We start from the raw sequence: 72,089 nt of genomic DNA, 5'->3' as shown, positions 1-72,089 counted from the left end.
ATTCTATGGTACATTACAAGCTGACCCGCAATTCTCGTGGATGCTACTCAATTATTACATCACCCTGGCCTAGAGTTTTGGCAGGTGTTCCATATTAAGCCACCCTAATTAATGGCACTCTCATACGAGGAGCATGGATGAGGGAAAGCATGGTTAGAGCTGCTTGATTTGTAGAATCCTAACTTCCTAATCTCCCCCCTTACAACCCTAGGGCATCTTAGGGAAGGTTGCGTGATCATAATCTCACAAATTGCAACATTATTTGTCGACCAAGTGCAAAGTCTATGTGGGGACTTGAACTCGGTTTCTCCCAACCACAGCGTAGTGCGCTAACCACTACACTATGGGACACCCTTCGCCATGGAATCGCCATCCAGCTCGTGCAATATATGTACCAAGTCTCATGCTACTTCCAATGCCCTTCGCCATGAATTACCACCTAATTTTTTGGCGATAAATGTTGGAAAATTGTCCTTTCAAGCAATAGGTATCATGCGAGTTTGCCATCGATATCGTAGCAGAGTATGGGGTTAAGTTGCACAATAGTAGCATAAGTTAAAAGAGAGTGAGAGAGAGAGGAGAGAGAGAGGAGAGAGAGAGGAGAGAGAGAGGATAAAAATAGAAGAAGTGAGAAAAAAATCTGAGAGTCTTTTATACTTTATAAAGAACCGAATAGAGAGCAGCATTACTTTATGCTACTCTGCTACAATATCGATGGCGAACCCGCATGCTACCTTTTCTTGAAAGGCTGATTTTCCAACGTTTATCCCCAACAATATCGAACAACGTAGCATGCTACCTTTTTTTTAAAGAGTTTCGCTGGGTAATGCATGATTAAAAATCATGAGGTAATGATAATAAATACATTTTTGATGATTCTGTTTATACTAAACCATGATCCATCTCTGTTGTTCTAAAATTGTCTCATTTGTATAATTTAATCTCTCTCTTATTTAAAGCAAAGCTTTTCTATAATTAGGGTCGGTCCGTCCATACGTCCATCCGTAGCTGATAGCTTTTTCCATTAATTTAGGCATGTCAGAAACTTTCAAACTTTGCATGGTGATTCCTTTAGTAGTTAGGTACGATTTAGAAAGCAACTCTATAATCATTATCAGAATGTCCGTACGTCCATTTTAAACATGTTGATTTTTTAACTTTTTTAACAACAAATTTTTATGTGATTTAATTATCCGATTGATCTGATTTTTGGTATATTGATTCCTGGGACAACAAAGTATAATTTTATAAACAAAGCAACTCTATAATCATTACCAGAATGTCCATACGTCAATTTTAAACAAGTTGATTTTTATACTTTTTTGACAACAAATTTTTATGTGATCTAATAATCCGATTGATCTGATTTTTGGTATACTAATTCCTGGGACAACAAAGTACAATATTATAAGCGAAGCAACTCTATAATCAAGTCCCAAAAATGTAAGTATGTCCATAAACATTATCCTGTATCAAGAATTTTTTCAAAAAATTACTTACAGTTTTGCTTATATTCTGATTATTCTGTTCTGACACTATACAAGTGTTAACGTCCGTTTGTCCTACCATTTCAGTGCTTCCCTTTTATGGATGTTGTCATCCTTGTTTTTTATCTTAGTTTATAAGAATTCCAAACCTGTTTTGAAGAAAAAGCTACAATCTAAGAAATACAATTCAAATGATAAGTGTGAGAATACTTGTGATGGTAATGAAAAGTGCCTCATCTGGGAATACAACAGAAAGTCTAAAAAATGCTTTAACACTGTTTTTGATGGTAATTTTAGTAATAAATTAATCCTTATACTAAAGTAACAGGATGTTTGTCTGTCTGTCTGTGTGTCTGTACCGAAGGATCTCGCTAACTGCTGAACCGATCGGGTTCTCCTTAACAGGGTTGATTCTCATATGTCCTGGGAAGATTTTTAACTATTTTGGGGGAGGGTACTACCACCCTCCCAAAAGAAATGACAAAAAAATTGAAAATTTTCTTAAAATCTGGGAGACTTCAACGTAACATTAAGAGGTATCCGTAACATAAAGAATTATTGTAGACTTTAACAAACAAAAACATTTAAAGTGCCACTAGAGGCCTCTAGGGGCGTAGCCGCTAGTAAAAGATAAATAGCAATTTACTACATTTACTATATGCCCATTTCACAAAAAAATTTTAAGGGTTGACCGATTTTTTCTGTATGTCAACCTAAACAAGTACAACCCACAAATACCTTTATAAAATCGGTCAACCTAAAGCTTCCATAGGTCAACCTAAAATTTTTAGAGGTTGACCTTTGTCTTTTGTGAACTGGGCCTTATTTAAAATACACAGAGGTATGATTTTAGTAAGAAAGAAGAGGAGAACATCTTTTGGAACAAACTATTGCACAGAGGGTAATGTTTTTCATAAATTCGTAATAAATTTTCATAAAATATGACATTTGAATTGATGATTTAATGAAACAATTAATTGCAGAGGTGATTACAACTACCAGCACCAATGCTCCAGCAAATTGTCCAACATTTCCTTATGGTAATCATATCGTATTCATAATATGTTTTACCATCAGTTATATCTTATCAAAATGATAAAAGTAGTTTTTAAACTAGACTTTCTGATGTAGTAGTAGCCTATTTTTGTAATATTTCAGTAAACTTTTAACACAGACTTTGGTTTAAACCAATCTTTAGGAAACAAAAAAAAATATATATAACAGCGTTACAGTTATATGCTTGTTCATTTGAAGATATAACAACCATTTTAACCTTCTATGTAACAATTCAATATTTGCACCAATTGTGGATTTTCTGTAGAAACCTATATTGCTTTTGTCAATTTACTTGTACACGACCAATGAATTAAAATGAATATAATCGAAGGGGAAGAAAGTCCTTCAATGACGTCATAAAAAAACGAGGAGAGGAGGAGTGAAAAAGAAGACCCCTAAAAATGACGTAACATGCTCATTTTTTGAGAGACTTTCTTCGTCTTCAATCTGGTTGGCATTTTTGTTGATAGTTAATGAATTGAATTTTGCACAAGCAAATTATCTCGTTCTCATAATGCCACACTGAAAATTAAATTCTGTGATGCCATAAAATTTCTTCCTAAAAAATTTTAAGGATTTATTAAGGCAAATACTGGTGAATGTCTTTATTTTAATTATTTTAAATCTAGGAAGAAATGAGTGTATGGAATACCAAATATTGGATAAAGAAGTCAGAGGCAGTGATGGACAGGGTATTACACCAACTTGTGATTCCTTGGTTTATACTGGGTAAGCTTGTTTTAAATACCATACTTGATTTTCTCTTTGTAATTCAAAAATTTATTATTAAACAAGAATGACATCAAAAATGCCTTATATTGATGGCAAAATTAATTGTCATGTTAAAATCCACAAACATATTGAAAATCTTACTAAAAACACCAAAGATATGTTTGAAAATAAAAGATAAATCTACTTTACCTTTGTCTAAACACAAAATCGCAAAGAAAAACAGAAATCTTGCAATGTTTTTTCCACAGAAAATTGACCAAAAATACCAACGATATGTTGATTCAGTTGTAATATATATATGTAAAGCCACTAAAAATTATAATGGTGTATAATGTATTTATAATGATGGGAATGTTGAAAGAAGTCTCAGTCGTCTTTCTTGAATTGGAACAAGAAATTCACATGTTCTCCTACTGTTTCTTACAGACAGACTAAAATGGGCATACAGACTGAAAGACCAGCAGTCTGATAGACAGAGGGACATTCTAAATTATAGAGTAGCTGTGCTACCAATAAAGCTTTCATTTGACAACAGGCTTTCTGAAATACTAAGGAAATTTATAGCTATAGGTTTCATTTTCATTTTTTTGCAGTAGAATTGCACGCAGACGAATTTTTGACTATTTGTTCATTATTAACATATCCAACTCCCCCCCCCCCCCCTTGACTAGGGTATACACCTCACTAAAAATTTTCAACATATTTTTAAATTTGATTTTGCAGATTTACTTTATGTATTTACTAGCGGCTTCGCCCCTAGCCTCTAGGGGCTTTGTTTCTGGAGGTTCAAGAGAGAATTTTAAAAATGTTGTTTACATTTTTTTAGATATTTTCTGTATTTTAAAACATTTTATAACCCTTTATAACATTTTATAACAATTTATAACATTTTATAACTCTTTATAACTTTTTGTAGTACCAGTTATGTAAAGAAAACAATTTTGTGTGAAACTTTTTTTTGTTGGAAAAACTTAGTTTTACATGTAATAGAGAAAACTGTTCTGAGTGCACAAACAGAGCTTAAAAATTGATTTCATAAAAAATCTATAGAGATTTTTTTAAGGGGGGGAGGGGGTGCAGGGTTGAATATAGGACAAAGATCAAAGTAGCATTCTATTAAAAGATATTATTTTAAATTGAGAAATTTCTGTTTTTGAAAAATAACATAATGACAAAGGCTACAAGTATTGCTTTTTTTCCTTTTTATGCTTTTTTCTTTTTAAACAAAAACATTACTTATTAATCTTCAATGATATTTTAAAATTTAAAATATGGTATGGTAATAAAATTATATGCAACAATGCTCTTTCTTTTTAGCTTTTTTTATTCTCTTTGCTTTCATATTTGATTTGATTAATTTTTACCATTAAGACTGCATCTAAATACACCTTTAGAGCTTGGAGAGATGATCAGTGGAAGGGCACAGGATGGTACAGGTTTCTACCTCCTGCAGGGACCATGTTGGCAATGACAATTCCCTCTCGGTATCATGTGTGTGGAGCTCATTATGGAGTATGGACCAATTCAACCATGCCAACTTCTCCTGGAGAAACAGCTGAAATATTCCTTTGTACTAGGAAAGCTTGGAAGTGTAATCTTATTTTTCCCTCCAAGGGAAATGTAACACACTGCGGCGAGTTTTTTGTGTACTATCTTCCAGATATGACATATACTGTTCATTGCCCAAGAAAATACTGTGCTGCAGATCACTATCTCAACTAGACAATGTTTTAATTCTTGCTATCAATGAATTATTAACAATAATAATAATTGTAATTCATATTTTCTATATACTTAGGAAATAAATATTATTATTCTATAATAATTTTTAGAATCTATTCATTGTATATACCAGGGATAAGGGATGGGAAACGTAGGAAAATATTATTTCAGGCCTATTTCAAGCCTAGGCCTAAAAGAACCAGTTATGGAATGACGCATTAGTTCATTATCAACGCTGAAATAGCTGTGTGTGTGTAGATAAAGTATAAAATAAAATCCAGGTAGCTAGTCTAAAGTAAAAATATATATATTTTTATATATGAACCAATATATTAATGGCTTTTGTTAAAATCACGTTATGATGTTTTTTTGTCTCCCAAATTTTTTTTTATCTTTTACTTTTGTAATTTGAATTTTCAGAAAGCTATCATTGGGTTTCCCTCAGACAGATTTTAGGATGTATTATTTGAATTTTAATAATGAGTAAAAATTTTATTTGAAAATATCATTGCTGATTAAAATTCAAAATAAATAAATTAATATGCACTTGGGTAATATTCTATCAAGTTCTTTGGATACTATTGTGTAATAATAGATTTGTACTGTATATTAGTTAAGTACAAATATTAAAGTTAAGGTGTTGTATCATATTGGTTGATACAAAACAAGCTGATTCTTATTGGTTTAAAGCGATAGCTAATTTGGAGCTGCCTCCAGTAACGTTATTTACTTAGGAAATGGTAAAATTGTAAAATATCCCATTCAATATTGGGACCTAATTTGTGGCCAGGTTTCCTATCCCTTGTCCCTGTTATATACATGTTGTACAAGTGGAATCAATAGACGGCCAATTCAATAACTATTTACAGTTAGGGAGTTGAATCCATTTTTATAGAAGCAGAAGTATAATCTATGATTATGGTTTGGACCCTCTAAAACTGTAATCTACCCTTCCACTTTCCCCTCTCTTGGTGAAGATATCTTCAACGCCGATACGATTTTGAAATATAAGATTCCACTTTTGTCTCTCTTGTTAAAGATATCTTCACCAAGAGAGGCAAAAGTGGAATCTTAAATTTCAAAAATCGTATCGGCGTTGAAGATATCTTCACCAAGAGAGGGGAAAGTGGAATCTTACATTTCAAAAATCGTATCGGCGTTGAAGATATCTTCACCAAAAGAGGGGAAAGTAGAATCTTACATTTCAAAAATCGTATCGGCGTTGAAGATATCTTCACCAAGAGAGAGGAAAGTGGAAAGGTAGATTACAGTTTTAGAGGGTCCAAACCATAATCATAGATTATATTTCTGCTTCTATAAAAATGGATTCAACTCCCTAACTGATTTAGTTAAAACCAAAAAAAACAAATATATAGAAGTTGTACGGATTTATAGAAATTAAGAAATAAGATAGATACTTACCTAAGCTAGATGCGAAGCTTCTCTACAGGTGTCATGTCAGGATGACCCAATCTAACCACTGTATCTTAGTAAAAATTCATAACAGAAACAGGGGCTGCTATTCAGCCAATTAATTTCATTTGTAATTACCAAAAATCAAATATCTTGTTAGAGTAAAGTTAGAGTAAAACTTGTTTTTTTGGTGAAACTGAAAAGGAAGTGGGTAAGAAGGCAGAGAAAAAAAAGGAAAGGGGTTGAGGGGTAATTTTAGGGAGTAAGGGAGGGGACAATAGATCGTATATTCAATTTTTGGGAGTCTCAGACTTTGGGTACTGGTTTAAAGGGAATGTGCAAGAATTTAGCAGGTTCTGACTGACTTTGAGTACTAGCGCATCAAATGCCACTAACTCGCAACATTAGTTTTGAATATAGCAGACGAGTATCAATAAACTTAATTTGTCATGAGATGGCTGGTTTTAAAAATTTTTTCTCCTCCATAAAATATCATTTCATAGATAAAAACTTTATTGTGATATTTGTGTAATAAACAATCTAAGGACCCTTACAATTTAGGGTTGTGGGGCTATGGGTTGAATCAGTTCCAAGGACGATTTTTCTAGTAATTAGTTACAGTTACGTCAGTCTTATGTGCTGGTAATCTTATTTTCAAATGAATGCCTTTTTTTCTTGGAACTTTTTTCTTATTCTATAGTTTTCTAAATTTTATTAACACACCCTTTAAACTTTCCTCAAAATTTTCTGGATAAATCTGGATTTTATGGTCTTTCAGCAAAAACTCGTAAATTGAATTAATTGCCCATTGTCCCCTCCCTTACTCCCTGGGTAATTTTCACTTGGAATTGTTTTTCAGAAGCACATTCTCTTTTCCTTGGTTTAGAAAGGAAAGGTAGATTAGGGTATCTTAATAGAGTTAAACCACAATAAATTGCAAAATCTATTGCATAATAATAGTTATAATTAAACTGTTTTCCAACTTAGGATATGTCAGTGGATATTCAACCAAACCTGTGAAAATTCAACAGAACTAGGAATATCTCTGTGGATATTCAGCTAAACCATTGATATTTCCGTAGATATTCAACCAAACTAGGAATATGTCCATGGATATTTAACTAACCTAGAAAAATGTCCATTGATATTAAATAAACCCGTGGATATTTAACAAAACTAGAAATAAGTCCATGGATATTCAACTAAACCTGTGGATATTTAACAAAACTAGAAAAATGTCCATGGATATTCAACTAAACCTGTGGATATTTAACAAAACTAGAAATAAGTCCATGGATATTCAACTAAACCTGTGGATATTTAACAAAACTAGAAATAAGTCCATGGATATTCAACTAAACCTGTGGATATTTAACAAAACTAGAAAAATGTCCATGGATATTCAACTAAACCTGTGGATATTTAACAAAACTAGAAAAATGTCCATGGATATTCAACTAAACCTGTGGATATTTAACAAAACTAGAAATAAGTCCATGGATATTCAACTAAACCTGTGGATATTTAACAAAACTAGAAAAATGTCCATGGATATTCAACTAAACCTATGGATATTTAACAAAACTAGAAATAAGTCCATGGATATTCAATTAAACTACTGGTATGTCCGTCCGTGGATATTCAACTACACTAGGGATATGTGGATTGGATATTCAATACTATACTAAACATGCGATACTTAACTAAACTAGTGATATGTCCGTAGATATTGTACTTGCGGATTCGCCCCTAGCCTCTAGGGGCTGTGCCCCAAGAGGCAATTTAAAAAATTAGGTACATCTTGTGCTGACACCATCAAATTCAATATTAACTACCTAAAAAAATTTTGGGGGGATTTTTATTTTTTGGGGGGTTGGAAGTGCCCCACGCTCCAAGAAAATAGCCTAAAACCACCACAGAACCAGTAGGTATATTCCCTGAAGAGTAGAATCCGATCGGTTCAGTGGTTACCGAGACCTTAAGGGACAGTCAGACAGACAGGCGGACGGACAGACATTATTCAACTTTGTATTATTATATTATAGATATGAAATAAAAATAATTATCCTAAAATGTTTAGCTAATCTTTTCTTAATCAACCGGCGTAACCTTTATTTTTTTTAAATCTCGTTATGCTACTTATCAACATTATGGTCCTTGTTGTATGATTACAAAGGCTGGATGAATAACCATATCCTAATTTGAATTTGTGTAGTCAGCAAAGTTTTGAAACCTGATAAATGTTTTGAAGCCATACAAAAGCAAAATTATTTAACATATATAACATTAACCAACCCAACCCCTCTCCCCTCCCTTCCCTCCTATCCCTCAAACCGCACTTTAGATTCAGAGCTTGGCAGCCGCTGATTTTAAGACAGCTTGCCAACCGTTGCTGGTTGCGGTATAATTTAATGTGATACTGGTTTTATTATTGCTGCAACAGCATATGATTGTCTTATACATAGTGACAAATGCAGCCGGCTGTCAATGTAAATGGTTTAGGTGGCTGAGTGGCTGTGAGATTATATACATTTATTTATATGTATTTATTTTAATACAACACAGCAAATTTATTAAGAAACATTAATAGACGGCTGGCGAGCCGTATTGATTACATAACACATATATTAAAATCTTTTAGCTTCGCTTTCATGGACAATCTCATGTGTTTAACTTTTCACACTTCCCCAGATTAATAAAACTAATATGTCCTGCCCCCCCCCCTCCTCCTCCCCTATTCCTCAGGAAGATTTTTGCATGGTATAAGCTTTTAATCCCTATCACTTGCTTGCTTACCACCTGCCCCCTCCTCCACATCTTTTTAAAAGCAAATCTTTCCTATGATTACGGTCAGTCAGTCCGTCCGTACGTTCGTAACGGTTAGCTCTTCTTATTAATTTAGACATGTTAGAATTGTACTATTGATTTCAAAATTTGCATGATGATTCCAATTTGGGTATAATTCACTTACAAAAAGTCAATACGTCCAATCTAAACACAAATATCTTTTTCTCGTATTCATTCGAATCCGATGGATAGGAACCGGTTCTCATCCATACGAAAAAACTATGTCTAGCATCGAATTATATCCAGCTTTCTAAAATTGTACAATTGTACATTCTATATCCGCGGAAAGCTGTTTATAATACGATGCGAAAAATAACTATTATTACATTTTATTTTATGATATAGTTGTACTGTTCATTGATTTCTAGAATATTAATTCTGAGTACGATTAGGCATAAATCGTTATTGGTGAAGCATCTCTTTGATAAGGCATTTATATAATGTACTAGCGGCTTCGCCCCTAGCCTCTAGGGGCTTTGCCCCAAGAGATGATAAAAAAAGTTAAGGTGAAATTCGTGAAAAAAAAAACAAAAAAAAAATAAGAAGGACCAAGAAAATCTCCTGCCAAAAAAAGGACCAAAAATATCTCCTACAAAAAAAATTAGGGGGGGGATTTTTTTGTTTTTTTGGGGGGTTGGGGATGTCCCATTCACCAAGAAAATAGCCTAAAACCACCACTGGACCAGTAGGTATATTCCCTGAAGAGTAGAGCCTATTCGGTTCAGCGGTTACCGAGATCTTAAGCTTCAGACGAACAGACAGACGGACAGACAGACATCGTTCTACTTTGTATTATAGATTAAAAGTATTGCTGGCGAAATACTCTATCATAGTTTTGTAGAAATTGACAAATTGAAATATATTGTTTAAGATATAATAAGAAAATTACTGTGATACTTTTCTCGTGTTTCTTTACAGTTTTCAAATTCTAATGTCCGCCAATTTAAAATGAGTCCTACCTTTGGGTCATCTCAGAAAACGCCCATCTCAGAAAACGCCTATCTCAAAAACGCCTTTTTCATAAAATGCCTACTACATTCTTCTCGTGTTTATAAAATTCTAAAATAATTTGTCATATTTGTAACGAAAATTCTCCAACCCCTTCTATAGTCTTTGATCATAGATAAAAATACATCTTTCAGTTAGCAACAATTTAATTTTAGACGTACTTCTGATTTTAGGTGGTTTATTTCATCCAGGGATCTTAATGGATAAGACAATGGACAATTAATTAAATTAAAAACTTCCGTGGATAAAAATTATTAGTTGAAAAGATTAGACACTACTAAATTAGAACCAACCAATCAAATTCAAAGTTTTTAAGCAAACAAATTTGATAAAGTGGGTATAAAACTATGGGTACTGATGTAATTTACGGTCCTATGACCCCTTCCTCCGTGATTTTATTTTAGCATTACCTCTCTGAGTAATGCATTTATGACTAATATTTAACTTTTAGTTGCAAAGCTATAATTTTAGAATAGTTTTATCCGTCTGCCTACAAAAACTATTAAGGTCTAAAACATGTCAAAAACGTTCTATATATTTGGCACTATGCATGAGAAATGGCAATTCTATAATAATTATTACAATGCTTAATAATTTAGATTTTAAGCATTATTTAGCTGTTTATTTATTTTTTTGCATCAATAATAGAGTAGCTACTCTTTTATATACCTAGACTTTCTAAATTTATACTTTCCTTTGAGTCAAAATTAAATAAAAAGTTTCGACTAAGTTTAACGTTTTGACTTATTTGACATTTACTGAAATTAACCAAAAAAATTTACTAAATTCATAAAAATGCAGCACATGTCCTTCTCATGCTGACGTCATGACGTAAACTCTTTGATTATATTACAGCTTCGCTCCCAAAAAGAAGTATGTCAAACAGTTGGAAAATGCGACACAATTCTGATAACTTTAACCAGTCAAAATGCATTTTAACAATGACTCAAATGCACAAGAAATTATACACAGGTAGAAAAAAGAATTTTTTTTGCTATTTTAAAACTCAAATTTAAAATGGGATGAGGTCGACTTCCCCCCCCCCCCCCCTCCTACCATAAGTGCACCTAGAGGCTTCTAGGGGGCATAGCCGCTAGTATATTAAAAAAACAGTATGTATGAATGATGTATGTCCACTAAGACATCCAAAACGGCTGGGCTATTTGTTTTGGGGAAGTTTTCCATTATAGTCCCGGCCAGGTTTTAATATTTTAAAGGTGCGACGCCCATATAAATTTGTATTATTTATATACATAACATAACATTTGTTCAACTTTAGCATGGTTAAATACATATAACAATAACATAATTCTAATAAAAACATAGTTATACACCCGAATATAAGGCCAACATAACCAGGATAATGAATAAAACTTTAAAATGAAATAATTATAAATATTTTAGGTTAACTCATCGAGAAATAAAAAAAAACGTATTTGTGTACTTTCAAGTAGTGCAATGTCCGTATTAATATTTGTTAAACAGTTGAAAGGAATAAACTAGACTTTTTTTAGGAGTAAAGAGGAAGAAAGGGTTAAATAACTGCATCTCAATCTCCCCATCTCAACCGTCTTGTGCAACCATCCTATTGGGTCATTGAAAATCAACCAATAGTGTCGCTTGAATTAACACAGCCAAGTAGAAGAAAATAATTTAGAAGCAGACGAAAGAGGTCTTTGAAAAATGGAGGGAAGTAGTTGTCTGTATATACATCTATACTATCTGTTGAGTGAAGAATTAGGAAGCCCATCAAATTTTGTGTGGTTATCCTATCAACATAAGACTCTTTCAAAATTTTATTAATGACGTTATGTCTATTTAAATTCAGCCATATATAATATTATCAGAATAGCGGCATGTTGATAATATGTCAGCTTTTTATGGTTAAGTACCTGGAAGTTATTAAAACTGCTAAACAAATTATTCCAATAAAAGCAAATCATAAATGCATATTTACAAACCCTCTATAATATAGAATAGTAAGGTTTTCAACGCAAAAGTTCACTGAAATTTCCAAACAGATTTTTTTTGCTTTTTAAAATTATACAAAATTTTCTTTCTTTCCAAATAAAAAAAAACATATTAATGAAGCAAAGTATCTCAAAACTACTTTTCAAATTTTGATAATTATAAGACTTATTGTTTTATTAAATACTAGCGGCTACACCCCTAGAGGCCTCTAGTGGCACTTTGAATGTTTTTTTTTCTTTAAAATATCTGATTACAGAAATAATTGGTTTATGTTTCGTTCAAGTCTCTTTTTCGGGAGGGGTAATTTTTTTCTAGGGGCGATTTCTCCTGAGAGGGTGGTGGTACCCTTCCCTAAAATAGTTATAAACCTTCCCGGGACTTATGAGAAGCTACCCTGTTAAGGAGAACCCGATCGGTTCAGCGGTAAGCGAGATCCTTCGGTACAAACACACAGACAAACACACAGACAAACATCCTGTTACTTTAGTATAAGCATTGTAACACCCCTTCTCCAAACCCTAAAAAAGGATTTTTTTTGAACCCAGTTTTACTAAATCTATGACATCACACTCATCACCAATAAAAATACTGACAAACTTATAGAGTAGCTTCTCTGTTAGTTTTTAAGTGTTTTCAATTAAAATGTTATCTTAGTTAAATGATATTTAGCATCATCAGAAACAAAAGCTTTAAAGATTAAACAAATTTTTGCGCACTCCTTTACCCCTCATTTACTCCAAATAAGTTTCCGCCTACCCCTCCTCCCAACATTCCCATCGGATCCTGTATAAATTTTACTATCTCACTTAGCCCCCCCTCCCCTCCTTCCCTAACCCATTCTTCTCTTATTTTATTTGTGAAACGTCATCATTGGTGTAAAAAGAAGGGTTTTATGATTAAAATATCCTAATCATAATATAAAAGATGTAAAATGACTGAACTTTTATTTGATTTAGAGGTTGCATGATGTTAGGTCGAACCCCCTGGTTTAATCTCTTTTAAGAATTTCTCTTCTTTATTAACCTAGAAAGGATACTAGGAAGGCAATTGTATCAGGGAGTAAGGGAGGGGACAATTGGCAATTAATTCAATTTAAGAGTTTTTGAAGAAAGGCAATGAAAACCAGAATAATCCCGAAAATATGGTGGAAATTGTAAAGTGATTGTTGATTAAATCTAGAAAACCATAAACTAAGAAAAAAGTTTAAGAAAAAAAGCAATCATTTGAAAATAAAATTACCAGTATTACAGACTGACATAACCATTCTGTAATTAATTACTAGAAATATCTCCCTGGATCTGTTCAGATGACAGGGAAAGAGAAAAGAGATTTGGGGGCAAGTGATGTGAACACGGAAAAAAGGGGCAGGCAGGCGTGTAGCTGGATGGGCAAGTATATGACCCGCACGCCTTCCTGCCCCTTTTTATCCTGTTTATTTTCCCCACCTCCCTTCTCCATTTCCCTTTCTCGTCTACTTTTAAAAAGGAGGTAGGGATGAAGGGAGTGAAATATAGTATGGGAGGGGGGCCGTGTATTTATATTTGAACTACTCTCTGTCTGCAAAACTATATATATTCAAAACTAACATAGCGAGTAACGGCATTTCTTGCGCAAGTCCCCAAACTCAGTCAGAAACTGCTAAATTCTTGCACATTCCCTTTAAGCCAGTCCCCAAAGTCTGAGACTCCTAAAGATTGAATATTCGATCCATTGTCCCCTCCCTTACTCCCTGCAATTGTATAGTTTTTTAAAAGGAAACAGCAGCTACTCGCTTACGTTCACAGAATCAATCAACGACGTCCTATAGGGGGGCATTGGTTCACTAGATTTTTGGTATTACCATCAGTTTTACCATTATTCTGCTTATTAAGTATTAATGTTTGTTTGTTCTGCCGTTTGATTTCAGAGCTTTGCTTTTATTGATGTTGTCATTCTTTTTTATTCCTACCTAAGTGGTTGTCTTTTTATGAACTAATCTTTAAAGAGCCGGTCAATCAAAACAATTTTTATTTATTCCAGGTATGTCCTGAAATAATGTAAATTCGCATACAGCCACCGCTGTGCCAAGCTTCTCTTTCTTTCTTTCTGTTTCTCTTTTTTCTCTCTCTTTCTCTTTCTTTCTCTCTTTCTCTCTCTCTCTCTCTCTCTCTCTCTCTCTCTCTCTCTCTCTCTCTCTCTCTCTCTCTCTCTCTCTTATTGCATGGTCTGCCGTTTTCTTGGGCCAATGACCCTCCTCCCTTTTCCTTATCCCAAAACACACACAATATTTTAGGGTTGTTCTTACCCTGAACTTGACTGTGTCAGTGTATAAGGACACACAGCACACTAGTATGTGTGTGTGTGTGTGGGATGGTTGGCCTTGGGTGACGTCACTCTGACGTCACCACGCTCTTCCCAGAGACTTCCCGGAGATTTTCTCTTCACAAGAAAGAGAGATGGTGAGGGGAGAGAAAGAGACATAAAATGAGAAAGATGACAAGAATGTCAACATTCAACATTGAAGCAAAAAGCTCAACAAATCAAACGAATCAAAAAAGGTTGATTAATAAAAAAGAGTAGTAGCTTATATTACCTGCTGGATCTTTAAATCATTTTAGTGGTGAGCCAGTTACATTCAAACATAAAACGCAAAAGAACTTTTAAAATGTTCTTTTTGATATGATAACAACATGACTAATTTTAGATCAGTACTATCCGTCTCGGACGTACCGACATTCAAGCTTTAATGATAGAGTAGTTTTGATAACAAAAGAGTGTGTGTGTGTGTGTGTGTGTGTGTGTGAGAGAGAGAGAGAAAATATGTATAAAGTTGATGATTATGTAAAAAAAGAAGTAAAATAAATTATGCACATCTTAAGGAAAATGCCTTCTTAAAAAATTTATATCATCATCATCTTTTATATTTGTATGTCATTTCAAAAGCAAATTAATATAAATTATTGATCATTATAAAACTTTGATAATGGCAAAAATAATGAGAAAAAAGATAATTATTTAAAAGGTATTAAAAACATCTTATATCGGTATTAAAACAGTGAAGCTTCTTATTGGTCTCGTAAATGTTTTTTTTACTATTTTAGCGGAGGTTAAATACTTTTTTCAAAGAAACATTTGACTCGAAAAAAATTATTCCACCCAAAACAAGATTTTTTTAGATTTTTTATTTCAGATGATGGGTTGAACTCTTCCTTGCTTTAAGGTGTCTTTAGGAGCCTCTAGGGGCGTAGCCGCAAATATAATATGAAGAAATAATCTATAAGATACCCCTATATATAGATTATTAACAAAAAAAATTAAATTTACATATAAAAGTTTAATCAAACAGACAGGCAATAAATAAAAAAAATTTAAATGGATGCCAAATTTAGAATAGTTATTTCTTTCATCGTATTATTAACGGCTTTCCGCGGATATTCGTAGAAAACTGGATATAATACGATGCTAGACATAGTTTTTTCGTATTGATGAAAACCGGTTCCTATCCACCGGATTCGAATGAATACGAGAAAAAAATTCTTTGTTAACTTTCTTCTTTAAGAAGTTTCTAAAACGCAGAGAAAATATTTATGCAATGTTTTTACATATTTAATGAACTCAAGTTTAAAAATAAACAATATTATATATATATGAAACTCGAAAATAGATGAGAGAGGCAAAGAGAAAAGTTATTTTTAGAGCTTGATTCTCTCTCTCTCTCTCTCTCTCTCTCTCTCTCTCTCTCTCTCTCTCTTTGCGTATTTGCCTCTTGTTCTTTTCTCGTATTTCTATTTAAAATATTTGATCTAAAAATAGTAAAATAAATATATTTAGCCTCCCACAATAATTCATAATTCAAAGAAAAAGTTGTATAGTCGCGACTCATAACACTAACACACACACACAAACACACACACACACACAAACACACTAACACACACACACACACACACACACACAAACAAGGATGTAAGCACTCATAAGCAGTGTATATTATAGGGTTGGCAATCCGAATCCGGAATCCGCCCAATTTTTTGCCAATTTTGGAATCCGGAATCCGTATTTTTAGCGGATTCGGATTCTTAATTGTTAGGCTAAAATTAGCGTCTTGAGTTTTTTCTTTCAACCCCCCCCCCCGCCCCCCTCCCCGCCTCTTTAAAGGCAAAGATCACGCCCTGCCATCTCTCCCCAATTACACCACCAAGTGGAGAGATCAGAAAATATGAAAAAAAAGCAGCTTTAGATTCTTCCCAGTACCCGGTATAATTTAATCCCTTAATTTTTTTTAAAGCCTTTTAAAATATTGCTAGAATCCGGAATCCGTCAAAAAAATAAGAATCCGGAATCCGCGGAGAATCCGTTTTATTTTTGGACGGATTCTTGTAAGAATCCGAATCCAGTTTAAAAATTAGACGGATTGCCAACCCTAGTAAATATGCATTAAAAATACCAATAATAACACAAGGAAGGGATCTAGCATAACATAGCAGCCAAGCTTGCTTATAACAAGGAATAACATTCCTAAGAGCAAAGCTAAACAAATCGGGGAAAACAAAAATAGACAATTTTAGCGTGACAGCACTATTCAGACAAATATTTGATTAATATTCATATGACATTCTTTAAAAACTTTACCATTTAAAAAAAACAGCTAAAAGATTTTACCTTTCTGAGGAAGGTTTTCTATAACATGCTTCCAATAATGTTCAGACGGCGACACCCGTTAATCTTTATATAATAAACAAGGATGACAACAACCATAAAAGCGTAGCTCTGAAAAGGAAAGACAAACGAACATTAAAACATGTAGAGTGTAAGAACTGAATATTAATGCATATTTCTATACAAAATTATAAGTAAATTTGATTCAAAACTGATCAAATACATGTTACTGTTTAAGGACATACTGACGTATTTAGGACTTGATTATAGATATGCTTCGCTTATAACACTAAACCTTTCTGGTAAAAATTATAGAGTTGCTGCGCTTTCTAAGTCGTACCTAACTGTTATAATAATCAGCATGCAAAGTTTTAAATCGATAGGACAATTCTAACCTGTTTAAATTAACGAAAAGAGCTAAATGTAACGGACGTACGGACCAACCCTAATTATAGAAAAGCTCCGCTATTAAAAACATTCAAATTTTTTGAATCAGATACTTTTTGTTGATTTGACTTTAACAAAGCTTTTGGCATATTTACCATTACTCTCGGCACAACATGGGGTAAGAGAATACAATGGACGATGACTTGATTATCATCACAAATGATGATAAACAAAATTACCTCTTAATTATTGGTTCAAAAGTCTAAATATTTAGTATTTGAACCAGCCAATCAAGATTTAATAAAAATATCTAAAGATTTAGCCATCAAATATTTTTAAAATCTCGAGTACCACATTAATTTTCAGTCCAATGTCCCCTCCCTCACAAGTAAGGGGTTAGAAACAATAGAGATGGGATCTACTGCAGTTCACGGTAAAATATTGCTGGTAACAAATATTTCCAAAAATCTATGAATTTTAAAGGCTGCTAGCTGCCAAACGGCTGAACGTACAGATCATGCCCGCACACTGTTTTAAGCGGCATAAGAAGGCCTACAAATAATCTGGAATAGCTATAAGTCAATAATGCATAATTATCTTGCAGTGCAGAGAAATGCACGAATAAGGCCTATTTTACGCGTTTTTTCTTCAGTGAAGCTTTCCCTGTGCATCATTGGATCTTGGCTATTCCAGATTATTTGTAGTCCTTCTTATACCGCTTAAAATGGTGTGAGCAGCCCTTAAAATTCATAGATTTTTGGCAATATTCGTTACCAGCAATATTTTACCGTGAACTGCAGTAGATCCGAGATGCGTTATATACAGACAGGGCAGAGGAACGTAAGCCTTATAAAACAAGTTGTGTAAGTTAAAAACAAGGATGACAACATCCATAAAAGCGAAGCACTGAAACGGTAGGACAAACGGACATGAACACTTATATAGTGTCAGAACTGAATAATCAGAATATAAATGTATAAGAGTTGAAGCAAAATTGTAAGAAAATTTGTTGAAAAATTGTTTTATACAGGATAATGTTTATGGACATACTTACATATTTAGGACTTGATTAAAGAGTTGCTTCGCTTATAATATTGTACTTTGTTGTCCCAGGAATCAGTATACCAAAAATCAGACCAATCGGATAATTAGGTCACATGCAAATTTGTTGTGTGTAAAAAAAAATCAACATGTTTAAATGGACGCACGGACATTATGATAATGATTATAGAGTTGCTACGCTTTCTAAATCGTACCTAACTATCACAGGAATCACCATGCAAAATTTGAAATCGATAGGACAATTCTAACATGCCTAAATTAACGAAAAAAGCTATTTAAATAAGTAAAAAAAATCCACATGTTTAAAATGGACGTACGGGCATTTTGGTAATGATTATAGAGTTGCTACGCTTTCTAAATCGTACCTAACTACTAAAGGAATCACCATGCAAAATTTGAAATCGATAGGACAATTCTAACATGTCTAAATTAACGAAAAAAGCTATCCGTTACGGACGTACGGACTGACCGACCCTAATTATAGAAAAGCTTCGCTTTTAACAAGTTGTGTATGTTAAAAAAAATTCGATCAATACTGCACCGATAAGAATGTTGTCATCCTTGTTAAACTGTTTGATTTAATAGCATTACCGTATAATTTGTTTTGAATTTGGGTTTCAAGCTTCGTCATAAATAATTTCTAGATGATCTAATATTATGATTTTGTGGAGTAAAAATGCATAGAACAAAATAGTTGCCCTAGTCCTACAATCATGAGAATATTAGTGCGTAAAATGTGTCATTCCGATTTTTAAATTCGTATCAAATACCAGAATTATTTAGTGAAAAGGGCAAACTTTTAAAATAACATTTGTAAACAAAATAAAAAATTTGAAAAAAGTTTAAATCAATAACAGAGCAAATATTAAGATTTCCTGAAAAGCGAAACACAAGTTTCTGCCTTTTATACATCAAGTGTGTGTGCGTCTGTCCGTCTGTACGTTTTCGATAGCTAGATCATAAGTTTGACTATTTTGTTTATCATAATATGAATATTCCTATAACAATAAGGTACAACGTTCATAGCATAACGTAATTAATATTAGCATGTTAAACAGTAAATTATAATTATTCAATCCACTGATAAAATTACAAAAATGTGGTTCTTGGTACAATTAGGCAAGATATAAAAAATTATAGATACAATAACGTCACTATGGGCTGAAGCGTTCTTATAGAGCATCTATTTTCAGATATTTTGCAAAAATGTAATGTTCGTTTATCCATTTATCTGTTTTTATAAGAAAAGTAATGTTTTAAAAGTATTTTAATCCTAAATGTCTAGATTCTACATACAATTCTATTTAAACAATTTTCCTCTCTATATCTACCTATCATTTTTTTCAGGGATCGGAAGCCTCACGTAAGCCGCGTATAAGCCTCAGTTTTAAACCTGCTTGTGAGCAGAAAAAAAAATTTCAGAAAGAAGAATTGTCTGCTAAAGAGCCGTTTTATACATCCAGCTGAATTTTATTGTGATAAAATCACGATTTCACTGAGGCTTACACGCGGCTTACGTGAGGCTTCCGATCCCTGATTTTTTTCTTTATCTTGCAATTCTCTCTTTTCTTTCTCTTTCTTTTTCTCTTACTCCCTCTCTCTCTCCCTCTTTCTCTCTCTCTCTCTCTCTCTCTCTCTCTCTCTCTTTCTCTCCACTCGAAGTTAAACCCAAAAACATTTACGCGAAATTTTCTCTGCCAAAGAGAAAATCTAAAGGATGGAGGAGGCATCAAAGAAAAGCGTATTAAAGTTTTTACATTTTTTAGCTATCCTGTTTCATTTCTTTGGAAAAGAAATTTTTGTCAGCAAATATAGTTTAGGTTTCATATTTACATACTTAAATTGTAAATGGAAGAAATGTTATTAAACTGTATATTTGAAATTTTTTGCATCTATGACTTTACAATTTTTATAAACATTAATTTGACAATTGAGATGTTGGTTTAGGAGGATGGGGGGGAGGTTTAAATGGGTGGGAAATTATTATAGAGGCCGTAGCGTGGGAACGGGGAGCGTTGAGGGGTCCAGGGTTAAAGTTGATGAAATTGGGGAGCTATGGGCCCAGCTTTTCGGAAGTAACCATTTACGGGCAGTATTTCAGGAGGAATTGGGAGGGGGGGGGGAGCATAATTGAAAATATTTGGGATAGATTGAGGGGGGGGGCACAGTGGGATCTTTTGCCAAAAAACGGGACATTAAGGGTAGGCAAAAGTAAACATCAATAAAAAAGCTTGTATTTGACGAAATGATGTAATTTCTTTTGCTTTAACTCAAAAATAACATAAATTTTGCTCCTGTTAACTTCTAATGTGCATTTGGTAAGTACGTCTGGCGGTTTTCGAGGAGCGAAGCTACCCTATTTTTAAAAAATCTATAAACCTTCATAACTTTAGTTAGGATAGGAATATTTTAACAAAATAAACGTCTATGTAAATATTTCTTCAATGCAAACAATGTTTGTGAACATGAATATAGCGTCAGGTGCACCCAGTTCGAGTCCCGGCATTTTTAGGTAGGTCCAGTATAAGTAAAATAGGACACTAATAAGGCATGTTTTCTAATGTTTTTTTTTACAGATATAAACAACAATAACATTATTTTCAAAACACTTTTGATTTTGTGTTAATACCTTTATTCTAAGTCTAGCTATCTTCATTTAAAGTTTGTATAAGAATATAAACATAATTGCTTATATTGTATTCTCTCTCTCTCAGACGCATATATAATGTTTTTGCAATATTATAATTAATCCCCGAAATTGAATTTCTGCTGAACCAAAACCAGTTAGAAATACAATTTTTTTCAGAACACATGAAATTTAGCAAATTTAATTGCTACAATAAAAGTATTTAAAAGTCATCTTTTTTTAAGGACTCCTTGTTCCCTTAAATGTCCATTAAAACCGCGAGAACGGCAAAAATCGTTAAAAATCACACCTACGGCGGCAAATAACGGCGAAACGGTTGGCCGGATGCAAATAATGCATAAGTAAAGAAAGTTCCGCCTCAAAAAGTTAGAAAACATTGTAGAGATGACTTTGGGCTCTAAAATGACTCCTTCCCCCTCAAACGAGGGAAAATTTCAAATTAACAAGAACAAAATTGTTCAAACCATGCAATGTAAAATGCTCAATTACTCAAAAACGGCCGGGAGGCCCCAGGTTATGAAAACTGTTTTAAACACAATACATGTTGCATATTAATATTATTATTGCAAAACCCGGGGCATCCTGGCCGTTTTTGAGTAAAATGGAGAAAACTGATTTTTTGGGGTTAAAAATCTTAATATTTTTTGTGAAATTTTCTCACAAAATGTCAATTTACACCACCAAAAAAATATTTTTTTAAAATTTTTCTTTAATTAGACATTGGTACAGGTATCTGAAAAGTACCTCAATCAAAAATTATTTTCATAAGATGAACATAAATGTATTTTTTGTTGCTTTGAAAAAATTGTGTAAAAAAATCTGGAAAATCATCAAAACTGAAAAGAAATTTTTCACTACCTTTTTTAAAAATGGCATAAATCCGCCAAAAATGAATATTTTTTAAAAATTTCTTTTCTAGCTGTCTACTTACAGCCATTATTAATTCCTAGGATAGATAAAAGTAAATTTTAAATTTTTTGGATGTCCCACTGGATCCCACTGTGGGGGGGGAGAGGGGGAAAGAGGAGAGGGGTAGAGGCTCATTGGAACACTTTTGGTTTGAGTACAATATTACGTCATTATGACGTAACAAATGGGGGGTAAAGACTTGTGGGTACGTGCAGCTTCAATGGTACAGCTCCACACTTGGATTAGTCGCATTCCATCAACCTGCAGCTTTACACACCAAACGGCCAGTAGCAGCACCAGGAAAATTTCCAGGTATGATAATTTTCTTATTTAAAATACAATTTCTTATTAACTTCTCAACTTTATATCATCACACGTCTTAGGTCCAATTTAATAATGTTCAGTTGCAGATATATCCTATTATATAAAGAAGTAAGCGTTTATTGTCTGTCCCGAGGGATCTCGCTAACCGCTGAACCGGTATTGTTGTTCTTTACAGTGAAGCTTCTTATAGGTCCTGCTAAGGTTAATCTATTTTAGGGAAGGGTGTTTTCACCCCCCTCCCCCCAAAAAATTATTTTTTACTCTTTTGAAACTCAAATTTAAATTGGGATGATTTTCACCTCCAACCTTAAGTGCCCCTAGAGGCTTCTAAAGTATAAATTTGATTAATGAACATCTACTATATAGCTTATTTTGTCAGTCCATTTGTTCGGCTTCTCTAGATATTTTTAAAGGCGAAGCTTTTCTATGATTAGGGTCGGTCCGTCCGTCTAGAGCGGATAGCTTTTTTCGTTAATTTAGACATGTTAGAATTATCCTATCGATTTCAAACTTTGCATGGGGATTCCTGTGGTACTTAGGTACGATTTAGGAAGTTTAGCAACTCTATAATCATTACCAGAATGTCCATACGTTCATTTTAAACATGTTGATTTTTTTACTTTTTTAACAACAAATTTTATGTGATCTAATTATCCGATTGATCTGATTTTTGGTATATTGATTCCTTGGACAAAAAAATACAATATTATAAGCGAAGCAACTATATAATCAAGTCCTAAAAATGTATCCTGTATCAAGCAGTTCTACAACAAATTTACTTACAATTTTGCTTCGTATCTTATACATTTATATTCTGATTTTTAAGTTCTGACACTATACAATGTGTTAATGTCTATTTGTCCATTTAAGTGCTTCGCTTTTATGAATGTTGTCATCCTTGTAAGTAGAGAAGATACTATAGTTAGAGTCTTTGCGTTTTAACTTAATTGAAAGTAAATAAAAAATGCCAATAATTAAATTGATTAATTAAGAATTTGCCAATAATTTAGAATTAACGTTTATAGATATACTTAGTTGGGAGATTTGCAATTTCATGTAATTTAAGCTAAAATACATAATAATCTTAAGAAGAATGAAATCTCCACCTGTCAAAAGCTAAATTTAGACCCATTTGGTTTTGATGTTTTAAAGAACAAGCTTATAGAGTATCAATTTATTTAGGAAAGGAATATAAAAAATATAACTCACTATATACAATATTATATATATATATGTATATATATATTAATATTTTAGATCATTTAGTAATAAAAATACAATGTGTGCATGTTTGTGTGTGTGTGTGTGTGTGTGTATGTGGTGAGTGTGTGTGTGTGCTGAGTGTGTGTATGTGTGTGTGTGAGTATCTGTGTGTATGTGTGTGTGTGCTGAGTGTGTCTGTGTGTATGTGTGTGTGTGTGTCTGTATGTGTGTACGCAATCCTCTTGTGTTTATGCACGTGCAAATATTATTCTGCTCACAGTTTTACAGTTTTTCGCAAATTGAATTTTATATATTACCTATATTTAAAATTATTTTTGCAAGATGTCAAATGATAACTGATATGTTACTTTGTTAGTGGCTTTGTACCTAGCCTCTAGGGGCCACAACTCTAGAGTAGGGTAGCAGGAACCTACAACTCCCCCTCACCTCCTCTCATTCACGTAAAAAAAATTTTATTTTTTTTTCTCAAAGGTAAAGAAAGTAATTGGTTGGACTATTCTTTCACTAATGTCGTTTATCTTTTAAGGGTTTAACAAACTCCATGTAATATAGGCTAAAACCTGCCCTTTACCTCCTAGAATGAAACGAGATCTTGCTGTCAGTGAGTTTAAAACACTGAACCGGTTTGTTATTATCTTTACAGTGAAGCTTCTTACAGGTCAAGCAAAAGTTTATTAATATATCATAATCTTAATACATATTACTTACTAGTGGCTGCGACCCTAGCATCTAGGGGATCCGTTTTCGAAGAGGAAGGGATGGGGAGAAAAATAGCCTAAACCCATACCATTACTTAAATAAAAAAAATGATATAGCCTAAAACCATCCAAGGACCTATGTGAAGATTCACTTAAATGGAGAGCTCAATCGGTTCAGTTGTTATAGATATCTTACGCTACAGACATAAAAAAAATCTTACTGATTTTTATAATAGGATATATATTACTTGCTTCTCCCCTCCCAAGAGAAATACTCTCATAAGTAGGTCATATTATTCAATGCCAAATTGTCGAACAAACGGACATTTTTAATATATAAAAAGCCTCACCTAAATTTTGAAAACGTCGTTTTTAATAATAAAGATATTAACATGAAACAAAGTATTAATGTTAGAATTTAAATAAATCAATATTTAGAATTAAGCAAAATGGCCAAGTATTAAAATTTAAATCTGTCATTGTTGGGAAGGGGAGAGAGTGGTGGATTAGGGGGGTGGGGGTGTTAGGTATTATAAAAGCACTAGAGATATGAACATTAAGTAATCATACGTAAAAAGTCATAATCTAAATTAAATTGACTAATAAATCCTTTTAAAAAAAGAGTAAGTTTATTGGTTTGTCCATTTAGATCTCCATAACTGTAGAAGTTTAGAACCAATTGAATTCCTTTTTTTTAAAAGAATGCTTATATAGTTCCTGGAATGTTTTTTTTGATTGTTTTTCGATATATATCCTGGTTTGGTTTTAGGCTATTTTAGGCAGACTCCTTACCCCCCCCCCCCCGGAAAACAGAGCCTCTGCATGCTACGGGAGCTAGTGCGATTAGACATAGTAGTGCGTTTTTTTGCTTGTTTGTTAAGATTGCGCTAACCACTGACCCAATTGAGTTTTCCAATGAATTGAAGCTTCATATGTCAGTTTAAGGGTGGTTTTATGCTATTTTATTTTTCAATTCAGTCTTTGGTTATTTTATGCTATTTTTAGAGCTCATTCGTATTTAGAAATATATTATTTAAAAAATTTGTAAAATCTTTTCTCGTATTCATTCGAATCCGGTGGATAGGAACCGGTTCTCATGAATACAAAAAAACTATGTCTAGCATCGTATTATATCCAGTTTTCTACGAATATAGAAATGTACAATCATAATCGGCACCACGGGGCTAAAAAACTAGTTTTAATCTTATAATTGTACATTCTATATCCGCGGAAAGCCGTTTATAATACGATACGAGAAATAACTATTACTAATAGGTCTAATGTTAAAATAAGAAAAAAAGGTCAGTGAGAAAATAGGATGGATTTAGAATGGGGGGGGGGGAAGGGATTGAGGAGGGGGGAATCCTTAAAAGTTAATTCATAAAGGCAGCATAAACCATAATATCATTGCTTATTCTGTCATATGCAAAATATTATAAATAAAACAAGGATGTCAACATCTATAACGCGCGAAACAACTACAAATATATATACTAGAGCAACAAGATGTCTATGTCCGGGTCCAGTAATATATCGGAAACTGCTAGAAAGATAAGTCTTTTGTTTTCACGAAAGCTTATTATTTGTTCAAGCTATTTAATAAGAAGCGATTCTTCGTATTTTACACAGTAGCTTTTCTCCTATTTTTAGCCCCTGCGGGGCCAATTGCCTAACCCTTTGGGTCAATCACCTAGCCTAATATAACCTAACCTAACCTAAAATAACCTATAAAAAGTCATTTTAAAAATACGACCCATCGCCCCTTAAGATGCGTCGCCACGAAAGGTACTATTCCCTTTCTTTCTTATAAAAAAGATTTTAAAAAGTAGGTATTCAAAAGATTAGGAAAACTGCTAAATAAGATTATAGAGTAGCTACGCTATTAGAAAAGCTCATACAGGGGGGAAGGATCGGCTTAATAAGGAAGCACTACTAAAACTAAGTATTTAGGGGATGTAGGATGAATGGGGAGGGGTGGGTGTATGTGAACATAACTAAAGGAAAAAGGAGTTTAATTAAACCATAGAAGTTCCATGGTTTATATTTTCCCCCTATGGGAAAAAGGTATAAGGGGTTTGAAGGGCAAAAGGGAAATTTATGTTAATAAGGATTGAATAGCATAAAAGCAGCAGCATATTCACGTAAGTCTTCAGTTTTTACCTAACCATTCAGGTTCACTCATATTCTACACCAAAAGATTTGGAAAATATTTTACTTGACAAATTTTATTTGAAGGGATAGCTTAAAGTTTATTTAGGAAAAAATTATGATTTAATAGTTGTTAATTTATTTCAACTTGCTACAATATAAATGTAAGAAAGATATTACAGTATAGGTAAAAATTAGAAATAGCATAATATAAATAAAGTCCAAATGTTCAGAAACCTCTAGATTATACGAAGAAAAAAAAACTTTTATTTTTTAATAAAGGCGATGATAATTTTTTTAAGATAAGTATTTAAAGAATTGGTAACAATGTTAGTTTAAATACAAAAATATAAGAACTAAACAATATATCCAGTAAAGTTAATATATTAAGTTTTTCAAATTATCTAAATTTAATCTCTATTTTCAGTTCTGAGAGGAGAGGACACATTACAATCTTTCCCGATTTTGTATTACTTTTGCGGAACATGATTCCAGTTACGTCATATTTTTCTTTCCCGAAAAAGGGAAAGGGGGAAGAAAATCTCTTCAAAAGAGATGGGGAAAACCCCCTTTTCTCCCATCTCTTTTTTTCTTCCCCCCTTCCCTTTTTCGGGAAAGAAAAATATGACGTAACGGGAATCATGTTCCGCAAAATTAATACTAAATCGGGAAAGATTGTAATGTGTCAGAGGAGAGTTGCCACTATGGGAAACATCAGATGAAATTGGAACTGTTTATAAACCAAGTGAAAAAAGCTAAAAGCTTGTGAAAAGTAATCAAAATCTAATTTTCAAAGCTAAAATTGCAAATACAGGCGTACAAAGAAACCGACTGCTACAGAAATCCTTCTGGCTGCTTTAGCTGCTGAGACACGAACGAACAGCTTTTTTATGATATTTGCTTGTGCGTGTGACAGCGGCTATGGCGGTCAGTACAAACAGCTAGCCAAGAAACAAAGCAGCAACAGAAGATTAGACAAAAATACTGAAATCATTGGTTTTAGAAAGTGAATATTATGTTTGAAACAAACCTACCTATTCTATGTGAAAAAGCAAGATTAATTTACAAAATTTATTACCTAAGCTTCTCTATAATTTCAAATGTCCGTCCGTAAGACACAAATTGGGGGAAAAGTGATTATCTCGGTCGTTATTAAAGCTCCATCGTTTTCTTGACAACATTTCCAGCATTATAAAGCATATTTTTTTAGTATAACATCCATGGCTGTCCGACTGCTTTCAAAAAGCTTTTTAGCCGCATTTTAGTTTGTTTACTGATTTCCACATATCTTTTGTGCTTATGGTCCGATTTTCAAAATTTTTGCGGGTAATGGTATCAACAGTAAATTTTACGTTGTTATATGGGATTTTAAAAGACATGTAATTTTTTCTAAGGTTTTACTTTCCCGATCTCAAAATCATATTTCTAAATTTTTTATCAAACAAAAATATTCTGATTTCGAATTAATTAAAATTCCTGAGCTGGATCTTTAAAAGCGTAGCCGTTGCCGTAGTCGTGGTCAGAGTTACAGCCACCAACCTAATAGCGATCTTTAAATCATATTAACCACGCGTTGCCGTGGCCACAAAAAAAAATGCGATCTTTAAATCATATTGGCAACGCGTGGTCGTAGTCGTAGCGTGGTTAACCACGCTAAAAGTGACCACAGTCCGTTAGTGTGGCTAAAGCGTTGCTAAAGCCACAGCCATGACTACGGCCACGGCTACAGCCACGCCAAGGGCTACACATTTAAAGATCCAGCTCTGAATGCCAATCCCTCTCCTTGGTTTTACATACTCCAGCCATAATTCCAATGATCAAATCAATTCATAATTCATACCATTTTTATGGCTTCCAAAAGTATTTGTAATTTTTATATAAAAACATTTAAATATATATACAGGGTGTCCCACGAAATATGTTTTTTTAACCCTTATTATTCCCCTCATACCTTGGAAATAATTATAAGACACCCTTCTGTAAAATAATAGATCATGTCTTTGGCTTAAGTATAATTTTAGAAGTATAAATACCAAGGAGGGAGGAGACATTGGACTCTAAATTATTCGGTACCCAAAGTTTTATAAAAAGTAACCTTATTCGCTGCCTCTAAAACTTTGAGTACTGTTATGGTTTCCTTCAATTTAGTTTGTCAAAAATTTTCAACTAATAAATTTCAACCAACAGAATGGGAAATTTTGTCTATAATCATTGAGGTTGTATACTTATTTATCGTCCATTGTCTTATCCCTTAATATCACTGGTAACTACCAAATAATAACTTTGTGGTAATTTTCTTGTTTATTGACAGATATTTATTAGGGTTGGGCCGGATATCCGGCCATTTTCAATATCAGGCCGGATACCGGGTATTAAAACTATCCGGTTACAGGATATCCGGCTGTTTTTTGACGCCGGATATCCGGTTAACCAGCCGGATATCCGGTTAACCGGCCGGATATCCGGTAATTTGCCGGATATCGAACGTTGGCCAGATATCCGGCCGGAACCGGATATCCGGCCCAACCCTAATATTTATTTTATTATGTTATATATTGAAAATTTAAAGGAAAATGAAAAGCTTAAATACTTAATCAAAGTACGATTATGGTTAAATGTAACTACGTTTTTATAATATTGTAGTTTTCATTAAGTTCTTCTAATGATTTGAATGATTTAAAACTACTGTTTGATATATTCTACCACTTGGCTTGTTAGCTAAAACTTTTTTTTCTTTGTAAGTAAAAAATTTCATTTTGTTAAAAGAATTAATTGTGATAATTATTATGTTTTATTTATAAGTGTATTTTATATATTGAAAACATATATTATATATTTTATAGATTATGTCCACAACAAGGACTACTATGTTTACAAGAAGCATAGCAAACAGTTAAAGAACTTTAAAGTAAAAATAAAAAAGAGAAAATGTTGTTTTAGCAAATTATTTTTTTTTTAATTTCTAAAGCAGATTGCTGAATAATAACAAATTAACACTGATTATAACAAGTTTTTTCATAATTCGCCAAGACAAGACATTTTTTTATTATTTCTGACAAGGCGACAAACTAACAGATCGTATTTAAGTATAGACTAGCTAGGCTACGAAAAAACATAGGGAAATTGGGTCGAATTTACAGCAATTAACCCAGAATGTTACCGGCAAACAATACAAATATCTTCGTACTTGAATTCCACATAATACATGCATAAGGTGGTTTTTAATCCCATTGCCTTGTGCGTGTGAATTCAAGTATGAAAACTACAGCAACGAGAGCCAGGACCGGGTGGTGGTGCTAGTCAGTCACGATAACTTCATCCAGTGGAAGTCCATCAAAAATTAGTGATTGTAATTTTTATTTTTAAAAGCGAGGCTTTTCTATAATTAGGGTCGGACCGTCAGTCCGTCCGTACGTCCATTTTATACATGTTATTATTTTTATTTTTTTAACAGCAAACTTTTATGTAATAAAATTATTCGATTTATCTGATTTTTGGCATACTGATTCCTAGGACAACAAAGTACAATGTTATAAGTGATCCATCTCTTTAATCAAGTCCTAAAATGTAAGTATGTCCATAAACATTATCCTGTTTTTCAACAGTTTTTCTTAAAATTTTGTTAAGACTTTTATACATTTATATTCTAATTATTCAGTTATGACACTCTACAAGTGTTAATGTTCGTTTGTCCTTACGTTTTATAGCCTCGCTTTCATGTATGTTGTCATCTTTGTTATAACATAAATATAAAGTACATATATTAAGTAAGATAATAAGTATACTTATCTTTAAATGTGTTATACCTATATATCTTAAGATTTAACCTATTATTTTGATAGTTAAGTATACCTAATAAACTAACTTTTTTGTGTTCTATTTGTTAATACTCCCGTTTTTTTTATTTTACACAAATAAAGTTTGACATAACTGTTATTATTTGATATTATGATTTTATTATGGGTCAAAACCTGTTAGTCTGTTACATCGAGCGGATATTAATCGGTTTCGACCACTCGACCAATTCTAAATGTTTTGTCCTTTTATATAAAGTAGTGAGGTCTTTTTCGTCGGAAGCTAAAGATCTCAGAAAATACTGATCCGAATTGGTTGCGCTTTTTAAATATGCTTTGTAAAAATCTTGGGGTGGTTTTAAGCTATTTTCCTGACCCCACCCGCCTTCCGCTAGAGGCTAGGGACTAAGCAACTAGTAAATATACAAAGTAGTAAAGTTTTTTTTGGCAAGATCTCGCTAACCACTAAACTGATTGAATTCTTCATTTTAGGGAAGCTTCACATTTGTACCGAGAAGGTTTTAAGCTATTACGTTTTTAAATCTAAGTCTTGGGATGTTTTTTGTACCCCCACCACTAGAGCCTAGAGCCTCTAGATGCTAGGTGAGCAATCGCTGGTGAATTCAAAAGTAAGAACATGCGATGACGACCTACAATATATACTATCAAATTTAAGTTGTATATATTTAAAGCAAAGTTTTTAAAATTCGAGTGTTTCCGTCAGTACAAAATAAAATTTAGGATTTTTCCGTCTTATCGTCTGTACGTCCCTATTCGGATTTTTTGCCTGGTAAATCTTCCTATCATTTTATAACCTTGCGGTTTCTGGTAACGATAAAGCGCGCAGAACAGTAAATTAATTCTTTAGACTTTAGAATTAGGATTTTAATGAGGTCTGTACAATGGACAGACCGCCTGTTTTACTTTTTATTATGTAGAACTAACCCTCCCCACTTTAACAATAGCCTGAAACATAAAAATATCATGCTGCAACTTAAAAAAAAATAATTTAGAAAGCTTTTTATAGTGCCTATAAAAAAGACGTCATACTGGCCTACCATTAGTCAATTAATATGCATACTGGCCAGCAATACGTCATTTAGTCTGTGTATTGGCCTAGAATTGGTCATTTGTATTGTATAACGTAATATTTATTTTAGGCACTATAACAGTTAGGGAGTTGAATCCATTTTTATAGAAGCAGAAATATAATCTATGAATATGGTTTTGACCCTCTAAAACTGTAATCTACCTTTCCACTTTTCCCTCTCTTGGTGAAGATATCTTCAACGCCGATACGATTTTTGAAATGTAAGATTCTACTTTCCCTTCTCTTGGTGAAGATATCTTCAACGCCGATACGATTTTTGAAATGTAAGATTCCACTTTCCCCTCTCTTGGTGAAGATATCTTCAACGCCGATACGATATTTGAAATTTAAGATTCCACTTTTGCCTCTCTTGGTGAAGATATCTTCAACAAGAGAGACAAAAGTGGAATCTTATATTTCAAAAATCGCATCGGCGTTGAAGATATCTTCACCAAGAGAGGGGAAAGTGGAAGGGTAGATTACAGTTTTAGAGGGTCCAAACCATAATCATAGATTATATTTCTGCTTCTATAAAAATGGATTCAACTCCCTAACTGTATAAAGAGTTTCATAATTTAGCCTGTTCAGCTTATTATGAAATTTATAATATAATTTATTTTCTGTTTTACACCCGCTGAATGTTTGTTTTAATCCTAAAACACCAACCCCCTCTCTCCTATATTCCCCTGACAAATTCCGCAAAGAATATGCATAATTGTTTGTAGTGCCCTGCACTGCACACCTCCCTGACAAAATCATGTGAACGCTGCTAGCCCAAGTTGTACGTCAATAAGAATTGATTAAGTAGCGCTAACACACGAATATTCTATTCAGCATTGATGATACCCCTCGGGCCTCCCCCCATACCATTTAAAAATAAATTGTAAATAAGGGGGATGGGTAGTTTTTCGGGGGTTTTTTTGTTTATTAATCATGTTTGATTAGATTATGTTATTTTATATATTTACTAGCAGCTACGCCCATTAGAAGCCTCTAGGGGCACTAAAGGTAGGAGGGGAAAAAACGGCCTTATCCCATTTTAAATTTGAGTTTTAAAAGAGTAAATAATATTTTTTTTGGGGGGGAGGGAAGGGGGTGAATACACCCTCCCCAAAAATAGTTTAAAACATTCCAAGGACCTATAAGAAGATTAACTGTAAAGGAGAACAATATTGGTTCAGATGTTAGCGAGATCCTTCGGGACAGACAAAAAGCTTTCTACTTTATATAATAGGATTAGCCCCCCTTATTGGGTACAACAACGCCCCCCCCCCCCCTTATTTTCAATTTACTTTTTTAAAGGGAGGAAAGCTTGGTTAACAATACTTAACTTTCCACTTGTGGAAATATACCGATCAAATTTTATAAGTAAATTCTAATCAATTGATTTAAAAAGGAATATTGGTTATCGGTTTTCATGAAAGAAATTTAATGAGGGAAATAGACACAGTTGTGCCTAGTGGTTTTGTCAAAAAGGTTCGTACCAAAGTTTTTCTCGTCTACTCTTTGTCTGCTAAGATCTCGTAAACGGCTCAAGATACTGATTCTATCAATAAATTGAACGATAAACAGAATTCAATCTAAAGCTCTACTCTTGCATAAACTAGGTTATGAACCTCAATAAAAATTATGAATTTAATTTGATTTAAATTTTTATTCAGCAACCTATAGCCAGAGCCACCCTAAACCCCGTTAAGCCTAAGCTATCATTAACCACAGCAACCTTAAGCCTTACTTGGCCTAGACAGCCTCACCCAATGCCCTGTAGAAAGTGTATCAGCAACCGACCTAGCTTATTTAAGTCTCAGCAGTAGCTATATCACATTGCTGCCAACTCCTTTGATATGTCATTCAGATTAGTTAATTTTAGTCTTGTTTGATATCCATTATAAGCATTAATTTCAACTTTGTTGTAGATGAATGTAGCTAAGATACTGAAGATCTTTGTGCTCTTATTTTCCCTGGCAATGTTTGCATACCAATGCAACACCAGTCTTCAAAGGTATTCATATTTTTTTATATAAAACAAAGATGAAAGCATCCCTAAGTAACAATGGTAATTAGATTAGATTGTTATCAGTGACAAATATCTTTCATAGATGATTAAGAGCTAAATTTCAAAGAAATTGCAAAGTAAATCCAATTTATCGTCTAAAAAAAAACCTGTAACATTGATGACGAACCAACAGACTGAAGAAACAAAAGAAAAAAAGAAGAAATCTTTCTTATATTGTAGTTGTTAAAATCATGTTTAACACAAAAAAAAACATCAAATAGATGGATAAACATTTATAATGATAAACTAGCTTTGGTACTAAAAATTATTTTCTTTTACTTAATACACAGAACTTAAAAATCAAGTATAATTTTTATGATTTTTCAAAATTGATGATTTGTTCATTTCTTTAATATCATTCGTTAAAAAAGATTGTGATGCTTTAAAGTTATAAATAATTAAGAATTATTGCATTCATTAATTCTAGTTAATTTTCAGACTGATATCACCAGCCACAAATGAGATTGTAGAATTGCTTGACATATCCGAAGTTGACCTGCCTGACATCTATGTCTGTCCTGACAATCAATACAATCTAACAATGATGAGAGAATATGGTTATCATCATAGAAATGCATTGTTGTTTGGAAATAAAATTAAGGGGTATTCTTGGGGTGCCCATCTGAACAAAACTTTTGATCAAGTGCTGAGCAATGTACTTCCTGATATTTTGGCAAACAAAGATTCTAATCCTAAAATCTTCAGAGGTAAAAACTATCTAACTGAAAGAGTTTTTGTAGCTAGATATGGATACTGTATTAGAGTTAGACACTACAATTATACAAAACTCTCAATTCAAACAATGAATCAAACTAGCAAAGTTTACATACTCATTGCAGACAATCACAAACATACCTATCCAAACCCTAATTTTTCATCCAAGAGTGGTGAATTGATCTACTTGACACCTGGGGTTGAGAAATGGTTCCGCAATAGGATAACTGTGATTTCTAATGAGGATCCTCTACAAAAAGAAGAATGTAGGCATTATGGCAACTACCCAGATACATATGAAAATTGTGTTGACTTGGGCATTTCAGAGATAATGATGACCAGACTAGGTTGTAACCCCCCTTATCTATCCCCAAACAACAAATCACGGTTGGGCCCTCAGATGTCAAAACTTTATTTTAGTGTTTGGCCAAAATGACTTTGCAATTGTATCTGTAAGTACGTCTAATAACACCCTTTGCTATTTTTAAAATCCTAGAAAAATTTTTTTGCAAGAAAATTGCATAAATTCGCAACCTTTTTTAGAACCACTACATAACTCGAGTTTTAAAACTTTTTATATAAAATCCTTTTTACAAAAAATATCAATAATTACTTAAAATTAAACCTGAAAGAAAAAAAATCTCATTACACGTGTTAATTTGCATGTTTTAGGTCTTTTTTTGAGGAAAGTATAACTTCCACATTTTTGACAATAATTATATTTTTTTAACATTTCAAAGTAAAATATAATAAAACTTAAACGATTTTTCTTGAATTATCAGTTGAAAATTTCATCAAACATGCAATTTAAGTGATGAAAATTTAATAAAATCATTTTTTGAATGTTTAGAATTACCAATTTTCTACATTTAAAACAAAATGTTAACAAAATTTAAAAACATTTTAACATATAACTTCAAAAATCAATAACATTTTATAAAAAGATGTTTCAAAAAATAAATCATTAAAAGGTATTAAAATGCATTTCAAATTACTTAAAATTAAAACGAGAACATCTTTTTACAATGTATTCTGTGTAATAGAGTTTAAATGACATGATTAGTAAATGAAATATTTCCTAAACTCATTAAGCCTTTTTGTGACTATATTAAAAATAATTTATTTTGTTTTATAGTGTTTTTTTATTCAAATATTTGACAAAATTTTCCCTACGTCAATAAAATAAAGTCAGTTTTTTACTGTTCCCAGGTTTTTCTTTATAATTATAACAATTAAATATAATATAAATCTTCATTATCTTTTATTTGAATTATCATACACATTAAAATGTAAAGTATAAGCTAGAATAGCACTTTTTTTAACGAATATTTTAATGACATTATATCAAAATAATTCCTCTTAAATATCACACAACATATGATTGGGAAGTATAGCCATTTCTTGGAGGTATAATATTTACAAAAATACCATTAATTCTGTTTTTATCAGAAGTTAAAAAAATTGAACAATTCTAAAACAATGGTTGGCTGTCTAGATATTGAGTACACTAAGACTACGGCTCTGTTCTATTGAAATAACGTTGCAAAAAGAGGGGTTCTGAAAGTAATCTACCTAATTATTTTTAAAGAACCAACAAGTACTGTCAGTATCTTTTTTCTTGTAATCTAGCAGACAATCAAATCATAACACAATTTTCATGATAAAATATTCAGGTTTCTACTTCACATTTTAAAAAATATACTGATCAATAAAATGTTCAAAATTTTACTTTGTACTAATTGAAAAAATATGTTGTAATTCTTATTTTAAAGTTACATTTTTATCCCTGACAAAATCATAGACGACTTTTAAAGGCATCTTATCTAAACTTTTTGAAGAAAAACTTAAAAACGTTAATTAAGTATTAAAACTATTTTCTTCGATTTTTCTGAAGTTATTATCGCATTCTATGGGTTTTTTATTATCATTTACTTATATCGAAAGTGCCAAACATTGTACCCTAACTTATTCATTTAATAAAAAACCAAGCGTGAAATGTAATACCCAATTCATAAGTGATGATTACATCTTAACTAAGAAGTTTTTTAGAGAGATAGACTACTGGAATTCATACCTGATGAAACTAATTGATTTGGAACCAATGACAATTCAAGAAACATGTAACAACCCATGTCTAACAACCCATGTTGATGTCCAGCTTCATAGTGAGGGACCATCTGAACACCCAAAACCAACTTATGCTAGAGTCAACCTTAGCTTTAAAAAGAAAGTTGAGAAAAAATACCGAGTGATCAGCTATGATTTCTACAACTTTTTGATTGACATTGGAAGTTCTCTGGGAATGTGGCTTGGATTATCTCTGTTAAGCCTGACGGATGTAGCAATGCAGCTGGTCGAATCTGTTAGGTCATGTCTGCATTGGTTTGAAATTTAACTCAATACTTGTACCATGGTTTTTACTGGCCACTAATATTATGTATTTTTTTAAAGTTAAACACATTTTTGTTTGCTAAATTAAAAAACTATGTCAGACTTTTAATACATTTGGCAGATTTTTTTTATTGATAACACTATGTATTACATATTTTTAAAAAACCACTATTTTGAATCACTATTATTAAGATTGAAATACCTTACTGTTCTCTTAGCTAAATAGAATTATTCATACTTTGTTTTTAAAATTATTATGAAAGGCAGGCAAAAGATGGATCAACCAAAGTAATTAAAATAAAAAAAATCTTTATTTTGTAATTTATGTAACAAGAAAAATATGTTTGCATTATCCTCTTAGAAATTTTTTTTTCAATTTTTAAAAATTTGTAACCCCCCCTGACTAAACTATGAAACCTGGCCGTGGCACTTTTTTAGGTTAGGTTAGGTTATAGGCTAGGTTTTATAGTTTTGTTGGGGTGTACTCAAATTTTCTGAATTGAAAAAAAAATCCTAAGAGGAAAATACCAATATGTCTTATTTTGACAATTTTTCCCTATTTTGTAAAGTACGTTAGTTGCATATTTAAATAGAAGCTTTTCCTCATGTTTAAAAATTAATGTATCACATATATGTCATAGAAATGAGAATGAAAAAAAATTTGCAATTGTAATGAAATGGCTGATTTTATAGTAAACTAAACACTTTTTATCTTTAAGATATTACAAATGTCAAATTGTTAAAGTTTGATTATAATATTCAGTTTTTTTGCTTCACCATCCCTTTAGGGCAATTTGCTTAATAATTATTGGTTAATATTCATTTATTGTTTATATTTAGTATTTGTTAGTGTGCTTTTGAAATATAGGTGTTTTTTCTATACAATGTCATTACTACATTTTACATTTACTGTATTTTAATTTTTAACCTTCTGTTATCTCTTAAATTTTAAACATTTTATCTTAGGTCTAAACAAATATTTAGATACTTTAATACTACTTCTTTTCCAAATTTGTCTAGAAAATCTACAACTTTTAATCTTGAAAGCTATGGTATTAGATTTTTATTAAAAGTTTAAATTTAGTCTTCAGTAAGAACCACACATAAAAATATAGGTAATTACTTGAAACCACGCCAAGATATGTATAAGGCTTTCCTGAAAAGTACTATCAATTCGGACCAGTAACGTCAGAGATCTTTAGCTTGTTATAGAATTGAATGTAAATGTCGTATTCTAAAACTTTAAAACTAAAACTTAAACTTGGATCTTACACCAGATTTTCATGTTCTCTAATAAAGTAGTTGTAGCAGGCTAAAATAACAATCTGAAAACCAACCCTCCTCTCCTACTTGATGAACAGCCCGACAAATAAGTGACAGATGAAATAGCAACCTAAATTGAAGACAATTTTTCCGTTTACACATTAGACATTAGATGTAGCTTTTTCACTAAAACCAAGAATATCAAATAAGCATATATTTCATATTTAACAATATTAATGAAGCTTAAAAAGACTCATACAATTATATTTCTGTGAAATAATTCAAGTTAGTCCTTTTAAATTTTGCTTCCAGGTAAACGATATAGCAATCATTACATTAAATCATTAACAGGACGTGTAAGAGTTTTTCTCATGTTTTGTTTAGATTTCTGATGAAAAAATATTACAATTTTTTCATTTTTTGTATAGTTAAGTTAATTATCAAGATATAAAAATTTTCATTGGTGTAATATTTGTTTAAGATATTAATCATGGTCTTCTTTTCTCTGTCCTGTATGCATTTTTGGTCAATATTTTTTAGATATGGAAAAGGCCTTTGATACTGTCCTTTATTTTAGTGTAAAAATGTAATCAGTTATTGGCCTTCTAATTTGGTGCCCAAAATAAGTTCATAATTCTTTTTCTATTTGACGCAATTTAATATTAAAATTTCTATCATTAGTGCTTAGACTTTCAAAATTTTCATCTACCTAAAATCTCATTTTAAAATACATATAACTTTTTGTTATTAAAGCTGAAGGCTTCAAATTTGAGGTATTAGGTTTACTAGTGGCAGTCTTTCAGCAGTTAAAGCAGTGTATTTCTTTCAGTCTTAATTTAATTTTTCGTATTCATTCAATTCCGGTGGATAGGAACCGGTTCTCATCCATACGAAAAAACTATGTCTAGCATCGTATTATATCCAGCTTTCTACGAATATAAAAATGTACAATCATAAGATTAAAACCATTTTTTTTAGCCCGTGCCTTCGGAACCTTGGGACTAAAAACTGGTTTTAATCTTATAATTGTACGTTCTATATCCGCGGAAAGCCGTTTATAATACAATGAAAGAAATAACTATTAAAACTTGACCAAAATTTCCTGTGTCGCAGCAATATTTCTGAGCCATTAATGCCATCATGAATACAACTCCTAGTAGAAACACACCTCCCCAAAAACCAATAACACCTCCTGAAAAATAGAATTGATTTATATTCTTATAGAAAAGAAGGGCACAGAACCCCTCTCACCCTCATTATTTTGAAATAGATTGAAAATCAAGGTGGGGGGGGGGGGGGTTAGTGTGTTATTGTTTTACTTTAGGTTTGGTTAGGTTAGGTTAAATGGTTACAGGACACCGCAGAGTATTGCCACTCCATTTATTTAGGAATTAAGCGAGGAGATGTATGTGCTTGCTAGCATACCCATTAAATAGTCAAAAAGAAACTGATGTTTTAACCATTATTTGTCAATAATAAATTATATTGATTGTTACCTATTATAGCTTTAAAGTCTTTGCTTAGGAAAAATGAAGTCTCTTCTATCTCGTTTCCAGAAACTAACAACCCTAAATATAATAAAATTAAAATTATCTTCTTTATAAATTTAGTTAACTTTTTAACTTTACGTTAGAGAACAAATTTAAACAAGCCATATTTATTCAATGGAAATTTAAGTTTTTTATTTGAATAAATTTATTTTAAATTGGTGGTAAAATCTACTTAAATTGCATATTTGTAACATTCAGTTTTTCAGATTTTAAATTTTATTAATAAACAATTTTGTCAGTGACTCTGACAGACAGACTTTTGTACTGAGTTATAGAGTAACTGACTCATTAATAATAATATTACCTTTATCAGAAAGTTTGCTACATGATACAGCTGTTATTAACAAACTAGAAAGTTAAAACAAACATAACCATAAGAATTCTTTGATTTAATTTTGTGAAACTTTTCAAAAGAAGTTTGCTAGAGTAACCGTTCTCTTTGTCAGTGTGTTCGTCAGTTCGTCTGCAACACGATGGAGAAAATATACTCGGCTGAAATTTTTGATATTAAGGCTGATATTTTTAACAAGCCTTTTCTTGATCCGTTGGTCAATCAGTCATGCTGTCTCAACCATGACACTTTGGTTGAGTGTGACTTCCGAATTAGCGGGAAGTTCTCGAGATCTTGTTGACTTACAGAAAAACCCCCAATACCAGGAACCATCAAGTTTCAACAGCAGGTTTGATTATAGATTTATTGAGGCAACTATTTCAAAGTCCTGAAATTACAAAATCAATTAATTCATAATTCCAGTTTTTTATAACCACGTAATCTTAATTGCTTTTTAAAATCATTTTTCTCTACGGTTAAGAATCTTTGGAAACTTTGGCTTTAAAGGAAAATTATTTGGTTTAATAAATCATTATTAAATGCAAAAATAAAAGCACATAAAAAATTACTAAAACATAATATTAATCATAATTAAGTTTCATGCTTAGCTGGCTAAAGCCTTTTAGACTAAATATAATCGTCCTATACACCATTCCACTTAATAAAATTAACAAATTCTACCTGAAGTTCTTATGGTTTCAAATCCCTGGTATACTAGGGTCGTTCACGCACTATGAGACCAATGATAGGCCCAATTTTGTTCTCCGAAATCTTCACACACTCATATCTCATTCAAAAGTAACGAACGTGGGCGCATCAAAATATAAACAATCCATGCCGCGTCTATTACTGAAGGAAAGTCAAACAAGACGACATTTGCGCTTAATTTGGGATAATGATAAGGAATTAATTTCGATCTTGATAAACACAAAGCTTCCTCGAAAAGAGGTTAAGACACACCCCCCGTTTGAAAGTCAAATTAACTTCCTTAACGAGATTCAAGGTTTTTTTGCGCTGAGCACTAGCAACATTTCTCACTAAACTCAACTCACCATAATCACATGAGAATGGCCACATCCCGAAAAACATGACAATTTTTGCTCCTAACTAAATGAAACCCCGTGAAATGCATACACAATATTATACTCCTCACTAGGACTCATAATACCTCACATTTTAGGATAGAAGGATGGGGATTGGTTTGTACCATACAATATTCCAGGCACATGACACTCACAAGATCACATACACAAATCCTAAAATGGATAATCCTATTAATCATGATGTTGTAAATATAACAACTTATACTAAATAATAATCATTTCATAATCAATAGGTAATAAATCATTATTAATAAATCAATAAGTACCTACGAAATCAAGTTGAAATGTAAACAAATAATGGTAAATAAAACGAAATAAATCTTAGACAAGAAAATTAAGATTTATAGGTACTTAAAACTAAATTTGTTAAGCATCAAAAAGAGCAGTAAGAAAAATATTTCAAAATCCTTGGGCAGAAAGTTTTCAAACTTAATGAATAAGAACTGTAACTATCTTAATCAACAATAAAACTTTTCAATACTTAGATAATAGCAAAATAATAATAATATCTTCGTTAGAATTTTCATCGAAATTATGAAAAAAATACCAATTTTTCTTTGTAAAAAAAATATGAGACTTTAAATATGAATTTTCAATCATTCCTTGATCTGAATAAAAATGTTTTACTTGATTGAAATTCATATGTAATTTTAAAAAAATCTGCTAAAAAAATACTTGATTTTTTTTCTTAGAATAAATATCGAATCACGCAACCTCGACACATTTATTCCTTTTTGGTAAACTTTTCAGGTAAGTTTTATAATGAATCGACTTTTGAAAAGAAATTAAACTCAATAAAATTAAATTTGAGCATATGAAATAGAATAAAAATTAATCGCATTTCGGTTGATTCTTATTTTAGGCATAAAAATAGGCATATGAAAATGTGGCTTTTTTTACTAAAAAAATCTCAGTTTCCATAAAATAAGAATCAATTATTAATCATAATTTTTAATAACTGCCTGACTGATACAGCATGTTCTTCCAGGGGAGATTTAAAGGGTGAGCAAAAAAAAATGCGTACCTTTTTAAAATTGAAATTGCGCGGCTTGTGTTAATAGTAGAAAAATGTAACGCATATCATTAGAACCGTTAGGAAGTCTATTTTTTGGAAATATAAAAACGATTCCTATGCTACGTATAGTTTAGGAGCTATGTGGTAAAATGTCCCAACTGGCTTAAAACTTGACTTGCGAGTAAATCATTAAAGATTAAATTAAAGGGTATGCAAATAAAAATATGTACCTTTTTAAAGTTGAGATTGCACGGCTTGTGTTAATAGTAGAAAAACGTTATGCATATCGTTAGAACCACTATGAATTCTATTTTTTGGAAATATGAGAACCATTACTGTGCATCTTGTAGTTTAGGAGCTACGTAGAAGAATGTCCCAACTGAATTAAAACTTGACTTGAGAGTAAATCATTAAAGAGAAAAAAAGTGTGTGCAAAAATGCGGACATTTTTAAAATTCAAACTGCTCGGCTTGTGTGAATAGTAGAAAAATGCTATGTATATCGTTAGAACCGTCATAAGCTCTATTTTTTGGAAATATAAGTACGATTTTTGTGCTATTTTTAGTTTAGGAGCTGTATTGATAAATGTGAGAAAAGTGGAAAAATTTAATCTTTAATGATTTACTCGCAAGTCAAGTTTTTAATTCAGTGGGCACATTCTACCACATAGCTCATAAACTATACATAGCACAGGAATCGTTTTTATATTTCCAAAAAATATACTTCATAGTGGTTCTAATGGTATGCATAACGTTTTTCTACTATTAACACAAGCTGAGCAATTAGAATTTTAAAAATGTACATATTTTTATTTGCATACCCTTTAATTTAATCTTTAATGATTTACTCGCAAGTCAAGTTTTAAGCCAGTTGGGACATTTTACCACATAGCTCCTAAACTATACGTAGCATAGGAATCGTTTTTATATTTCCAAAAAATAGACTTCCTAACGGTTCTAACGATATGCATTACATTTTTCTACTATTAACACAAGCCGCGCAATTTCAATTTTAAAAAGGTACGCATTTTTTTTTGCTCACCCTTTATCTGTCAGCCTGAACAAGACTCTTGCAGTCTTTCTCCCATCCTCAATCCTCGTCACACGGCCCATCCGCAAACATCTCATCAGCGGATTGGTACTCATAACCAGCACTATATCTCCGTCAGCTAGCGGCTCCGCCATCTCATCTTTCCACTTGGACATCCTTAATATCTTCGGCAAAATCTCCTGGCGGTAGGAAGTCCAAAACTGGGCAGACAAATCTTCTAACAACTTCAACCTGGAGGAAATTTGGTCCTCAGGTTTCATCGCCACATTGCACAACGGCTGGCGGTCTACATTTCCCAGCAGCTGGCCAGGGGTAATCAGCCGCCAATTCTCCACGTCGTTCACAGCTTCTATCGTCAACAGTCTGCTATTCATTAACTTGCTAACCTCTGCCAACAGCACCAGGAGCTCATTAAAATTAACAGAACTATTCACCAACTTCTTGGACAGCAATCTCTTGGTTAATCCCACCATTTTCTCAGCTTGCCCAATAAAATGGTGGGCTCGGGCCGGGATCTGGGACCAAGAAAACTCTACCTGGCTGCCCAACTTCTGCTCTAAAACCTTGCGAGCAGCGGATAATTGTGTGCCCATGTCACTTACTATAACCTTCGGCAGACAATGAACAGCCTCCAACTTGCGCAGGGACAACAGGATACTGCTGGTATCATACTTCTCCAAGGCGTCCAGCCATAGCGCCCCTGAGAACCTGCGGACCCATAAGGTCAACTTGCACAGCTTCAAATGGCCTGCTCGGAACCAACTTGTCAGGTAACACATCCTTCATGGTAGTACGACATTCCTTGGCCCTCTCAACACTGCAGGGCCAACACTTCTTCACCTCCATGATGGACAACCTCCTTGCCTTCACAATCCAGCACCAACGGCGGCTCTCAGCTAAAGTTCCACGGACACCAGAATGAAGCTCAACATGCGCCTCTCTCATAACGATAGAAGCTAACCAATTACCAGGCTCCAAAATTACTAAACCTGGCATGTCTTCAAAAAGCATTTTACGGCCACCCGTAATGGCGTCAATGACGGGCTCGCCACGACCAACCATTTTTAGGATTTTCATCTCCCTGGTCACATAATTACCTCCGGGACCAATGACAGGCCAGGTCAATGATACTTCATGCACTAACGGATTCAATGACGAATAATTGCCTTTAGCGTCATTTATCCACTCATCCTGTTGGCTACGTGACACAATGAAAAGTTCCGCCGCCGCCATAAAATTGTACAAAGACAGCTTGTACACAGAATCTGCGGCTGCTACATGACTACCAGCGGCTGTAGTCTTGCCTTCTTGTCTGCTCTTTAGCTTCTTCAACCAGGTGTTCGATACTTGCAGGACAGCTGCCATAATACGTTTGGCTTGTCCAAATGATCTCCTGTGCTTAAACCTAAAGACATCTTCAGCGGCTTCTCCGGTAACTTTCATTGAACATAACTTAACCATTTTGGTATTCAACTCCTCCGGTGGTAAATCCTGCTTGACTTGCTCGGCAGTTTTCACCGGCCACGCACTTTCATCCTGGCGCAACCATTCTGGGCCCAATCTGTACCTGGAACCTGGACCTAAATCTGATACCTTGCAGGTGCTTCTGGTGCCCAAATCTGCAACATTGTGTGTCCCAGGGACCCACCTCCAGTCATCCTTGTTGGTTGCAGATTGGATTTCTCCAATGCGATGAGAATTAAATGTGTTCAACATGGCACTGTTGGAAACAATTTGTGATAAAACACACGATGAATCAGTAAAGTACATCACTCTGATAACATCAAAGGGCAGGGCATCTCTGATGGACTTTGACAACCTGGTGGACATCTGGCAACCCATCAATTCAAGGCGTGGAATTGATTCAGTCTTGACCGGCGCAACTCTTGACTTGGTGGCTAGCAGGAACGTTTCAAACCCTTGCCTAGTTGGCCACCTCAAATATGCCATACATGCATAGGCCTCTGATGACCCATCCGAAAACATCATCAAGGATGGAAGGCCAGTTGGTTCCTCCGGGACCACACAACGGTCAAACTCCAATTTAGCGACCTCAGCTCTGTCCTCCAGCGACTTAACAAGTTCATCCCGTAGACTTTTTGGAATGAAATCTTGCCAGCCCAAATTCAGCAAACATGGTTTCCGCAGGACAAGTTTAATTCTCAACAGGATAGGGCTGCAAAGCCCGAGCGGGTCGAAGGTCTGGGCGGCGAACCTGTGGACCATCTTCTTTGTCAGATTCTCGTCCAAGGCGTCCTGGAGGTTGTACAAATCAGCATCCTCTTTCACCTTCTTCCCCTTGACTTTACCATCTTGGTTGACTCTCGTGGCGATGGATAACACATCAGTGGCTGGCTTCCATATCAGCCCAAGAACCTTGGTTGGCTGGCAATCATCACCAGAATAAATGACTTGTTTGAAGGAAAAACTACCTTTGCTGATAATTCTGTCGGCTTCTTTCATCATTTCCTTGGCTTCTGGCACAGATCCTGCTCCCGAAATAACATCATCTATGAAGCTGTGCTTCTCAAGCTTGACTGCAACTGGAATCTGAGGTAACTTGAAGTCTTCCTCGGGGTAGGTAGGTATTTCTGGCTCCTTCCATAGTTCAGGTTTTGCAACAATATCACTACCATTTATCTGTCCCTCTCCATACATCTCCTTGACTTCTGCTTCACTCTTTCCGCCGAACAGGCGGGACGTCAACTTCAGGGCTGTAACTGCCAGATTTCCCGCAGCCAACTCGCCAAAATTCACCACTTTAGTCAGGTAAATTTCAAGTGGACCGTCTGGCGTCGGGGAAAATAAAACTCTCTTCATCTGGCTGTCGAACTCTGTGGCCAGGATGGAGTTATAAAACTTGGAAATGTCCGCGGTTAAACCAACCTTATAACCGCGGAAAAGCAACAAATGATAAAAAATCTTCTGCATTGGCGGCGGACCTCCCAGCATTATGTGATTAAAACTGGTGCCCTTGAACGTCAGAGAACTATTTGCACACAATCTCATGGGTGTGGAACTTGAATCCTCCTTGAAAGCAACCACTATTGATGAACAAGACTTGGGCCCTTCATACTTCAATTCTTCAGGCGTTGCTTTTTGAAACATGCCTCTGGAGATGGCGTCATTGAATACCTGCACATACATATCATAGGTACCTTCCTTGACCATCTTGGCACGATCCTTTTCAGCAATTTTGCGGGCTAAACTCTCATTGTAGGGCAAAGTGTGAGGATCTTCAATGTAAGCATATTGACCTGTCCACTTGTTGGATTGCAAGTCTAGTGTTAAACCTGCCTCAATTATTCTCTGCCTCTCACGCTGGTCCCAGGTAGTGCCGTCGGCCATAGCCTTGCACTCTTGACAGGCAGTACATCCTGGACAAAGTGCCTGTGGCTGTACGCCAAACAATTCAGACGTCAAAAAGTCTGGCAAGGTGCCTCCACTGACACTGACAGCCTTATATGCCGACTTTTGGTCTCCAGCTCCACCGTCAGCACTTGTACAGATAAAACCACTACCAAAAATGGTTCGCCACAACATAGACTGGCCCACTTTCTGGTAGGTTGATGGAAACACGTCAGGATGTGTATTTCCAATGATGATATCTAAGCCTCCACTAATATATGTAAATCTTTCTGGCGGCATCTTAAATATTTCGGCGGCAGTTTCGGGGTGGACCGAGCGCATCTTGTTGGCCACGCCGAGGGTATGCATGACAGCTGCCTCAAACTCCCTCAAATTACCGTCCCTATCCTTCAGATAAAACACAACATTGCGGCAGGAAGTCTCACTGCTGTCAGCTACAGAAATAGTTGTATATCTGCCGGTAGATTTCAGCTTCAACTTGTTGGATAACTTCTCAGACACAAGTGGCAAATTTGCACCAGAGTCAAACATGACAGTGGCGTGGCAGGTGCCGCCGCCAGGTGCTACAACAGGAACTAACTGAAGTAAGAAGGTACAGGGGCTGGGTGCAGAACTTGACTTGTATACTGTATTCACACCAGCACTAGCCTCATGGATCAACCGGCTATGATATCTGTCGCAATTATTGGTGCCACAAACACCAAGCTTATCCGATTTATTACACTTGTCAGCAGCATGGCCATCACACAGGCAGAGTTCACACAACTTTTTCTGCTGGACAACTTTCTTTTGGTCAACCACATCCATCTTCTTAAACGTGAGGCAACGGAAAATCGGGTGTTTCTCCTTGCAGCTTTCAACAGGACATGTACTGTTCCACTTGGAAGCCTTGTCCTTTCCAGCCTTTCCATTCTTATTGTCGCGGCGCGGCGGCAGCTCTGTCACGATTTCTCTTGCCGGCGCTAGTGTCATAGGACATATCACCGGCCAACATTGCTCCCCTGGTCCTCTCCAGCAGTTCTACAATCTTCTGGATGTTTGGTTGGTTCATGCTACCTAGCTCCATCATAATTTTCTCTCTCAGGCCATCTGGGCACTTGTCTTTGAAAATATGAATAAGAGTTAGGTGGTGGTAATCCTTAGCTGCAGAACCAACGATGGCTTCTACTTCCTGCATCGTGCTCCTGAAGGTAGCAATTGCACTAACCACGTCCACAGGTTTCATCTTGTTCAGCTTAGTTAAAATCTTCATGAACCGGCGAGTGTTTGATAAAAACATCTGATTGAGAAACAACCATTGTTCATTATGATCTCTAATCGCTGACACTTGCTTGCGTAGCTCCGGGTTGGTTATCACCTTCTCCATACACAACATCAGACTTAACCTCTGGTCAGAAAATCCGTAACCAGCGCATAGATCTTTAAAGACCTGTTTAAAGTTGGAGTAATCCGTGTCAGTACCGTCAAACGATGGCAACAAACTGTTGTCCCAGCGCCCATACTGCGGGTTGGAACTCCAAATATCCACAGCAGACATACTTCTGGAGAGCATGGCAGGTGTTCCACTCTCATCCAAGTTAGATGAACGACGTTCCATCTCTCTAAGCCTTCGGTACATATCACATACTTCTTGGCGCAACTCCATGGAAATTTTAAGCACTCCCATGTCCATCTTAACCTTCTCAATGACGTCGAGGTTCCTGGCGACAGTGCTTGACCTCGCGTCGTCTGAATCATTGTCAAGCCAGTACAGAATTTTTGTACACTGCTCCAACGACGCATAAACTTTATCTGCAACAGTTTTCTGTTCACTAGCTTCATCCAAATCACGCTTGAACTCGCACAACTCACTAGTCTCCAAGGCAGGTTTTAGACTTTTTATTAGGTCAGATTGGTCCTTGACCTCACTAAAAATGTCACGAATTGATTTTAAATTCACATTTTCACATGAACTAAAACTTTGGCAGGCTTTTAGATTGTCATAAAACACTTTTAACTGTTCGTCAAACACTTCTAGCCTTTCACTGCCAATAGCAATAGCTCGCTCAATTTTCTGCTTTTTGGTTAGTGGCATATTGATTCACTAGGTACTTATTTCACAGAAAAAATTGTCACAGTATATTGCATCAATAATCACTGGATGCTATTGATCTCTTGAAGAATGCTAACGCCTATTCTTCAGATACTTTGAAATTGTCTCAACCATGACACTTTGGTTGAGTGTGACTTCCGAATTAGCGGGAAGTTCTCGAGATCTTGTTGACTTACAGACAAACCCCCAATACCAGGAACCATCAAGTTTCAACAGCAGGTTTGATTATAGATTTATTGAGGCAACTATTTCAAAGTCCTGAAATTACAAAATCAATTAATTCATAATTCCAGTTTTTTATAACCACGTAATCTTAATTGCTTTTTAAAATCATTTTTCTCTACGGTTAAGAATCTTTGGAAACTTTGGCTTTAAAGGAAAATTATTTGGTTTAATAAATCATTATTAAATGCAAAAATAAAAGCACATAAATAATTACTAAAACATAATATTAATCATAATTAAGTTTCATGCTTAGCTGGCTAAAGCCTTTTAGACTAAATATAATCGTCCTATACACCATTCCACTTAATAAAATTAACAAATTCTACCTGAAGTTCTTATGGTTTCAAATCCCTGGTATACTAGGGTCGTTCACGCACTATGAGACCAATGATAGGCCCAATTTTGTTCTCCGAAATCTTCACACACTCATATCTCATTCAAAAGTAACGAACGTGGGCGCATCAAAATATAAACAATCCATGCCGCGTCTATTACTGAAGGAAAGTCAAACAAGACGACATTTGCGCTTAATTTGGGATAATGATAAGGAATTAATTTCGATCTTGATAAACACAAAGCTTCCTCGAAAAGAGGTTAAGACACACCCCCCGTTTGAAAGTCAAATTAACTTCCTTAACGAGATTCAAGGTTTTTTTGCGCTGAGCACTAGCAACATTTCTCACTAAACTCAACTCACCATAATCACATGAGAATGGCCACATCCCGAAAAACATGACAATTTTTGCTCCTAACTAAATGAAACCCCGTGAAATGCATACACAATATTATACTCCTCACTAGGACTCATAATACCTCACATTTTAGGATAGAAGGATGGGGATTGGTTTGTACCATACAATATTCCAGGCACATGACACTCACAAGATCACATACACAAATCCTAAAATGGATAATCCTATTAATCATGATGTTGTAAATATAACAACTTATACTAAATAATAATCATTTCATAATCAATAGGTAATAAATCATTATTAATAAATCAATAAGTACCTACAAAATCAAGTTGAAATGTAAACAAATAATGGTAAATAAAACGAAATAAATCTTAGACAAGAAAATTAAGATTTATAGGTACTTAAAACTAAATTTGTTAAGCATCAAAAAGAGCAGTAAGAAAAATATTTCAAAATCCTTGGGCAGAAAGTTTTCAAACTTAATGAATAAGAACTGTAACTATCTTAATCAACAATAAAACTTTTCAATACTTAGATAATAGCAAAATAATAATAATATCTTCGTTAGAATTTTCATCGAAATTATGAAAAAAATACCAATTTTTCTTTGTAAAAAAAATATGAGACTTTAAATATGAATTTTCAATCATTCCTTGATCTGAATAAAAATGTTTTACTTGATTGAAATTCATATGTAATTTTAAAAAAATCTGCTAAAAAAATACTTGATTTTTTTTCTTAGAATAAATATCGAATCACGCAACCTCGACACATTTATTCCTTTTTGGTAAACTTTTCAGGTAAGTTTTATAATGAATCGACTTTTGAAAAGAAATTAAACTCAATAAAATTAAATTTGAGCATATGAAATAGAATAAAAATTAATCGCATTTCGGTTGATTCTTATTTTAGGCATAAAAATAGGCATATGAAAATGTGGCTTTTTTTACTAAAAAAATCTCAGTTTCCATAAAATAAGAATCAATTATTAATCATAATTTTTAATAACTGCCTGACTGATACAGCATGTTCTTCCAGGGGAGATTTATCTGTCAGCCTGAACAAGACTCTTGCAGTCTTTCTCCCATCCTCAATCCTCGTCACACGGCCCATCCGCAAACATCTCATCAGCGGATTGGTACTCATAACCAGCACTATATCTCCGTCAGCTAGCGGCTCCGCCATCTCATCTTTCCACTTGGACATCCTTAATATCTTCGGCAAAATCTCCTGGCGGTAGGAAGTCCAAAACTGGGCAGACAAATCTTCTAACAACTTCAACCTGGAGGAAATTTGGTCCTCAGGTTTCATCGCCACATTGCACAACGGCTGGCGGTCTACATTTCCCAGCAGCTGGCCAGGGGTAATCAGCCGCCAATTCTCCACGTCGTTCACAGCTTCTATCGTCAACAGTCTGCTATTCATTAACTTGCTAACCTCTGCCAACAGCACCAGGAGCTCATTAAAATTAACAGAACTATTCACCAACTTCTTGGACAGCAATCTCTTGGTTAATCCCACCATTTTCTCAGCTTGCCCAATAAAATGGTGGGCTCGGGCCGGGATCTGGGACCAAGAAAACTCTACCTGGCTGCCCAACTTCTGCTCTAAAACCTTGCGAGCAGCGGATAATTGTGTGCCCATGTCACTTACTATAACCTTCGGCAGACAATGAACAGCCTCCAACTTGCGCAGGGACAACAGGATACTGCTGGTATCATACTTCTCCAAGGCGTCCAGCCATAGCGCCCCTGAGAACCTGCGGACCCATAAGGTCAACTTGCACAGCTTCAAATGGCCTGCTCGGAACCAACTTGTCAGGTAACACATCCTTCATGGTAGTACGACATTCCTTGGCCCTCTCAACACTGCAGGGCCAACACTTCTTCACCTCCATGATGGACAACCTCCTTGCCTTCACAATCCAGCACCAACGGCGGCTCTCAGCTAAAGTTCCACGGACACCAGAATGAAGCTCAACATGCGCCTCTCTCATAACGATAGAAGCTAACCAATTACCAGGCTCCAAAATTACTAAACCTGGCATGTCTTCAAAAAGCATTTTACGGCCACCCGTAATGGCGTCAATGACGGGCTCGCCACGACCAACCATTTTTAGGATTTTCATCTCCCTGGTCACATAATTACCTCCGGGACCAATGACAGGCCAGGTCAATGATACTTCATGCACTAACGGATTCAATGACGAATAATTGCCTTTAGCGTCATTTATCCACTCATCCTGTTGGCTACGTGACACAATGAAAAGTTCCGCCGCCGCCATAAAATTGTACAAAGACGGCTTGTACACAGAATCTGCGGCTGCTACATGACTACCAGCGGCTGTAGTCTTGCCTTCTTGTCTGCTCTTTAGCTTCTTCAACCAGGTGTTTGATACTTGCAGGACAGCTGCCATAATACGTTTGGCTTGTCCAAATGATCTCCTGTGCTTAAACCTAAAGACATCTTCAGCGGCTTCTCCGGTAACTTTCATTGAACATAACTTAACCATTTTGGTATTCAACTCCTCCGGTGGTAAATCCTGCTTGACTTGCTCGGCAGTTTTCACCGGCCACGCACTTTCATCCTGGCGCAACCATTCTGGGCCCAATCTGTACCTGGAACCTGGACCTAAATCTGATACCTTGCAGGTGCTTCTGGTGCCCAAATCTGCAACATTGTGTGTCCCAGGGACCCACCTCCAGTCATCCTTGTTGGTTGCAGATTGGATTTCTCCAATGCGATGAGAATTAAATGTGTTCAACATGGCACTGTTGGAAACAATTTGTGATAAAACACACGATGAATCAGTAAAGTACATCACTCTGATAACATCAAAGGGCAGGGCATCTCTGATGGACTTTGACAACCTGGTGGACATCTGGCAACCCATCAATTCAAGGCGTGGAATTGATTCAGTCTTGACCGGCGCAACTCTTGACTTGGTGGCTAGCAGGAACGTTTCAAACCCTTGCCTAGTTGGCCACCTCAAATATGCCATACATGCATAGGCCTCTGATGACCCATCCGAAAACATCATCAAGGATGGAAGGCCAGTTGGTTCCTCCGGGACCACACAACGGTCAAACTCCAATTTAGCGACCTCAGCTCTGTCCTCCAGCGACTTAACAAGTTCATCCCGTAGACTTTTTGGAATGAAATCTTGCCAGCCCAAATTCAGCAAACATGGTTTCCGCAGGACAAGTTTAATTCTCAACAGGATAGGGCTGCAAAGCCCGAGCGGGTCGAAGGTCTGGGCGGCGAACCTGTGGACCATCTTCTTTGTCAGATTCTCGTCCAAGGCGTCCTGGAGGTTGTACAAATCAGCATCCTCTTTCACCTTCTTCCCCTTGACTTTACCATCTTGGTTGACTCTCGTGGCGATGGATAACACATCAGTGGCTGGCTTCCATATCAGCCCAAGAACCTTGGTTGGCTGGCAATCATCACCAGAATAAATGACTTGTTTGAAGGAAAAACTACCTTTGCTGATAATTCTGTCGGCTTCTTTCATCATTTCCTTGGCTTCTGGCACAGATCCTGCTCCCGAAATAACATCATCTATGAAGCTGTGCTTCTCAAGCTTGACTGCAACTGGAATCTGAGGTAACTTGAAGTCTTCCTCGGGGTAGGTAGGTATTTCTGGCTCCTTCCATAGTTCAGGTTTTGCAACAATATCACTACCATTTATCTGTCCCTCTCCATACATCTCCTTGACTTCTGCTTCATTCTTTCCGCCGAACAGGCAGGACGTCAACTTCAGGGCTGTAACTGCCAGATTTCCCGCAGCCAACTCGCCAAAATTCACCACTTTAGTCAGGTAAATTTCAAGTGGACCGTCTGGCGTCGGGGAAAATAAAACTCTCTTCATCTGGCTGTCGAACTCTGTGGCCAGGATGGAGTTATAAAACTTGGAAATGTCCGCGGTTAAACCAACCTTATAACCGCGGAAAAGCAACAAATGATAAAAAATCTTCTGCATTGGCGGCGGACCTCCCAGCATTATATGATTAAAACTGGTGCCCTTGAACGTCAGAGAACTATTTGCACACAATCTCATGGGTGTGGAACTTGAATCCTCCTTGAAAGCAACCACTATTGATGAACAAGACTTGGGCCCTTCATACTTCAATTCTTCAGGCGTTGCTTTTTGAAACACGCCTCTGGAGATGGCGTCATTGAATACCTGCACATACATATCATAGGTACCTTCCTTGACCATCTTGGCACGATCCTTTTCAGCAATTTTGCGGGCTAAACTCTCATTGTAGGGCAAAGTGTGAGGATCTTCAATGTAAGCATATTGACCTGTCCACTTGTTGGATTGCAAGTCTAGTGTTAAACCTGCCTAAATTATTCTCTGCCTCTCACGCTGGTCCCAGGTAGTGCCGTCGGCCATAGCCTTGCACTCTTGACAGGCAGTACATCCTGGACAAAGTGCCTGTGGCTGTACGCCAAACGATTCAGACGTCAAAAAGTCTGGCAAGGTGCCTCCACTGACACTGACAGCCTTATATGCCGACTTTTGGTCTCCAGCTCCACCGTCAGCACTTGTACAGATAAAACCACTACCAAAAATGGTTCGCCACAACATAGACTGGCCCACTTTCTGGTAGGTTGATGGAAACACGTCAGGATGTGTATTTCCAATGATGATATCTAAGCCTCCACTAATATATGTAAATCTTTCTGGCGGCATCTTAAATATTTCGGCGGCAGTTTCGGGGTGGACCGAGCGCATCTCGTTGGCCCCGCCGAGGGTAGGCATGACAGCTGCCTCAAACTCCCTCAAATTACCGTCCCTATCCTTCAGATAAAACACAACATTGCGGCAGGAAGTCTCACTGCCGTCAGCTACAGAAATAGTTGTATATCTGCCGGTAGATTTCAGCTTCAACTTGTTGGATAACTTCTCAGACACAAGTGGCAAATTTGCACCAGAGTCAAACATGACAGTGGCGTGGCAGGTGCCGCCGCCAGGTGCTACAACAGGAACTAACTGAAGTAAGAAGGTACAGGGGCTGGGTGCAGAACTTGACTTGTATACTGTATTCACACCAGCACTAGCCTCATGGATCAACCGGCTATGATATCTGTCGCAATTATTGGTGCCACAAACACCAAGCTTATCCGATTTATTACACTTGTCAGCAGCATGGCCATCACACAGGCAGAGTTCACACAACTTTTTCTGCTGGACAACTTTCTTTCGGTCAACCACATCCATCTTCTTAAACGTGAGGCAACGGAAAATCGGGTGTTTCTCCTTGCAGCTTTCAACAGGACATGTACTGTTCCACTTGGAAGCCTTGTCCTTTCCATTCTTATTGTCGCTGCGGCCAGATACTTGCGCGGCGGCAGCTCTGTCACGATTTCTCTTGCCGGCGCTAGTGTCATAGGACATATCACCGGCCAACATTGCTCCCCTGGTCCTCTCCAGCAGTTCTACAATCTTCTGGATGTTTGGTTGGTTCATGCTACCTAGCTCCATCATAATTTTCTCTCTCAGGCCATCTGGGCACTTGTCTTTGAAAATATGAATAAGAGTTAGGTGGTGGTAATCCTTAGCTGCAGAACCAACGATGGCTTCTACTTCCTGCATCGTGCTCTTGAAGGTAGCAATTGCACTAACCACGTCCACAGGTTTCATCTTGTTCAGCTTAGTTAAAATCTTCATGAACCGGCGAGTGTTTGATAAAAACATCTGATCGAGAAACAACCATTGTTCATTATGATCTCTAATCGCTGACACTTGCTTGCGTAGCTCCGGGTTGGTTATCACCTTCTCCATACACAACATCAGACTTAACCTCTGGTCAGAAAATCCGTAACCAGCGCATAGATCTTTAAAGACCTGTTTAAAGTTGGAGTAATCCGTGTCAGTACCGTCAAACGATGGCAACAAACTGTTGTCCCAGCGCCCATACTGCGGGTTGGAACTCCGAATATCCACGGCAGACATACTTCTGGAGAGCATGGCAGGTGTTCCACTCTCATCCAAGTTAGATGAACGACGTTCCATCTCTCTAAGCCTTCGGTACATATCACGTACTTCTTGGCGCAACTCCATGGAAATTTTAAGCACTCCCATGTCCATCTTAACCTTCTCAATGACGTCGAGGTTCCTGGCGACAGTGCTTGACCTCGCGTCGTCTGAATCATTGTCAAGCCAGTACAGAATTTTTGTACACTGCTCCAACGACGCATAAACTTTATCTGCAACAGTTTTCTGTTCACTAGCTTCATCCAAATCACGCTTGAACTCGCGCAACTCACTAGTCTCCAAGGCAGGTTTTAGACTTTTTATTAGGTCAGATTGGTCCTTGACCTCACTAAAAATGTCACGAATTGATTTTAAATTCACATTTTCACATGAACTAAAACTTTGGCAGGCTTTTAGATTGTCATAAAACACTTTTAACTGTTCGTCAAACACTTCTAGCCTTTCACTGCCAATAGCGATAGCTCGCTCAATTTTCTGCTTTTTGGTTAGTGGCATATTGATTCACTAGGTACTTATTTCACAGAAAAAATTGTCACAGTATATTGCATCAATAATCACTGGATGCTATTGATCTCTTGAAGAATGCTAACGCCTATTCTTCAGATACTTTGAAATTGTCTCAACCATGACACTTTGGTTGAGTGTGACTTCCGAATTAGCGGGAAGTTCTCGAGATCTTGTTGACTTACAGACAAACCCCCAATACCAGGAACCATCAAGTTTCAACAGCAGGTTTGATTATAGATTTATTGAGGCAACTATTTCAAAGTCCTGAAATTACAAAATCAATTAATTCATAATTCCAGTTTTTTATAACCACGTAATCTTAATTGCTTTTTAAAATCATTTTTCTCTACGGTTAAGAATCTTTGGAAACTTTGGCTTTAAAGGAAAATTATTTGGTTTAATAAATCATTATTAAATGCAAAAATAAAAGCACATAAAAAATTACTAAAACATAATATTAATCATAATTAAGTTTCATGCTTAGCTGGCTAAAGCCTTTTAGACTAAATATAATCGTCCTATACACCATTCCACTTAATAAAATTAACAAATTCTACCTGAAGTTCTTATGGTTTCAAATCCCTGGTATACTAGGGTCGTTCACGCACTATGAGACCAATGATAGGCCCAATTTTGTTCTCCGAAATCTTCACACACTCATATCTCATTCAAAAGTAACGAACGTGGGCACATCAAAATATAAACAATCCATGCCGCGTCTATTACTGAAGGAAAGTCAAACAAGACGACATTTGCGCTTAATTTGGGATAATGATAAGGAATTAATTTCGATCTTGATAAACACAAAGCTTCCTCGAAAAGAGGTTAAGACACATGCATAGTGGGACATAGAAATTCGAGTGACTATTATCACAGTTAAAATTGTAATAAATTTTATTAGCTTAGCATTTATCATCTACCTTATAATTTACTTGAACCGTCAATTTCTCTACAATTCTCTTAATGCATTAAATCTACGTTTTCTCTGCTATTATTATAGATAGATGCCTAAATTTTGATTTAAAGATTCTGTTCATCAACACGGTTTTCTATTCTGTAACTCACTTTGTCTGTTTGTCTATCAATTACTCTCTTACAACTATTTATATTTATGAGCTTCGCTACTAATGGATGTTGTCAAACTTTTTTCTTAAATAAGATAAGAATATTAAATAAGACTATTGATAGAATCCTCCTACCTGTTTAATACTGAAACATAAATTACATTGGCTGCAGAATTTAAACCGAGATCCAACATTTTTAAATACCCTGAAAATAAGGAAAATCATCGTAAAGCTTTTTTTCATAAGTTTAAATTTGTTGTCACATATTTTTAACAGTTAAGTATAAGTATCTATGAAAGATGGTTAGTTACTGTATATTTGTTTAAAATATGGGTACACCTCTAGGGAAGATAGAGCTACATTGATATATAGTTTCTATAGTTTTATCTTTGGTATCCTATTATTGACTAAAGAGTATGCTTTACAAAACATTCCTTATGCACAAAAGGACTTTCTCAAAAATACATATTTAGTATGATAATTCCCAATCTTTTCACAGTTATTTCTTTCATCGTATTATAAACCGCTTTCCGCGGATATAGAATAAACACTTATAAGATTAAAACTAGTTTTTTTTAGCACCGAGATGCCGAAGGCACGGGCTAAAAAAACTGGTTTTAATCTTATCATTGTACATTTCTATATTCATAGAAAGCTGGATATAATACGATACTAGACATAGTTTTTTCGTATAGATGAGAACCGGTTCCTATCCACCGGATTCGAATGAATACGAGAAATGATAATAACAGATATACAATTGAACGCTTTTTAAAAATGTTTTGAATATGCAAATATATTTTCATGTTAAGGGTATTTTTTCTCAGTCTAAAATAGTATAAATTTAGTTTGGAAATTATCTATAAAGGAAAGATTTATTAATCCACCAGTATGAGAGATTCTAAGTAACAAAAGCCAGCTTGCTAGTATATGATGTTATAAGGTAGTTGATCCATAATTTCCATGGATAATTTGATATTGATGTACTTTCTTTTCCGCATAACGAATCACTACATCACAGGCTGTCTTTCAAATCCACTAGAGGCTTCTAAAGGCACTTTCAATTATAGTTTTAAAAAGAAGGACAATTTTTTTTTTTTTTTGGGGGGGGGTTATAGTTTTTTAGGGTCGATTTTTCTAGATAGAGTGATGGTACCTTTGCCTAAAAGAGTTATAAGCTTACCAAAGATCTACTAGACGCTACATTGTATAGGAGAACCATATCAGTTCAACAGTTAGCTAGATCCTTTGGTACACGTAGACAGACAGACACACACACCCAGATAGACATCTTATTATTAATCTTATAAAAAGATTGTGTCTTTTTGCTACTACAAAACACTCTACAGGATTAACTGAATATTGATTACCCATTTTTTCCCCTAATTTCCGAAGTTAGTCGACAGATAACCCAACTATTGCAAAATCTATTTTCAGCTACTCCGGTCAAAGGAATAAGCGATATAATGTATAAAATATTTAAACATTATACATTTAAATATTAATTTTTGAAAGAAGGTGTATCAACTTTTTTTTTTATAGCTAGCCGGTTCTTTTAGTAAGTAGTAGATGTAAAATTTTTCATAGAATTCAGATATGCAATCGGTTTTTTTGTAGACCTCTTATTTTTTAAGTAATTTAAGTTTTTTTAAAAAAAGATTAAGTCGATTTTAAGGTACTAAAACGCAACAAAAAAAAAGGAAGAAAATGTCCATTATGTACAAAAATAGTAAGATCTTTAATTTGACACCTTACTTTTTGAATTTTGTCAGGTAATTATCAAAAAAATTGATTTTTTTAAACCCATGAGAATAAAAACTTTGAACTTAATTTTATCATTTCATAGGTAAAAAAATATGGGTTAATATATACCTTTAGAATCAGAAAAATATTACGAATCCATTGTAAGCAAAATTGAAAAAAAGTAAAAAAATAAAAAATAATCAAATGGCCAAATATATTTTTTGTTCAGGCAACACTATCGTCTTTCCTTTTTTACCCCATCTTTACCCCCTCTTTACCCCCTTCCCATTTTTATACTTAATTCAAGAATTAAGATGTTGCCTGTATAATATAATATGATATTTTCATATAATTCCTTTTATTGTAGTTTATATACTATATTGTAAACTTTTTATTTCAATTTTGCTTACAATGGATTCGTAATATTTTTCTGATTCTAAAGGTATATATTAACCCATATTTTTTAACCTGTGAAATGAAAAAATTAAGTTCAAAGTTTTTATTCTCGTGGGTTTAAAAAAATCGATTTTTTCAATAATTACCTGACATAATTGAAAAAGTAAGGTGTCAAATTAAAGATCTTACTATTTTTGTTCATAATGGCCATTTTCTTTCTTTTTTTTGTTGCATTTTAGTACCTTAAAATCGATTTAATTTTTTTTTTTTTAAACTTAAATTACATAAAAAATAAGAGGCCTACAAAAAAACCGATTGCATATCTGAATTCTATGAAAAATTTTACATTTACTACTTACTAAAAGAACCGGCTAGCTATAAAAAAAAAAGTTGATACAGCTTCTTTAGATTTTTTTTGGAACTTTGAAGCTTATTTAATTAGTAGTAAATATTGAGAAGGATGAAGGTGATTCGTACACAATCGGAAACTAAAATTCAGCTGACCTTTGCAGATATGATCATATGCAGAAATGATTGCACAACTTTGACATTACATATTACATGATGTACAAATGATAAATGTATCAATAATTCTTTTATTCTTCTTATCACGGAATTACAAGGATATTACATTACATTTTAATTAACAATGAGAAGCTCCCCTAAAAAGTTGTTAAATTTATCCTTACAAAACCATAATTTATGAATATCAAATGTAAAAGTAACAGGATGTCTTTCTGTCTGTAGCGTAGAATCTCGCTAACCGGTGAATTATTATAGTTCTCCTTTACAATTAAGCTTCTTGTAGGTCTAAGAAAAGTTTATAACTATTTGGGGGGGGAGGGGTCGAGAAAATCTCTAAAATCCTAAGAGAAGTCATCCCTAGAAAAATAAATTTTAGTTTAAAAACTAAAATTGAAAATAAAGGTTCGACTGTTCTCTCCCTCAAGCGCCCCTAAAGGCCTATACGGACGTAAAGTATTAAGGAATACATTAGTATTGAGAAAACAATTGGTTTTTATGAGTATTATACTTTATTGTCCCTGGATATTGTCATAAGTTCATGGAAATACTGCATTGCAGCGATGGTATATTTCTAAGCAGCTCAACTATTATATAAACTAGCGGCTTCGCCCCTAGCCTCTAGGGCCTTTGCCCCAAGAGATGGTAAAAAAGTGTAAGGTGAAATTTGTAAAAAAAAATATTCCACAAAGGAAATCTTCTACAAAGGACCAAGAATATTTCTTACAAAAAAAAAAAAAAAAAAAAAAAAAATGGGGGGGATTTTTTTTGTTTTTGGGGGGGTTGGGGGTGTCCCACCCCCCCCAAGAAAATAGCTTAAAACCACCACAGGACCAATAGGTATATACCCTGAAGAGTAGAATCCAATCGGTTCAGTGGTTACCGAGATCTTAAGGGACAGACAGACGGACAGACAGACGGACAGACAGACGGACAGACGAACAGACGGACAGACATCAAGCTACTTTGTATTATAGATAGTATGTGTCCATACGTCCGCCAGTGTAATTAACAAAGAGGACAAAATTAGCTTTTTAGTTCAAGATTATCATTACAAACTCTTTATTTACAAAACTCACGGATACGCCCCTAGAGGACTCTAGGGGCACTTAAAGGAAGTGGAGGGGGGGGGGGGGGGGGTACCCACTACATTTAAATACAATTTATTACAGTAAAAAAGTTATTTTTGGGGGGTGGGTATTTTTTTCTGGGAGCGAATTATCTTGGGACCCTTAAAATAAATATAAACATTCCCATAGACAGACATACATTCTGTTACTTTTATGTAGTTTTTACAATGTTTATTGAATTATGTAGGTTAGCTATGAAACAGAACTTAAAATTACAATTCATTGTAATTTGGTTTACTTAAACTGTTACTTAAATCTAAAGTTAAGACATTAGTTAATCAAATTAACATTTTGAGTTGAAATTGTCTTTGTTTCCTTTTCTCTCTCTTTGCACTCCATCGATGGAAATCTCTATTTATATCTTCTTCTATCTATCTTTCTATCTCCATCTATCTTTCTTTCTTTTTTCTATCTATCTCAGTTTCTATCTTTCTTTTTATATCTTTTTCTGTCTTTTTTACATTCTTTAGCTATATCTAACAGGGTGTCTTAGGTCCTGGGAAAGTTTATGACTATTTTGGGGGAGGTACTGTACCACCACTCTTCCAAGAAAAATTTAAAGTTTGGAAGGGTCGACTCACTCTACCCCATACAACATTAAAGGCCTCTAGGGGCGTAGCCGCTAGTTTCTGAAAAAAAACCTCCGCCCTCTTCCCCCCTAAAACTGAGTTTATTTATCCATTCCTTTAATCTGATACTAGCGGCTACGCCCCTAGAGGCCTCTAGGGGCACTTGAGGAGAGAGTTGAATCCCAAAACCTATTTCTAAATTTTTTTTCTAGGGGCGATTTTTCTTGGGAGGGTGTTGGTACCCTCCCCAAAAATAGTTATAAACCTTCCCGGGACCTAAGAGAAGCTACCCTGTAAAGGAGAACCCGATCGCTTCAGCGGTTAGCGAGATCTTTCGTCACAGACAAACAGACACACAGACAGACAAACAGACAAACATCCTTTTCCTTTATTATAAGGGTAATTGTAACTTTTGTATTTGCAGCCTGATGCTCTGCTCATGCTTGAAAGTATTGAGTGTGTAATGATAATTACCGTTGACACCTAATTATACAAAATATCTCTCTCTTTCATTCTTTTTAGCAGTGCATCTTCTCTATAATTAGGGTATGTCCGTTTAGTCTGTCACTCCCAGAGAGAGATATAGGGGAACCCAATTATAATTATGTTATCCTATTCTTTGGCTATAAAACTTCGGATACTTTTCCGGAATTTTAATTATTTCGTTCAAACTTTTGAACCTCTAAATTTATTCTATAAAAGGGGTCATTTTGATTATCATCATTGGGATGTAAATCAATTTATCTCAATTGTCTCATCCCTAAAGATCCTTCCTTCGAGTCAATTAGATTTGGTACGCTAAAATGACTGTGAATGGAACACAGTAATAGTGTCTGACTGATTATGACGTAACAAAAAAAAATAGCCAATGAGGGGCCGTTATTGACCAATGGTAAAATTTATAGTGGCCTCTCATTGGCTATTTTTTTTTGTTACGTCATAATCAGTCAGACACTATTACTGTTTTCCTGTGAATGCCATGTTTTACAAAGTACATCTCTCTCACTCATTCTTACTATAAAAAGAATATTTCTAATCTAATTTAATTAAATTGCACTAAGATTACCTATAATATTACTATTCCTAAACGCTACTATTTGCCATCTTATATGTATTGAATTATTTTTAGATTTTCATATTAATACTACTTCGCTACTTAAAAACTTAATTGACTTTGTCCCCTCTCACTACCATACTATAAGGATATCAGATAAGGATTCTACTAACAAGAATAGTTTTCATAAAAAAGGTGTAATTTAAAAATAAAGTACCTTCACAGATTATGACGTCATACGAAATTTATGATGGCCTCTCATTGGTTATTCTATCGTATGACGTCATAATTTGTGGAGGGACTTTAATCATCTTCAAAAAATATTACTGTCTCCTTTCGTCTACAGAAATACAAGGCTAATAGAAAATCTGAAAATTGTTTTATGCTGCACTTCTTATGGACCTAAGCAACCCTTGTTTTACAAATTTCTTTTCCCTATCTGAGCTTCTGTTAGAAAGAATGTAATGAATGTAGAAATTTTAATTTAAGTGCAGCGTATCAATACGGATCACAATACATAACACAAGGATACAGGAATACAAAGTATCAATACAGATCATAATACATAACACAAGGATACAGAGTATCAATACAGATCATAATACATTACACAAGGATACAGGAATACAGAGTATCAATACAGATCATAATACATAACACAGGAATACAGAGTATCAATACAGATCATAATACATAACACAAGGATACAGGAATACAGAGTATCAATACAAATCATAATACATAACACAAGGATACAGGAATACAGAGTATCAATACAGATCATAATACATAACACAAGGATACAGGAATACAGAGTATCAATACAGATCATAATACATAACACAAGGATACAGGAATACAGAGTATCAATACAAATCATAATACATAATACAAGGATACAGGAATACAGAGTATCAATACAGATCATAATACATAACACAAGGATACAGGAATACAGAGTATCAATACAGATCATAATACATAACACAAGGATACAGGAATACAGAGTATCAATACAGATCATAATACATAACACAAGGATACAGGAATACAGAGTATCAATACAGATCATAATACATATCACAAGGATACAGGAATACAGAGTATCAATACAGATCATAATACATAACACAAGGATACAGGAATACAGAGTATCAATACAAATCATAATACATATCACAAGGATACAGGAATACAGAGTATCAATACAGATCATAATACATAACACAAGGATACAGGAATACAGAGTATCAATACAGATCATAATACATAACACAAGGATACAGGAATACAGAGTATCAATACAGATCATAATACATAACACAGGAATACAGAGTATCAATACAGATCATAATACATAACACAAGGATACAGGAATACAGAGTATCAATACAGATCATAATACATAACACAAGGATACAGGAATACAGAGTATCAATACAGATCATAATACATAACACAGGAATACAGAGTATCAATACAGATCATAATACATAACACAAGGATACAGGAATACAGAGTATCAATACAAATCATAATACATATCACAAGGATACAGGAATACAGAGTATCAATACAGATCATAATACATAACACAAGGATACAGGAATACAGAGTATCAATACAAATCATAATACATATCACAAGGATACAGGAATACAGAGTATCAATACAGATCATAATACATAACACAAGGATACAGGAATACCAATGATGTGTCTACTAGATATTTTAAATATTAACTATTCTAAACCCTAAACGTATCGTATTTCGAGTAAATTTGGAAGGGAATTTAGACATATGAAAATATTGAAATTGGGGAATATTTATATACGTGTGCAAGAATTCTATTTCAAAAATAGGATATTAATTCCCCTCTCACTTCGTTCAAAAATACATCCCTATTTCTATTTTTCTAAATATTCAAATTTCTTAATATTTATATACGAAGTACTTGGTAAATAAATAGAAGATTTTGAAAAATAATAAATTTTTACGTTTTATATTTCTATTTCGAAATAAATCACGCAATCTTAAATTAAGTATGTTCGTTAAACAATTCCGAAATAAAATTTACTAGATATATTAGACTTTTAGGTTCTTTCTATGAAATTAATGTGATGACATAATTTCCTTACTCCAAAAAGTCTACCTGTTAAGAATACGACATTTTAGACGTCTTACTTTTTTCATTGCTTTTTTTACAGGGTAAAATAAAAATTCTTCCTAATATTAAAAAAGGATAATTTTGCATTACGTAAAAAAAGTATATAACGATAATGAAATATATTAAAGTTAACTTATAATAGTTTGTAATTGTATTTGTAACAATATATTTATAGATTCCCTGTTATTTGATATCATCCGTTTCCGGTGTATGCTGTTATATCAGGGATAAATATATACACAAAAATTCCTCCAACAAATTTTTATTATTTACCGTGGTCAAAACATATTAAAAAATCTTATTTTAAAAAATGTAAATATAACGAAATAAATTATATTGAAGTTTCTAATTACCCATGTACATTTCTACCTCGTGCACCTCGTGCACACACACACAGTTCTTCAGTCCTTATTTGAATTTCAGAGTGTATTGACACGTCATACTACGCGTTAGTTAGATACAAAGAAAAGTGAAAAATAATAAAAAATTTAATATTCAATGTGAAAACTTCAAATGGAATTATATTAATACAATAAAATAAAGTGATAAATATTATTTGCATAGTTATAAAAAAAAAGAAGAAAGAAACAAAGTCTTAGTCAAGTGTCAACACAAGAAGATCTAATTCTGTACTGTCGTCCGAAAAAAATTATTGTAGTCTATTGTTTTGAGTGAATGTCATAAGAGTACATACACGTCAAAATAATAGGCTATGTTTTCTATTTCGGAAGGCAGTACACATAATCATTTACTGTATATTAAGGTAAGGATTTTGTAATAATTTGTAAATATAAAGTGATAAGTCTGTTCGTTATAACTTAATTATTCTTATTTTGCCTTTTGGTAATTTCAATTTTAAACGCACAGATTTTATACTGTGAATAATTCGGCAAGCTCCATACTTTGTTTTTAATTATGTTTATTTTTTATTTTTTTATATCGTTCCAAAATTACAAAGTATCGGGTGTGTTTTATCGATAAGTCTTACCTAAAAATATTGAATCCCTGTGTTCGAAAAGAATTTCCGTGCATTTTTTTACGTCGTTCAGAACGGCTCGGCTCCACATTAGGTTAAAGTGAGTTTTTACAGTAATAATATGATTTAACGGTCTATTTCCTTAAATTAAACTTAAAAACCATATGTTACCAAATATACACACATCCGCAGCCGTATTTCTAGATTCGGCTCCGCGTTTTTTTTGCGTTGAAACTCGGTTTTAAATGTACGCTCATATTAAACCTGATTATCAAGCTGTTTTTAAACAAATTTACTTACAATTTTGCTTAGACTCTTATATATTCGCATTCTGATAATTCAGTTCTGACATTAATGTCCGTATTTTTTTTACATTTTAACAACAAATTTTTATGTGACCTAATTATCCGATTGGTCTGATTTTTGGTTTACTGATGTTTGAATGTACAATAATATAAGCGAAGCGGCAAGTACGCATTTTTATTTTTTTCCATCACCCTTTAATTGAAATTCAAATTTATTTTTGGATATTTAGTATTTACTTTCATTTGATGTCCAACTTATTTACTCTAGAACCTCGAGCAAGAGACCATCCACGCATAAAGACACAAGACAAGTATGATTTGAGTAATGTTTTTGGCTTCGCTACTTATTGATTATTCATCCTTGTTAAATTAAATAACAATACTGCAAAAAAAAAAATATATCAATAAACAGTTTTTTGGGTTTTATTACAACATTTATTTTATAATGGTAATGATACAGATATTTAAAAAACACAAAATTATTTCATTAAATTATTTGTTTTACTTTACTTCTACTTTATTTCTTTCCAACATAATTAATATGATAAACATATTTACAAAAATTATTTCACTTTTCCAGTTCCTTGGTTGCTGTCTTCTTGGTAACTTTTACCTGCCTATCCCAAAATGCTTGGGACTTCTTGGGGACTAGCTTGTTCATCTTCAAGAACATGATGGCGTGGATGGTTTCTTTCTCTAGGTTATACCGCCTCGATGAGTAAACTAATTTGAGGTGTGAGAAAATTCTCTCACACCTCGCATTAGAAACAGGTAAGTTGTTGAAGTTGGTCATCAAACTGACAAGTCCAGGTGGATAACATATCTTCTCTGCAACATGTTCATACCTGGCAGTAAGCATCCTGTGGGTTGCGGTCATTGCTCCTTGTTTGTACAGTTTCTGGCGTTCTTCAACATCGAAATCCTTGGACTTAGATTTTTTGACTTTCGCAATTTCCTCCTTTATCTTAGCGACTTCACGTTGGTAACCGTATGTCAAGGCATGCAACTTGGATTCTTCTATGTTACTCCAATCCTTCAGCCCAGCTTTCAGGTGTTTCTTCATGACGTCCAGGGGATCCTTCTGTTTGTCACGTTGTTCTTTCTTTTTCTTCTTGGCTGCTGCTTGAGCCTGAATTTCTTTGAACTCTTGTTGTTTGTTCCAAAACATCTTTTGGATGGGTGTCATCATGCCTGTAATACATAAATATAATTAATAAAAATGATAATTGAATTATTTAACTAATGTTATTATTATTATCTATTTTAATTAATATTGTATATCTTTACCTGTGGGAGGTGCAGTTTCTGGAGATTCGTACTCGTCAGCTTCGGAATCCTCATTGTCGGCATCCGCATTAGCTCTACGCAGGTCGGCCTCTTCATCTGCCTTTTCTTCAGGACTTAGGTTGGCTCTCAGTGAGATTCGGTGTAGCCGTTCACCCAACAACCTACAATTTTTGGGTGCTTGTTGTAAAATTGTTTTTGCTTCATCCTGTGTCACCGTAAAGCTTTGTGTGCCACTCGCAATCATTTCCAAATGACTGCGTGACAGGGGGTGTAGGTAGAGACAGACTTGCCATCCTGCATTAGTACGGACAATCTTGTTAACTCTCAGGTGAAGGAACTTGAATACACGTCTAGCGAATAAGTTGCCAGGCATACTTGTCCGTAGGGTAAAGAACACCGTATCCAGCATGGTGAACATCTGGACGATTGTGGCCTCATGGGCTTGTGCAGGAATTGTCAGCATGGTATCCACACACTCCAACACTTCCAGGACTTCTCTGAGGGCAAGAACCTGGTCAGGTGTTGGCCACAGATTGTCAAACTTCTTGTTGACTAAAATAAAAATTAAAAATTAAAAATTAATTCTATTGATATATACAGTTCTAATTTTTAATTAAGGGAACGAGAGAAGAAATAATTTATTTAGTTTAAATTTTAATAAACTTCTATTTGTTACCTTTCTCTTTTGTTTAATTAAGGGACAGAGAGAAATTTAAATTGGTAATTTTGTTAGTTTTAAATTGTTGTTTAAATTATAATTAACTTTTTTGGGTTTACCTTTCTGATCCTGCACGGATTTTTTCACCTTCTGAAGTAGTGGTTTGTTGTCAAACAACTCTAAGAACCGCTTTATCATGTTCATTCTGGAGCTCCATCTCGTCTCCACGTATCTGGTAAGCATACGTTGTCCACTCTCTACCAAAATGCGACGCAGCTTCTTGTTATTCATAATTTTACTGACCAGCTTTGCCAGGTTAATTATGGTTCTGTTGTACCCCTTCCCTTTCTAAAAAAATATAATATTTGTTAATTTTCACGTTTTTGTATAATTTATTATTTAACTTTTTAAGTTACTGTATAAGTTATTTAGTTGGTTCTATTAATCATTTAATTAATTTACTTACAACTTTGGCAGCCTGCTTCAACGCCAACTCCACTTGGTGGTTGAGGCAAACACCTCCCACTATAAGTCCACATTTCTGCTCATCACATTTCATTGTTCTTTGGATGTTCTCTTCTATTAGTTTCCCGAAATTTGTGATTGCTGAAAAGAAATAATTTAATAAATTAATATAATTTAGTTAAATGCATTTCGTGAAACTACCCCTGTAAATCATTAAATGTAATTCATTGAATTTTTTGGGAATGAATTTAATTTAACTTTACTTACCCTCTCTTTGTTGTGGATCTTTGATGGCGATGGACCTGTAGAAAATCGCACTTGATATGCCGCCATCGCCGCCATCGCCTTGTCTTGTTCCTGCCAGGGTTTCTTCATCTCCATCCTGACCCTCACCTTCGGCTTCTACAACACCATCCTCAACCTCATCTAAATCTTCTATAAACAAATCCAACGGGATTTCATCTTCACTATCAGCCTCAGGTGTGTCTTCCTTATCACTATCATCATCACTGACTCCCTCATGGTTCATGAAACTTGTATACTCTGTGGGGGTTTTCCCGTGCTCTTCATTGAGTATCTTGACGGACTAAAGAATGAAAAATAAATTAATGATTTACTTTCTAATGGTATTGTTTTATAATATTAATTCTCGTATTCATTCAAATATTCATCTAAAAAAACTGGTTTTATCTTACAATTGTACATTTTACATCCGCGGAAAGCCATTTAAAATACGATGCGAGAAAAAACTATTAAATAGTTATGATTTTATAATTATAATTTATAATTTTTCATTACCTTTACACAGTTGGCAGCCGAGTCGGATGTGGAGCTGAGAAGTTGATAATGCTCAAGCCCAAACCTTTTCAACAGTTCTTCGAAATATTCGTAGATGCTGCGGCCGGAAGCATCGGGTTTAGGCATCTAAACATAAGTAATTAATCAAATTATCATTTAGGTATTTGTGGTCATTCTAAATTTCTAAGAATTAATTTTAAACTTATACCTGTTCACAGGCGAGCAACAATTCTTTGGGACCGTCTGCATCGGTATAGTTTGCAGTTACTGAAAAATTAGTAATTCTTTTATATTATTCATTCATAATAGTTTACTTTACTTTATTTAATTCAGGTTATGTAGCTGCTGCAGTTGTAATTGCATTAATAAATAATAATAGTTTATTTATTTTATTTAGGTTACCTGCAATGAAGTCGGTGTGGTGAACATTGCCGAAGTCGCTAATTCCTATTTTCCATATGTTTTGAATTGTTAACTTATTTCTTGGGGAGGGGGGGGGGGGGAGGGGTCAATATTTGTATCGTAAGTTGTAATGTAACGGTCAACCTTCAAATAGGGGAGGGGTGAGACTACACTAGTATAATAAATTATAATCTTACCCACTCCCCAAGTTAAAAATTAATCGTGACCCCCCCCCCCCCCCTCTCATATATATAAACATAGTGAAAATGAAATTATAAGAATCCTTGTTACTCTATAATTAAGGTATGTCCATACGTCCCTCCGTCCGAGTCTTTTTACGGAAATACACTATATTGTTATATATAGAAAAAGATTGTTATAAATGTGTTTTTTATCACGTATTTTACAATTTTTTTGTCCATTTTCACCGCTCATTATGAATATGGGCGGAGTGGTAATGCGCGCCCCCCCCCCCCCCCCCCCATGTAACCCCCTAAAATTGGGGTTGGTGTTGTATGTAATAAATATTAGGAGGTAATAGGATATCTGTTTAGCTCCCCCCCCCCCCAAAAAAAAGGGGGAAAAACATAAATATTAGGAGGGGATAGGACAGTTGACAATAATAAATAATAATCAAAAATCAAAATGCTGAACTGATAAGAAATAATTAATAAACAATTTTAAGTTTAGGCAAATTTAGGATTATGTAATTGTAAATTCAATTGTTTAAGTTTTAACGTTTTTCTATTAGCTTAATGCTTCAAAAGACAACCATACATTGTTCCAAATGGTCTATTTATTATTCATAATTTTAGAGCTTCGCTACTTATGTATGTTTTATAATTATTAGGTAGACATGTAAGAATTATGCTAATTTCCCCTTTGAGGAGGGGGGGAGGATTTGATGCTTAATCTTTCATGTCACACGGTCCACGGATAAAAAACAAATATATAATATCGTAACCAACCTGGTAATGGTATGGTAATAATTGGGGTGGGGGGGGGGGGAGAAACAAGATTAAATTTGGATTTAATACGATGAAATTATAGTAAATAAATTAGCCGTTAGAGGGTAAATATTTCAAATTGTTCTTAAATTTATACTTTCATCATTCATTGGTGAGAAAAGTTAAAAATTATATTTCAAGTTTTAGAAACCTATTTTTAAGAAAAGTTACATTTAAGACGAATTGATTTCACAAAGTATTCGGTAATGTAGAAAACAAACAAAATTGCTTCAAAGTTACATATTGAAAGTTGGAATATAGATAACTTCTCTATATGCTTTATAACACTTTATGAAGGCTTTTTGGCCAATTATATTATAGATTGATGATAATATCTGTGATAATATCATTTCATATGTTTTAAGTTTTAAAAACATTCTTTCGCAAGGAAGGGAAATTTAAATTTTTTTAAAAAGGGTCAACTAAATAACATGACACGGATATGAAGCAAAATTGTAAGTGAATTAGTTGGAAGACTCTAATTGCAATAAAACCTACTCTTTTTGAATAAAACAAATATACAAAGTTTTTACTTTTTAATTCGTTCGTTCTTTAAGACAGATAGCTATTTCTTTCATAGTTAAACGGCTCCTCGGGGCTAAAAAAACTGGTTTTAATAATCAAACGATTGTACATTTCTGTTCTGTCTATATATCATAGTTATCATTGAAAACCAAAGAATAAAATAATAGGATGTCTGTTAATCTCCACGGATAAAAAACTTTCCTAGGAGTTTTATGAAGGCTTTTTGATCAATTATACAAACTACAAAGATATGATGATAGTAACCAAATTTAGATAATCACTTTAATAATTTTAGTTCTTTCTTTTTGTCTGTCTATCTTTTATTAAATACAAATCGTAAAATTCGGAATAACTATATACGGTTTTTTTGGACTTCAGTTGAAAGAAATCGTTTTTACTTTCCGGTCATACGCTTATAATACGATGTGATAATTTGATAAATATCTATTTTTTGAATTAAATTTATCGCCTGGACAGACATACTTACAAAGCTATGTTCATATATATTTAAGATTTGAGATTAGTTTGTTTCCCTTCAGTATTTTATTTTTTTTGGAGCGAAGCTATTTCATAATTAAGTTTTTTAAAATTTTTATAGACATTTTTCCGTGCATTTTAAATTTGTTTCAATTTTCCCATAATTACTAAAATAAAAGAATAATGTCAGTTTGATAATAAAAGTACTCGTTTTTATGGTAAATAAAATTAACATATCTTCGCGCCTTAATCGCTGTACAATATTTATTTTTTGGGGGGGGGGCGGGGAGGAAAAATTTATGTCACCTGATTAAGGAAGGGAAACTGGAAGGGTCAACTTAACTGAACTCACATGAGAAATATGAGATCTTCAAGTTCATACAGAACAATAATTTTCTATAATTAGGGTCAGTTTGTCCGTCGACTATTTGTCGACTATTCTGAACTATTTAAGTGTTTGTGTTATTATCCGTTTGTTATACAGTTTCAGAAATCGTTTTAATCTTACAGAACAATAGCTTTTTTATAATTAGGGCTGGTCAATCTCCGTAAGAAAGCGGATAGCTTTTTTCATTTCTGGTAATGTAGGCATTTGCTTCCTGTATCCGTTTGTCATAAAGTTTCAGTACTAGTTTTTATGGATGTTTTAATCCTTGTTAATATTCCCCAATATACAAGGTATATTGATAAAAGCGTTTTTTTTTGGGGGGGGGGGGAACATTTATGACCGCATAAAGCTAAGGGTCAACTCATGATACAGGAAATATGAGACCTTAGAGAACAAGGACAAATCGTTACAATTTACAAAACTAACTCCAATCCAAATAAAATAAAAATATTTATTTTCATTTTATTTAAGTCAACATAGTTTATTTATTTATTTAGATTATTTATTTCATTAAAGTAAAAAAAGTTATGATTATTGTTTTGTTAGTATGTTAGGTTAAATAATAAATTAGTACATATTACTTGAGTTAGAATGATTAATACATTATTTAATGGTTATTGGTGGTTTATTT

At 34.2% G+C, this 72,089-nt stretch overlaps 2 protein-coding genes and 1 long non-coding RNA gene across 3 annotated transcripts in view; 1 reads left to right on the top strand and 2 right to left on the bottom strand.

Annotated features, from left to right (window-relative positions):
• Window positions 1-5,097, top strand: part of LOC145319817 (uncharacterized) — a 6,203-nt gene extending 1,106 nt beyond the window's left edge. The window contains exons 3-7 of the mRNA XM_080162175.1: window positions 1,619-1,774; window positions 2,341-2,388; window positions 2,471-2,527; window positions 3,173-3,272; window positions 4,670-5,097. Of these exons, the coding sequence (XP_080018301.1) occupies window positions 1,619-1,774; window positions 2,341-2,388; window positions 2,471-2,527; window positions 3,173-3,272; window positions 4,670-4,997 (689 nt within the window). The 3' untranslated portion in view covers window positions 4,998-5,097. The remainder of the gene's footprint in view (window positions 1-1,618; window positions 1,775-2,340; window positions 2,389-2,470; window positions 2,528-3,172; window positions 3,273-4,669) is intronic.
• A 32,683-nt stretch (window positions 5,098-37,780) lies between these two features.
• LOC145320382 (uncharacterized) lies at window positions 37,781-56,828 on the bottom strand. Its single transcript, XR_013880180.1, has 5 exons — window positions 56,725-56,828; window positions 39,436-39,479; window positions 39,078-39,149; window positions 38,688-38,773; window positions 37,781-38,095 (listed from the first exon to the last, which is right to left on the bottom strand). It is a non-coding gene; the product is annotated as an uncharacterized LOC145320382 (long non-coding RNA).
• A 9,035-nt stretch (window positions 56,829-65,863) lies between these two features.
• On the bottom strand, window positions 65,864-68,798 carry LOC145319816 (uncharacterized). The gene is made up of 6 exons (XM_080162174.1): window positions 68,660-68,798; window positions 68,129-68,447; window positions 67,863-68,002; window positions 67,516-67,744; window positions 66,739-67,290; window positions 65,864-66,642 (listed from the first exon to the last, which is right to left on the bottom strand). The coding sequence occupies exons 1-6, from the start codon at window positions 68,783-68,785 to the stop codon at window positions 66,020-66,022; spliced, it is 1,989 nt and encodes a 662-aa protein (XP_080018300.1). The 5' UTR covers window positions 68,786-68,798; the 3' UTR covers window positions 65,864-66,019.
• Between the last annotated feature and the right edge of the window lie 3,291 nt (window positions 68,799-72,089).

Source organism: Acartia tonsa, chromosome 5 (assembly GCF_053477335.1).
Source record: "Acartia tonsa isolate MP-2025a chromosome 5, ASM5347733v1, whole genome shotgun sequence".
NCBI classification, from domain to species: Eukaryota; Metazoa; Arthropoda; class Copepoda; order Calanoida; family Acartiidae; genus Acartia; species Acartia tonsa.
This window is presented reverse-complemented; position numbering and strand designations above follow the sequence as displayed.

Bases quoted from the DNA above. Each gene is read 5' to 3' on its own strand.
- LOC145319816 (XM_080162174.1), bottom strand. From the start codon at position 68,785: ATGCCTAAACCCGATGCTTCCGGCCGCAGCATCTACGAATATTTCGAA. The intron at 68,448-68,659 runs GTAATGAAAAAT...TTCATTCTTTAG, and splicing joins CGGCTGCCAACTGTGTAAAG to TCCGTCAAGATACTCAATGA. The intron at 66,643-66,738 runs GTAAAGATATAC...TATGTATTACAG, and splicing joins AGAAACTGCACCTCCCACAG to GCATGATGACACCCATCCAA.